Here is a 72089-nt window from a genome sequence, read left to right as displayed (position 1 = left end):
TATCAAATTATTAAGCAAAAATATAGGAGAATATCTTTGTGAGTTTGTTGTAGTGAAAAGCTCTTTTGCATAAGACCAAAACCCTCACATGGTAAAGAAAAACCTAGGTAAACTTGACAAAATCAAAATGTACCATAGATGAGGTAAAATGATAAGCTACAAAATGGGAGAATATATTTACAAAACACTGAATTAAGATTAGAATATATAAATAATAATTTAAATTTTGAAATACTCTCAGTTTTATGAAAAAATTGCAAAACTGTGGCATTCCTATAAACCCTTCACCCAACTTTTCTTAATGTTAAAACTTACATAACCCAAGTACAATGTTCAAAACCAGGGTTTTAACATTGTTAAAATTCTATTAGTTAATCTACAGACTATTTGAATTTTGCCAGTTGTCGCACTAATGCCTTTTTCCTTATCTAGGAACTAAGCCAGGACCGCACATGGCCCATCTCCTCCAGTCTGTGACGGTATCTCAGTTTTCTTTGCTTTTCATGACTTTAATGCTTTTGAAAAGCAAAGGCCAGTGTGTCTTTTCCTCAGTTTTTCTGTTTGATTTTGATCTTTTTGTCTTCAATTTTTTTAAGTTCATTATGGGGATTAGGGATATCAGCCCTTTGTCTGGGATTTGTGCTACAAGTTTTCTCTCAGTTTGCCAGTTTTCTTTTGATTTCAGTTTTGGGATTTTTGTCATGACTTTATCTTTAATGTATCAAATTTACCAATTTTTTTCTTTATTGTCTTTGAATTTTGAGTGCTAGTTAGGAAGCCTTTCCCTACACTTAGGTTAAAGAGAAATCCACCCATGTTTTCTTTTAGTGTTCAGGGTTTCATTTTGTACTTTTAGATCTTTAATCCATATGAATTATATTCTTGAATATGAGGTATAGATCTATTTTTATCTTTTTCCAAATAGCAAACTAACTGTCTGGCACCATTTATTATCTCTATTTTGGTCCCAGTGTTTTGAGATATCTTTTTTATATACTAAATTTTCATACATAGTTGGGTCTATTTCTGAGCTATTTTGTTTTCCCCATATATTTATCTACTCATATACCCATACTATATTGTTTTAATTATACAATATTTAATGTTCTGATATTCATGTATGTTTATTTTTCCAAGTTGAACTTTATTATCAAGTTAGCTAACTCCATAAAAAGCTTGCTGGAATTCTTATGAGGATTGTGTTAATTTTAGAAGTTAATATAGGCAGAACTGACATCTTTATAATGTTGAGTCATACTAATCAAAGAGAAGGATGTCTTTTCATTTGATTGACTCAACTTTTGTGTCTGCTAGAAGTGTTTTAAATTTTTCCTTGTGTTAGTTTTATACGTTTCTTAAGTTTGTTCCTAAGTATTTAATCTTCTTTGTTTCTATTATAAGTGGACTTTCTCTGTAACATTGTGCCCTCTAATCAATTCCTTGTTAATTGTATATTATGATAACTTACTGAATTTTTATTGTTTGAGTTAGCTTTATCGTTGATTCTTTAGGGTATTTGAAGCCTACTACCATGTCTTCTGCAAAAGAAATCCATTTTCCTTTTTCTTTAACAACTCTTATGCCTCGAAATGATTTCTCTTGATTACATTATATAATACTTCCAGTACAATATTGAGAAGGTCATCCTTTTGCCTTATTTCTGATTTTAGTGGAAATTTCCTATTGTTTCCTTATGGAGTGAACCCTTGATTTGTAGTTAATTAGATCTGTAATTTACTTTTGGGGGATATGTCTTTAGTAAATATGTATATATATTTAGATTTAGATAATATAAATATATAAATGCATATATGTACTTGTTAAGGAGATGTCAGTTTTCTATCAATTTTTATCAAGAGTTTTAAAATTTTGCCAAAGACATTTTCAGCATCTATCAAGGTAATCATATGAATTTTGCCACTTAGATTTATTAATATGACAAATGATGTTACTGGGTTTACTATTATTGAACCAACATTGCATACTAGAATAAATTCCACTTTGATATAGTGTATTATTTTCTTATGTTGATTCTGTTAGTATTTTATCTAGTTTTTTTCATATTTATATTTTTGAGTGATACATTTCTATAATTTTCTCTTTTGTTCTGTCTTTATTACATTTAGATATTAATATTAAACATACTTCATATAAGGAATTGGAAAGTTTTCCTTCATTTTCAATGTGCTAGACAATTTATAGAGCATTGGGACTGTCTGGTTTTTGAAGATTTACTTGAATTCCCCTGTGAAATAATCTGGACATCGTGCTTAATAACTTATGCCACTTTTTTCTATGGAAATTGGACTGTTTAAGATTTCTAACTTGAATGGGGTTCATTTTAATAATCAGTGTTTCCATTGAAAATTGTCCATTTCATCTAGGTTTTTAAGTTTATTTGTACAGAGGTCTAAAAAAGTCTCATTTAAAAAAAATTCTTCTCTTTCATTAGTTCTTTCCCCCTGTCAATTCTTAATTATTTATTTGTGATTTCTCCCTTTTTCTTGATTAAGTTTACTAGTTATTTGTCTTTCTTGTTCATTTGTTTCTAACGCAGGAATTTGTTTACAAATTGGGTTTACTATTTTTTCTCTCACCACCCCATTCTTCTGCTTTTATTTTTATTATTCCTTTTGAGCTTTTAATTTCTTTTTATTGATCCTTTTTGTAGTTTTCTGAGCTGAGTATTTAATTAATTATTTTCACTTTTTTCATTTTAACCATTAAAAGTATTTGGTGCTGTGATTTTTTTCTCTGATCACTTTAAATGTATCTCAGTAATTAGAATAAGGTAGTGTTTTCAAATTATTACTTTTTAGACATTCTGTAATTTCAATTTGTATTTCCCCTTTTCATTCAGAAGTGTTTTAATAGAAGGTTTTTAAATTTCCAGGTGGAAGGCCTGCCTCCTTTTTGTTAGTCACTTCTAATTTTATTTCATTGTGATCACAGTGTTGCAATATTTGTTTCTATTTAATAGAACTTATTAATTTTCTTTGTAAATTACCATCTGCTTATTTTTTGGTGAGTATTCTATAGGCATTTGAGAAGAAGGAATATTCTCTGTCATCAGGATGTAGAGTCTGATATATATTCATAAGAACTACCTTTTGTTTTTGTGGTTTTGGACTTTTACCTCCATATTTATTTTTTGCCCTTTCTCTTGTACTAAGAGTAATGTGTTAGTCTCTGGGCCTCCCTGGTGGCGCAGTGGTTGAGAGTCCGCCTGCCGATGCAGGGGATACGGGTTCGTGCCCCGGTCTGGGAGGATCCCATATGCCGCGGAGCGGCTGGGCCCGTGAGCCATGGCCGCTGGGCCTGCGCATCCGGAGCCTGTGCTCCGCAACGGGGGAGGCCACAACAGTGAGAGGCCCGCATACCGCAAAAAAAAAAAAAAAAAAAAAAAAAAAAAAAAAAAAAAGAGTAATGTGTTAGTCTCTGATTACTCATGTGTTTCTGTCTATCAGAAAGGTGGTTCCTGTGTTATATGGTGCAAAAATATTTATATTTTTTAAATTGCCAGTAAAAGTTATGGTTTTTTAGCCTAAAAACTATATATCTTTGTCATGTTTAATATTTTTTGACTTGAATTCTTTGTCTTATGTCAGAATTACTTCTCTTACTTTCTTTTTGTTTTCATATGTCCATTATCCCCTTGTCCATCTCTTTATTATTAACCTAAATAACTTTGTTTTAGGTGTGATCCTCATAGACAACATTGGGTCTTACTTTATAAGCCTAATGGGAACTTTTCTTTTAAGTGATGATTAATGCCTATTCACATTTTTGATATGACTTACATATTTGGTCTCAACTCTATCAGAATATTGTATAATTAAGTGTATTTTGTAATATGTCCTATTTTTTGCTCTGTACAAAATCTGTATTCTTTAATCTACAATTTTTCTTTAATTTTGGTACTTAGGAGGGTTTGTACTTTTGTCCTTATGTTTACTTTTATCCTATATGGTTCTTTTTTAAAAAAAAATAAATATATTTATTTATTTATTTATTTTTGGCTATGTTGGGTCTTTGCTGCCGTGTGCAGGCCTTCTCTAGTTGTGGCGAGCGGGGGCTGCTCTTCGTTGTGGTGCATGGGCTCTAGGCATGCAGGCTTCAGTAGTTGTGGCAAGTGGGCTAAATAGTTGTGGTGCCGGGCTTAGTTGCTGTGCAGCATGTGGGATCTTCCCAGACCAGGGCTCGAACCCATGTCCCCTGTGTTGGCAGACGGATTCTTTACCACTGCGCCACCAGGGAATCCCCTTATGTGGTTCTTAGAGCCTTTCATCTCCTGTTTCTTATTTTTTTTCTGAAAATAAAAAAAAATCACTTTATTGAAGTATGATTGTTATTAAAAAGGACTGTACATAGTTAATGTATACAACTTGATAAGTTTGGAGATAACTATACCCCTATGTAATCATTGCCACAATCTATGCCATAAATATGTCCATTACCTCCAAAAATTTCTTCTCATCCTCTTTATCTATTATTATTACCATTATCACTTTTACTATCTTGTCATAAGAGCACTTTATAAGTTCTATCCTCGTAGCTATTTTTTTTTTTTTTTTTTTTTTTTTTTTTGCGGTACGCGGGCCTCTCACTGTTGTGGCCTCTCCCGTTGTGGAGCACAGGCTCTGGATGCGCAGGCTCAGCAGCCATGGCTCACTGACCTAGCTGCTCTGTGGCATGTGGGATCATCCCGGACCAGGACATGAACCCATGTCCCCTGCATTGGTGGGTGGACTCTCAACTACTGTGCTACCAGGGAAGCCCTTAGCTAATTTTTAAGTATACAGTATAGTATTGTTAAACATATATAGGCACTGTGACCTATAGTAGCTCTGTAGGACTTATTCATCTTATAAATAAAACTTTGTATCCTTTGACTAATACCCCTCAATTTACCTCTCACCACACCACCATCTCCTAACCACCACCATTCTACTTTGCTTCTAGGAGTGTGATTACCTTATTACTTTATTTATTTATTTAACATCTTTATTGGAGTATAATTGCTTTACAATGGTGTGTTAGTTACTGCTGTATAACAAAGTGAATCACCTATATGTATACATATATCCCCATATCCCCTCCCTCCTGTGTCTCTCTCACACCTTCCCTATCCCACCCCTCTAGGTCGTCACAAAGCACAGAGCTGATCTCCCTGTGCTATGCAGTGGCTTCCCACTAGCTATCTATTTTACATTTAGTAGTATATATAAGTCCATGCCACTCTCTCACTTCATCCCAGCTTACCCTTCCCCCTCCCTGTGTCCTCAAGTCCATTCTCCACGTCTGCATCTTTATTCCTGTACTGCCTCTAGGTTCTTCAGAACCATTTTTTTTTACTCCATATATATGTGTTAGCATAGGGTATTTGTTTTTCTCTTTCTGACTTAACTCACTCTGTATGACAGACTCTAGGTCCATTCACCTCACTACAAATACTCAATTTCATTTCTTTTTATGTCAGAGTAATATTCCATTGTATATATGTGCCATATCTTCCTTATCCATTTATCTGTTGATGACACTTAGGTTGCTTCCATGTCCTAGCTATTGTAAATAGATCTGCAATGAACATTGTAGTACATGACATTTTTGAATTATGGTTTTCACAGGGTATAAGCCCAGTAGTGGGATTGCTGGGTCGTATGGTAGTTCTATTTTTAGGTTTTTAAGGAGCCTCCATACTTCTCCATAGTGGTTGTATCAATTTACATTCCCACTAACAGTGCAAGAGTGTTCCCTTTCCTCCACACCCTCTCCAGCATTTATTGTTTGTAGATTTTTTGATGATGGCCATTCTGACCTGTGTGAGGTGATACCTCATTGTGGTTTTGATTTTCATTTCTCTTATAATTAGTGACATTGAGCATCCTTTCATGTGTTTGTTGGACATCTGTATATCTTCTTTGGAGAAATGTTTATTTAGGTTTTCTGCCCATTTCTGGATTGGATTGTTTGTTTTTTTGATATTGAGCTGCATGAGCTGCTTGTATATTTTGGACATTAATCCTTCATCAGTTGCTTCATTTGCAAATATTTTCTCCCATTCTAAGTGTTGTCTTTTTGTCTTGTTTAGGGTTTCCGTTGATGTGCAAAATCTTTTAAGTTTCATTAGGTCTTATTTGTTTATTTTTGTTTTTATATCCATTAATCTAGGAGGTGAGTCAAAAAAGATCTTGCTGTGATTTAAGTCATAGAGTGTTCTGCCTATGTTTTCCTCTAAGTGTTTCATAGTGTCTGACCTTACATTTATGTCTTTAATCCATTTTGAGTTTATTTTTGTATATGGTGTTAGAAAGTGTCCTAATTTCACTCTTTTACATGTAGCTGTCCAGTTTTCCCAGTGCCACTTATTGAAGAGGCTCTCTTTTCTAAATTGTACACTCTTGCCTCCTTTATCAAAGATAAAGTGACCATATGTGCATGGGTTAATCTCTGGGCTTTCTATCCTGTTCCCTTGATCAATATTTCTGTTTTTGTGCCAGTACCATACTGTCTTCATTACTATAGCTTTGTAGTATAGTCTGAAGTCAGGGAGCCTGATTTCTCCAGCTCCGTTTCTCTTTCTCAAGATTGCTTTGATTATTCTGGGTCTTTTGTATTACCATATGAATTGTGCAATTTTTTGTTCTAGTTCTGTGAAAAATGCTATTGGTAGTTTGATAGACATTGCATTGATTCTGTAGATTGCTTTGTGTAATATAGTCATTTTCACAATGTTCATTCTTCCAATCCAAGAATATGGAATATCTCTCCATCTCTTTGTATCATCTTTAATTTCTTTCATCAGTGTCTTTTGTCTCCTTAGGTAAGTTTATTCCTAGGTATTTTATTCTTTTTGTTCCAATGGTAAATGGCAGTGTTTCCTTAATTTCTCTTTCAGATTTTTCATCATTAGTGTATAGGAATGAAAGAGATTTTTGTGCATTAATTTTGTCTCCTGCTACTTTACTAAAATCATTGATTAGCTCTAGTACTTTTCTGGTAGCATCGTTAGGATTCTCTATACGTAGTATCATGACACCTGCAAACAGTGACAGCTTTACTTCTTCTTTTCCGATTTGGATTCCTTTTATTTCGTTTTCTTCTCTGATTGCTATGGCTAAATTTCCAATACTATGTTGAATAGTAATGGTGAGAGTGGACAACCTTTTCTTGTCCCTGGTCTTAGTGCAAATGGTTTCAATTTTTCACCATTGAGAATAATGTTGGCTGTGGGCTTGTCATATATGGCCTTTATTATGTTGAGGTAAGTTCCCTCTATGCCTACTTTCTGCAGGGTTTTTATCATAAAAGGTGTAGAATTTTCTGAATTTTGTTGAAAACTTTTTCTGCATCTATTGAGATGATCATATGGTTTTTCTCCTTCAATTTGTTAATATGGTTTATCACATTGATTGCTTTGCATATATTGAAGAATCCTTGCATTCCTGGGATAAACCCCACTTGATCATAGTGTATGATCCTTTTAATGGGCCGTTGGATTCTGTTTGCTAGTATTTTGTTGAGGATTTTTGTATCTATGTTTATCAGTGATATTGGTCTGTAGTTTTCTTTTTTTGTAACGTCTTTCTCAGGTTTAGGTATCAGGATGATGGTGGCCTTGTAGAATGAGTTTGGGAGTGTTCCTCCTTCTGGTATATTTTAGAAGAGTTTGAGAAGGATAGGTGTTAGCTCTTCTCTAAATGTTTGATAGACTTCGCCTGTGAAACCATCTGGTCCTGGGTTTTTGTTTGTTGGAAGATGTTAAATCACAGTTTCAAGTTCACTGCTTGTGGTTGGTCTGTTTATATATTCTATTTGTTCCTGGTTCAGTTTTGGAAGGTTGTGCTTTTCTAAGAATTTGTCAATTTCTTCCAGGTTGTCTCTTTACTGGCATATAGTTGCTTGTAGTAATCTGTCAAAATCATTTGTATTTCTGCAGTGTCAGTTGTTACTTCTCCTTTTTCATTTCCAAATCTGTTGATCTGAGTCTTCTCCCTTTTTTTCTTGATGAGTCTGGCTAATGATTTGTCAATTTTGTTTATCTTCTCAAAGAACCAGCTTCTAGTTTTATTGATCCTTGCTATTGTTTTCTTCATTTCTTTTTCATTTATTTCTGATCTGATTTTTACGATTTCTTTCCTTGTGCTAACTTTGGGGGTTTTTTTGTCCTTCTTTCTCTACTTCTTTTAGGTGTAAGGTTAGGTTGTTTATTTGAGATGTTTCTTGTTTCTTAAGGTAGGATTTTATTGCTATAAACTTCCCTATTAGAACTGCTTTTGCTGCATCCCATAGGTTTTGGGTTGTCGTGTTTTCATTGTCATTTGTTTCTAGGTTTTTTTTTCATTTCCTCTTTGATTTCTTCAAAGTGATCCCTTGATTATTTAGTAGTGTATTGTTGAGCCTCCATGGGTTTGTAATTTTTTACAGTTTTTTTTCCTGTAATTGATATCTAGTCTCATAGCATTGTGGTCACAAATGATACTTGATATGATTTCAATTTTCTTAAATTTACCAAGGCTTGATTTGTGACCCAAGATATGATCTATCCTGGAGAATGTTCCATGAGCACTTGAGAAGAAAGTGTATTTGTTATTTTTGGATGGAATGTCCTATAAATATCAATTAAATCCATCTTGTTTAATGTGTTATTTAAAGCTTGTGTTTCCTTATTTATTTTCATTTTGAATGATCTGTCCATTGGTGAAAGTGGGGTGTTAACCTCCCCTACGATTATTGTGGTACTGTCAATTTCCCCTTTTATGGTTGTTAGCATTTTCCTTATGTATTGAGGTGCTCCTTTGTTGGGTGCATAAATATTTACAATTCTTATATCTTCTTCTTGGATTGATCCCTTGATCATTATGTAGTGTCCTTCTTTGTCTCTTATAATTGTCTTTATTTTAAAGTCTATTCTGTCTGATTTGAGAATTGCTACTCCAGCTTTCTTTTTATTTATATTTGCATGGAATAACTTTTTCTATCCCCTCACTTTCAGTCAGTATGTGTCCCTAGGTCTGAAGTTGGTCTCTTGTAGACAGCATATATATGGGTCTTGTTTTTGTACCCATTCAGCCTGTCTGTGTTTTTTGGTTGGAGCATTTAATCCATTTACATTTAAGGAAATTATCAATATGTATGTTCCTATTAACATTTTCTTAATTGTTTTGGGCTTGTTATTGTGGGTCTTTTCCTTCTCTTGTGTTTCCTGTCTAGAGAAGTTCCTTAAGCATTTGTTGTAATACTGGTTTGGTGGTGCTGAATTCTCTTAGCTTTTGCTTGTCTGTAAAGATTTTAATTTCTCCATCAAATCCGAATGAGATCCTTGCTGTGTACAGTAATCTTGGTTATAAGTTTTCCCCTTTCATCACTTTAAATATGTCCTGCCACTCCCTTGTGGTTTGCAGAGTTTCTGCTGAAAAATCAGCTTTAAACTTATGAGGATTTCCTTGTATGTTATTTGTTGCTTTTCCCTTGCTGCTCTTAATATTTTTTCATTGTATTTAATTTTTGAAAGTTTGATTAATATGTGTCTTGGTGAGTTTCACCTTGGATTTATCCTCTATGGGACTCTCTGCTTCCTGGACTTGATTGACTATTTCTTTTCCCATGTTAAGGAAGTTTTCAACCCTAATCTCTTCAAATATTTTCTCAGTCCCTTTCTTTTTCTCTTCTTCTTCTGGGACCCCTCTAAGTTGAATGTTCATGCATTCAATGTTATCCCAGAGGTCTCTGAGACTGTCCTCAATTCTTTTCATTATTTTTTCTTTATTCTGCTCAGCAGTAGTTACTTCCACTATTTTATCTTCCAGGTCACTTATCCCTTCTTCTGCCTCAGTTGTTCTGCTATTGATTCCTTCTAGAGAATTTTTAATTTCAATTATTTTGTTGTTCATCTTTGTTTGTTTGTTCTTTAGTTCTTCTAGTTCCTTGTTAAATGTTTCTTGTGTTTTCTCCATTCTATTTCCAAGATTATGGATAATCTTTACTATCATTACTCTGAATTCTTTTTCAGGTAGACTGCCTATTTCCTCTTCATTTGTTTGGTCTGGGAGGTTTTTCCTTTGCTCCTCCATCTGCTGTGTATTTTTCTGTCTTCTCATTTTGCTTAACTAACTCCATTTGGGGTCTCCTTTTTGCACACTGCAGGTTCATAGTTCCTGTTGTTTTTGATGTCTCCTCCAGTGGGTAAGGTTGGTTCAGTGGGTTGTGCAGGCTTCCTTGTGGAGGGGACTGATGCCTGTGTTCTGGTGAGTGGGGCTGGATCTTGTCTTCCTGGTGGGCAGGTCCACCTCCGGTGGTGTGTTTTGGGATGTCTGTTACCATATTATGATTTTAGGCAGCCTCTCTGCTAATGGGTGGGGCTGTGTTCCTGTCTTGCTAGTTGTTTGGCATGGGGTGTCCAGCACTGGAGCTTGCTGGTCATTGAGTGGAGCTGGGTCTTAGTGTTGAGATGGAGATCTCTGGGAGATCTTTTGCCATTTGATATTACATGGAGCCAGGAAGTCTCTGGTGGACCAATGTCCTGAACTCAGCTCTCCCACCTCAAGCGTTCAGGCCTGACACCCGGCCGGAGTACAAATTCCGTCAGCCACACAACTCAGAAGAAAAGGGAGGAAAAAAAGAAATAAAGAAAGAAAAGTAAAATAAAATAAAATAATTAAAATGAATTTTTTAAAAATATTGTTTAAAAAATTAAAAAGTAATTTTAAAAAAGAAAGAAAGAAGAGAGCAATGAAACCAAAAAGAAATCTACCAATGATAGCAAGTGCTAAAAACTATATTTAAAAAAAAATTTGACAGGGCTTCCCTGGTGGCGCAGTGGTTGGGCGTCCACCTGCCGATGCAAGGGATGCGGGTTCATGCCCCGGTCTGGGAAGATCCCACATGCCGCAGAGCAGCTGGGCCCGTGAGCCATGGCCGCTGAGCCTGTGCATCCGGAGCCTGTGCTCCGCAGTGGGAGAGGCCACAACAGTGAGAGGCCCGCGTACCATAAAAAAAAAAAAAAATTTGACAGACAGAACCCTAGGACAAATGGTGAAAGCAAAGCTATACACACAAAATCACAAAAAGAAGCATACACATACACAGTCACAAAAAGAGAAAAAGGAAATATATATATATATATAAAAGGAAGAGAGCAACCAAATCAGTAAACAAATCTACCAGTGATAATAAGCTCTAAATACTAAACTAATATAAACCTAAAACCAGAAAAAATTAAATATAGAAAGCAAACCCGAAGTCTACAGTTGCTCTCAAAGTCCACTGCCTCAATTTTGGGATGATTCATTGTCTATTCAGGTATTCTAGTGATGCAGGGTACGTCAAGTTGACTGTGGAGATTTAATCCACTACTCCTGAGGCTGCTGGGAGAAATTTCCCTTTCTCTTCTTTGTTTGCACAGCTCCTGGGGTTCAACTTTGAATTTAGCCCCGCCTCCGTGGGTCAGTTACTCTCTGCCTTCTGCTCCCCGCCCAGACAAGAGGGGGTTAAAGGAGTCGCTGGTTAGGGGGCTTTGGATCACTCAGGTCGGGGGGAGGGAGGGGTACAGAATGCAGGTGAACCTGCAGCGGCAGAGGCCAGTGTAATGTTGCATTAGCCTGAGGCATGCTGTGTGTTCTCCCTGGGAAGTTGTCCCTGGATCACGGGACCCTGTCAGTGGCAGGCTGCACAGGCTCCCCAGAGGGGAGGTGTGGAAAGTGACCTGTGCTTGCACACAGGATTCTTGGTGGCTGCATCAGCAGCCTCCACGTTTCATGCCCGTCTCTGGCGTCCGTGCTGATAGCCACGGCTCGCGCCAGTCTCTGGAGCTCATTTGGGTGGTGTTCTAAATCCCCTCTCCTCGTGCACCTCAAACAATAATTTCTTGCCTCTTAGGCTGTTCCAGACATTTTTCCCAGACTCCCTCCCAGCTAGCTGTGGTGCACTAGCCCCCTTCAGGCTGTGTTCTCACAGCCACCCCCAGTCCTTTCCCTGGGGTCTGACCTCCGAAGCCTAAGCCTCAGTTCCCAGCCTCCACCCATCCTGGCGGGTGAGCAGACAAGCCTCTCAGTCTGGTGAGTGCTGGTTGGCACTGATCCTCTGTGCAGGAATCTCTCTGCTTTGCCCTCTGCACCCCTGTTACTGTGCTCTCCTCTGTGGCTCTGAAGCCATCTTGAAGGTCCTCCCCTCCTGTTTCTTATTTAACCTGTTGTTGTCGGCTTATCAGATTTTATTGGTCTCCTTTAACTCTAACCTATTGCCTATACAACAATCAATAATCTAATTCTACCTTTTTTTCTTCCCCCTTTCCCATTTTTAGCTTTATTTTTTTATATAAAGAATTATTGCACATCAATACTGAAAAGCCAAACAGTAAAATAGTAAGATTGTTTAATAAATGAGAATATACAACAAATGGAAGAAAAGAACAGCTATGGCCAATACAAATATGAACAGAAGCTCGAATTCATCAGTGATCAGAAAGTCAAAAATCAAAATGATATTTTTTTGCCTGGCAGTGGCAAAAATTAAAGCCTGGCAAATGTTGTGTACTGGTGAAAATGAGAAGAAAATGATGCAGTCATACATTTCTGTTGGGGGGATCTAAATTGGTCTGACCATTTCATAATTTTGTAATATTATATCTCATGATCTAGCAATTGCGCTTTATGAAATACTTTGTAGATAAACTGCTCCAGAAGACATAAACAGTGACATTAATTGAAGTACTTTTGCGAGAAGTAAAAAATTGGGAATTACCTAAATGTTCAACAGCTGGTCTGTAGACAAATGCAATTATATGTGCATATGATAAATTCTCTCCACCAATTAAAAAAGATACACCAGAGGTAGAGTGTAGGCTCCATATTTGCAGTGTTAATATCAATGCTTTTTAACTCTCAACAAGTTCATCTTTATGTAAAAGATCAAAGTGCTCCCTCATTTTTAAGATGATGATAACTACACCACTTATCTCATGGTTTTATTGTGAACATTAAATATACAAATGTATGAAAAGTGTTTTTTAAAGTTCCTGGTTCATAGAAAATGTTCCATAAGTGTTAGCTAACACTGCATCCTAAAAACAAAAACCAAGAATGCATAATTTTAAGTAAAAAATTAAGATGGAGATTATATTACCATATATAAAAATCAAAACATAAATTATTACTATATAATTTTTATGAATCCAATGTATGTGAAGGCATTAAAAAAATGATCTGAAAGAAAACCACATACCAAAGTATTAATAGGGATTGTGTGTGTGAAAATGGGGAAAAAATGGAAAAAGTAATGGTCTTTTAAAAGTTTAGTTCTATCTATTGCTGCTTAATTTAAAGAAAAAAAAAAAAAAAAAGCCTGGAAGCAAATATCACAACTTGTTGACAGTGTTGACTTCTGGGTGGTGGAACTGAAAATTGATCTTGTATATAATTTTTAAAAATTATCAGAAAGAAAGAAAGAAATCAAGCAACATGTAAGGTGTACTTCCAGCTGGCCTGAGGGTGGAACTCGGCAGCAATAAGGGAGATGAATCAGTGGGTGGGTGATGCCTCTTCATCGTCCACCATACATCCCGGAGGTCACCAGATTGGACGTTCTCTTTGTGGTGCCATCACTAGCTATAAAATGTGTCTCAATAAACGTGTTGCTAATAATAGCTAAATAAATCAATACATGATTTAGCTAAGAAAATGAATTAGAAATGAATCAGAGCAGGTGTGTGTGGAGAGAGAGGTGTATGGGCAGGAGACCCTTTCATCTGATGAAAACTTTCAATTACTCCCACCATTTCCATCTCCTCAGCTAATTCCTGTCCCCTGTAGTATCTAGCGTTTGTGTCTGAACCCCTGTGAGGTTATTCCTGCAAGGCAAATGGAAACCCTTTTTGGGGGTGTTCTCTGAATTATTTCCCTTGTTTTTTTAGTTACCACTCCTAACCATCTTTCCTCCTCTGATAAAGAGATTGACACCACTCAGAATGTGATGGCCTGTTTCCCTTTCTCTATGTTATTATAGCTTTATACCTTTTTCATACACTTACTATCATTTTGAGAGGTGTTCAGGAGGGAGAGGAGAAAAAAATGTTTGTTTTAAAAAGAACTACAAAGTTATTTTAGAGTGTGATGATTAATTTTTTTTAACATCTTTATTGGAGTATAATTGCTTTACATTGTTGTGTTAGTTTCTGCTGTATAACAAAGTGAACAGCTATAAGTATACATATATCCCCATATCCCCACCTTCTTGCGTCTCCCTCCCACCCTCTCTATCCCACCCCTCTAGGTGGTCACAAAGCACTGAGCTGATCTCCCTGTGCTATGCAGCTGCTTCCCACTAGCTATCTATTTTACATTTGGTAGTGTATATATGTCAGTGCCACTCTCTCACTTCTTCCCAGCTTACCCTTCCCACTCCCTTTGTCCTCAAGTCCATTTTCTACATCTGTGTCTTTATTCCTGTCCTGCTCCTAGGTTCTTCAGAACGATTTTTTTTTTAGATTCCATAGATATGTGTTAGGATACGGTATTTGTTTTTCTCTTTCTGACTTATTTCACTCTGTATGACAGACTCTAGGTCCATCCACCTCACTACAGATAACTCAATTTCATTTCTTTATATGGCGAATATTCCATTGTATGTATGTGCCACTTTAACTTTTATTGGAGTATAGTTGATTTACAATATTGTTTTAGTTCCTACTGTACAGAAAAGTGAATCAGTTATACATATACATATATCTACTCTTTTTTAGATTCTTTTCCCATATAGGTCCTTAAAGGGTATTGAGTAGAGTTCCCTGTGCTATACAGTAGGTCCTTGTTAGTTATCTATTTTATATGTAGTAGTGTATATATGTCAATCCCAGTCTTCCAATTTATCCCTCCCCTCCCCTTTCTCCCCCGGTAGCCATAACTTTGTTTTCTACATCTGTGACTCTATTTCTGTTTTGTAAGTAAGTTCATTTGTATGTGATGGTTAATTTTTTGTGTCAAGTTGATTGGACCACCAGGCACCCAGATATTTGGTCAAGCATTATTCTGAGTGTGTCTTTGAGGGTGTTTCTGGATGAGATTAACATTTGAATCAGAAGACTAAGTAAACCTGATTGCCCGCCCTAACATGGGTGAGCCTAATCCAATCCGTTGAAGGTCTGAGTACAATATAAAGGCAGTGGAAGGGACAATTCATTCTTTCTTCCTGATTGCCTTTGCTGGGACATGGATCTTCTCCTGTCTTCAGATTGGAACTTATACCATCGGTTCTGCTTCTCAGGCCTTTGGACTAGGACCAGAGACCATTGGCTCTCCTGAGTCTTCAACTTGCTGACTGCATATCTTGGGACTTCTCAGCCTCCATAATCATGTGAGCCAGTTCCTTATAATAAATCTCTGCCAATTTCTCTGTAGAACCCTAAGACAATGAGCAAGCTCTTTTATATGCCCTCTGGTTATCTCATCCTTATGATGTTTTTAAAACAAATATATGCTGGGTTAATATATATTTCTATTGAAGTTTGCTTTTTTTTTCTTTTCATTTTGGGTTCTAGTCCATCCTAGTCCATCATTTACTATGACTGATATAATTTTGATTTTTGAATAGTCCACCCATCACATGAACTCTTCCAGGATAGTCAGAAACCTGCTTTGATCCCCAGCCCTGGGAAAGGCATCACTCTCCAATGTTTTACATTAATTTGGTTTTTTTTCCATATTATTCTCTCCTCAAGGCCCCTTGGGTATCAAACAGTAATTTAGGCTCTGGCTCCAAGGAGTCTCCTCTGCTTGTTTTACACATATTCCCACTATGAGACTCAATAGTCAACAACAGCGTTTATATCTCTATGAACACTGAGTGTTCCATCACTCAGCTTAATTGATTTTCTGGTTTTAAGTAGCCAGTAACAGCAGAACTTGGATAGTTGCATTTAGTTCAAGCAATCTTTATAAATGTCTATGTGCCTGATGTTGTATGAAGTGCTTGGGGTACAGAGGTGAATATAACAGGGTTCCTTACTTTAAAAGATGTATGGTATAGAGCTATACCTTTCAAGCCTTTTTGATTATGATTTATAGTTAGAAATACAGTTTATCTAATGACCCTGTTCACAAATATATATGGAAAATTAAAGCAAAAATTTCATAAAACAAAGTCTAACTTTCTTCATGCAATGTAATTGGATATTTCCCTATTATCTTCTATTTATTTAATTTAAAGCACGAGGTCATAATACACTATATTGACTTTACAGCTCCTGATCAACAGTTAAAACAGTTTAAAACAAATACTTTCAAATAACAGGGAACATTATGAACATCATATTTAATTCCAAATTTAGAGCTTTTCTTACAGATTATGTGATGCTCTTTATTTTTAGCTGGGATTCATGCCTACCCCTTAGGCATTTGCATTTACATATTAATTTATCAGCCCCTTGGGTCCTGACAGGATGAAACACAAATAAAATAAATTTTAGTGAAAATAATCCTTGAATGGTGGGAAGCAGGAAAATGTTGAAGGGGAAGGCATGACAAACCTAGCCAAGGATGAGTGAGTTGATGGGGGTGGTGCTCCAAAGAATTACCTAACCTAGTCATCAAATAAAGATCAATCAGAATACCACTCATAGAATTAGGGGAACTTGGGGGGTAAAATCTAGTAGATAGAATCATGTAAGGTCCTTTGTCTCTTTCATCACTCAGCTCAGGGGTTATTGCCTCCAAAAAAAATCTTCCCTTGTGGTGCTTGAAAACACAGTATCCTGGACCTGCCTCTATTGCTCACTTATATCGTACTGACATGATGATTGGGGATCTTGAGAGCAGAGAGTACCTTCTTCTTTGAATTCCTAACATTGTCCTGAGTGCCTGGCACATCATAGGGACTCATGTCCATGTCCCCTGAACTTCTCTAACACTGTTTCCTCCACTGTGAAACAAAGTTGGGCTATATGATCTGCAAAAGCCCTTACAGTGCTAACAGTCTATGACTTTGACATATCTGAAGTAGCCCAAGGCACTCTGCTTCATAACAAAGCCCACATCTTTGCTGTGGTTGTTTCAAAATTATGAGTTAAAACATGAATGATTTGTGCACAGTTTAGGGACTACCCTTGCCCTGGCAGAGTAAGTGTTCTGATAAGAGCAGTTGAAAGCTTAATGCAGCAGTGCCTGCAGCAGAGAAAAAATTCCAGCCTCCACCTCCCACACAATTGCTGCTGTTCTCCAGCCTGCAATTTCCTTTAAGGCTCTGGATTGGTCTACAGAGTGACAGAGGGCTGGGAAAGAGCCTCTATATATTCCTCAGAGAAAAAGGCAGTCCCAGACGGTTTTGAAGTTTTCAAAGACTTGCTCTGCTGATAAGGACTTGTACTCAAAGCTGAGGACCTAAGCCACTTGCCAAAATGTGTAAAGGACTTGCAGCCTTGCCCCACTCATGCCTGGAAAGGTGAGTTATTTTGACTTAAGAGGTGGAGATAAGGAGAATCTTAGGAGATAAGGGGAGGATAACCAGAGGCAATAGAGGGTCACTGTAGTTTGTGGCAAAACAGGTGGTTGATTGTAGACTGGGAATTGCCTCCTCTCTGTTAATGGCAAGGTTTTGAAAGATCTGAGTTAGCAGACTGATGCAATATGAGATATATCATACACCATTTATATCCAGAACATCATTTCCTCTGAGGAGATGCCTATTTTATAAGCACTTGTTCAGACTCAGAAGTGTATGGTTAAGAGCATGGATTCCAACATCAAACTGCCTGGGTTTGAATCCTGGCTCCATTACTTACTATTTGTGTGGTGTTGGTCAATTTATTTAAACTCTGTATCTCAGTTTCCTTAGTGGTAAAAATGGATCTACTAAGTATCTTCTTCACTAGCTGGTTATGAGGATTGAATTACTGTATGTGAAACTCTCAGAACACTGTCTGGCACATATGAGAAATGTGTAAATGTTAACCTTTATTAATGTACATGGAATAGGAAAGGAAGACTGAGATTTGCATTGAGGCAGAGAGGACTTCTCATTGTTCTTTGTATCTGGATACCATCAGATAGAAGGAGCTGGATTGCTGGACAGAAGGCAGCCCTTGGGACATAGAGATTATTTATTAACTAGCATTGTTTTTTAGATACAGAGGAGCACCTTTGAGGCTCTGTGGTTGTCTTTAGACTGGACAATGTTCTGGAGGGAATCTTAAGTATCTAGACTAAGTAAACAGGAGGAGAACAAATATCTGACTTGTTAGAAAATTTAACCCAACAATCCTACCTGATGCAGAGAATTAGGGATATTTCTCCTCTTATTTCTTAAGAATAAATTTGATTAAATTTTGTTTGATCCTACATTGTTTAAAGGAAATAAAGGTGATCCTTGTACAGTCTAACTTCATCCTTAAAGGCACTGTCAATGTTTGCCTAAGAAGGTTGTGTTGTTCAATGGATCTGTACTTCTGTCTCTTACAAGTTCAGGTTTTCTTTTTGATGACTTCGACCCTAGAAATAATCTCAAAATGATTTTTAAAGAGATAACATCTTAGCAAAGGAATTTGTCTCCAACAATACTGTCTAGTGACCAGAAATAAAGACCTCTCTCACTTTGTGCTGTCAAAAGCACAGATTATTTTTAAAAGATATATATATATATATATATATATATATATATTTAAAAAGTAAAGTAGGACTTAAATAATTAGACTAGGACTAGATTGCAACTAGGTGGGCAATATTGGCCATTGGACCATCCTCAGTGGGGAAGACAGGTTTCAGTGCTGGATACTGTTTATCAGCCTGTCTCTCCCCTTAGAGAAAGCCTGAGAAACAGGAGGAATACAGGGGTGAAAGGCAATTCCTTGAACATGACGATGCATAATCTTTTCCATTTCCATTTTTGCAACTCTGAGAATTGCAGATTTGACTTTTACAACAATTTTAACACATGTCTTTAGCCCACTTATTGTTTGAAATCATGTACTTTCATGTAATGGGTAAATCTTACCTTGTTAATTGGTGAACTATTGCCTCAGAATGATTGTAACATCGGTCTGCCAGTCATTTTGTGATCCTATGACCCATTGCTTGGCATTTAGTGAAAAAGCAATAAATGTTTGTTGAAAGTTTGGCATTGTTACTAATATTGCCCAATTTGTTTTTGTAAATATGCATAATGTTTACTGAGGCACATGGATTGCACATTTCTTTCATTGATTCCTATAACTGTTTCATATCTGATTCACTAATTCACTACCAACATTGTTATTGATTCACTTTATAAATCTTTTAATTCACAGTAAATTCTTCTGCTCCAGGATATAACTAATGTTCACATAGTATACTATAGACTGACCAAGGAGCAAGCTTTTTTGCATAGATTGCCTGAAACTTTTAAGGCATATGGTAGAATCCTGTGACTATTGTGTCCTATTACATTTTTTTTTTCATGATCTGTTACCATTGCAAATATAGTCATATTTCCAATGACTGTAATGAGTGATTTGGAGAAGTGGAATTGTAGAGCTAGGGAGCTGTTAGCACGCTCTCATGGAAAGAACGTAAAACTGTCTACTCTAAGGGAAAAATGATACTTGAATAAATCCTTCCAAACCTGCCTTCCTTGGCTCTATTCATAGTGGAAAGAATATTGGTTATGTAGTAAGGAACAGACTTAGTTTTTCATTAACTAATTTGTGTCCATGAGAAAGTGATTTCACTGTCCTGGGATTTTATTTTCTTATTTAGTAAGTGAACGTTGGATTAGCTGTTCTCTAACATCCTTTCTAATCATAACATAGTTTAAATAAAGTGAAATACACCTGGTTTCAATGACTAGCGAGAGATGCAAGTAAAGGAAAATTTTTCCTAATTTATTTATCTCTAAAATTTGGAAGCCAATTAATGAAAATCGTCAAGAATTCAACCCTGTGTTGAAATCATGGCTGTGGCAGAAGCAATCTACTCAGTGAGAATCTGACTTCCAAGAAAGCAACATTTACTTCATGTAAGAGGAGCTTTGGAAAATAGTCCTTTCTCAATGTTTACAGAAGCATTAAGCCAGAGTCAACTTTGATGTATTCGTAGAAACTATTGTTTTACTATTTATTTATATTTTTAAAACTATTGCTCATTAAAACTCAAAGTTGACCTCACATTTTTTATATATTTAAAGAGACCAATAATCCAAATACTTGGGCAATAAATGGTCACCACTCCACAATTTTTACCTTCTAGCCTATTGAAACCTGTGTTGTATGGGTGGGAATCTTAGAGTCAATGGAAAAGGAAAGAGTTGAGTCAATTGAAAGTCTTATTTTTACCAGTGATTTTCTGCTATGAATTTTAGGCTTCTTTTTAAAAATTCATTTTATTTTAAGTGTTTTGAATTTCTCTGAGCAAGTTTAATTTTTAAAGTAAATATTGCTCTTTGGAAAAAGATGGAAGTCTTCTGAAATAAAAAGTGTTGTCATTGTGATTCCCCCAAAATTGTCACCATTATATAAAGCAACCAGCGTGATTACTATTGTCTTTGTCCATCGGGGTTGACCACTCCTGATACCAAATTAACAGTCTCTACTAAACTACAAAAGGGGAGTAAAGGAGTAATGAAGACAGCTACCGACAAAGAATTTTCCCTGGGCTGTTAATAAAGTGTCACAAACTCTTCTATAGATATCTGACCTACATCTGGTTTCTGTTTAAGATTATAAAGGCTGCTAGCTGTGGAATGTGTTTAATCCATAGTTCACACAGGGGCTTCTGGCCACCTCAAGTGTATGGCAATGCTGGGAATTTCAGGAGCTATAGAAAGTAAATGGGGAAAGTGATGTTTTGTTTTGTTGTTTATTATCATTTTACTAAACATTCAATTTTTCCCCATCTTCTTCAATTTATGTGGGTCTAAGTATGGACAATTTAGAGTAGAAAAGTACCTAATCAACTAATCTTGTAAGATTGTCAAGCCACACAGAAGCAACAAACAGAGTGGGTCAAGGCTCCTGAGTCCACAGGATCAAGTAAATACCCTTTTTCCAAAGGCATGAGCACATCCTTGGACCAATTATAGAGAAAAGATAAGCACCTAGTGAATTAAAGACTGTAGCAATGAACTTGAATAAATGATAAATGAATCAGAATGGACACAGGATCATCAAAGAAGCCTAAAGAGATTGTAGGGTTTGGGATCATGCTTTCTGGGAACAAGTATGAATTTGAAGCTTGATATTGCTGATAGAGAGTCTTGTGACATAATTCCAAATATTTCAGTGAAACCCTGCAATCTTAAGGAAGTGAATAAACTATTTAATAAAATAGCAAGGGGATGTTCCTAAGAAAAACTTTGTTTCAATTCTTACTGATGAAACAATTTCTATTGTTTCTCTGGATTGCCTTTCCAACCTCCATACTTGCCTTAGTCATAAGGGTGAAAGACCTCTCAGGGAAATTTCAGTCCAAGTAAGGAGATAAATAAGAAGTAGCCCTCTGTGTTGAGATCCACTATAAAGGAATAAATACACCAAGTGCTAAGAAGCACAAAAGTGGGGGGAATGGGTGGGGAGCTCATAGAGCTTTGGGTAGCTATGGAAAACTGTAAGAAGTCACAGGGGATGATGCTTAAGGTTTATGAACTAAGCCTGAAAGGACTGAGGAGTTGGTCAGGTCTAGAGAGGAAGAGGAAAGAGAAGGAAGTCATCCCAGGCCAAGGGGCACGTCTGCATGTGCAAAGGCTGGGAGGTGAGAGGGGATTGATGTTATGACATATTTGTGCAGTCTGTATTGTCTCTCTCATGCAAGCAAGGAGGGACCTCTGGATTTCCAGCCACAGTTAACCTCCCATGCACCTCATCCTGCATACTGTTTCCTTGGAATTTGTCCAGTGCCCATCCACTCGTCCAGTGCCCATCCACTCCAACTGTGAGGATTGAAAAGATCTGTTCATGAAAAAGATTTTCCCCCTTTTTGCCTAAAGACTTCAATTACTAAAAAGGCAATCTGTACTTGGCACCTAGTAGGCACTTAAATATTTTGTCAAAAGATTGCACAAATAAATTTATAGCAAGTGGAGACAGACCTGCTTCCAGGTTGTCCTGGTGCTTTCTCTGCTTCCAAAGGGATTGAGAAGGACAAGAACAGTGACTTTTATGCTACAATAGGATAAAGAGTGTATGTTGTAAAATAAAGAGGGCTTCCTGTTTGGGGGGCAGAGTGGAGGAGATTGGGAGAGGAAGAAAGCTTTTCTATAATTTCATCAGGAAAACCCTGTTAAATAGGTGAGTCTTTTTTTGCTTCTAATGCCAGATGAACCTCATGAAATTATATCACTTTGGCTATTTCTCATGCAGTACTGTCCCAGCTTCTTTAATGAATTACATTCTGTATTCTGTTGCCTCTTCCTATTTTTTCTTTCATTTACTCTGAGCTATGTTGAAACACCAGATATCAATTCAAAATGCTTTTAGATCCCAGAATCTTAAGTTTGGAAGGCTAACCTGAAAGGTTATCTAATTTGTTTCTCCTTCTTTAACAAGGACTACACACTATTATGGGATAGATGCTACCTAGGAAGAGAGAGTTTATATTTCTGGGGTTGTGTGTTAATGGCTTTTGTCTGTCCTGCTGGCCAGAAAGCAAAGGAACTAAACTTTAATTAGTTCAGTCAGGATCAATCATTAGTAACAGGAACCAGAATATGGCTGGAGGCCAGAAGATAACAGGTTCCTATCTCTTTCTTCCTTTAAAGTTCATTCAAATGGAGTCTCAGATAACATTAAACCTGCACTCTATTTTAAAGGCTGAGTCACCCAGAGGATAAAGACAGTGAAAGCTTGATTGTTTTTCACTGAGAAAGTAACTCCTAAGGTTACACATTTTAGGGATATTAAAGAAAAACCAGAGTAAGGAAGGATGTAAGTTCACAGTCTATCCCCTGCCTTAACATCAGCAATGTGGTGGAGTGAAAAAAACATGGAGGTGGTAACTCCACCTCTATTACTTCCTTAGTTGTATAAACTCCAGAAACTAAACCTCTCTGGCTTTCATTCCTTATCCATAAATGAGGATATTTATCTTGTTGGGGAGAGATGTTATAAAAAATAAATGAAATAATGTATATAAAGTAACTAGTTTTTAGTAAGCAGACCCTTATTAAATAGTTAACTTCCTTCCATCCTTCTTTCCTTCTTTATAGGTAGTCAGAAAATCATCATTTAAATTTCAGTTATGTGCCACAGCTTTTTTCCCCCATAGTATCAAATGATTTAATTACAAAACTTAAGCCACTTATTAATTATTCACCTTCTAAAAAACACAAACATGAGAATAAAATAAACACACCCAAGACTCACTAGCCCTTGTAGGATAGGAAGAAGCCTTGGACAGAGAGCCTGCAAATGTTTTTCCTTACATCTAAGTCTACATTTTCTCATGCATTCTAAGGTCCCATGTTTTGACACCTTACAGGGGAAGGGAAATGGAAGCTACAAAGAGTCATGCACAACAGGGTCACAAAGATCTTAAAGCTATTTGCTGCTAATGACTTGTACAACTCTGAGAAAGAGTATCAAATAAGCATTGTCCAGTACTTACTCCTGGTGAACCTTTACTGTCATTCTTTGAAATTGCATCTCTGGGACTGGTTATGTTCCTTCATTGTAGCTTTTGCTTATCCCCACACACAAACCCTAAAATTCACACACAGTTTCTAAGTTCAAGTACAAAGGTTCATTTCAGGACAACCCCAAGTTAATGTAGTGTTTCTTAATATATCATCCCCTTGGACAGGCTGGCCAGATGGCAGCACAATATGGGGGCCCACATGGTCAACTTTCCTACTGGCTCACTTGCTCCCTATTTTATCTGGACACTGCCTCACAGTCAACGTTGCATCTTGAAGTCAGTGATGACCTTGGCCTGTCTTCATTCTGAAGTTGTACTCTTATGTAACTGAATCCAATTCTTCACCATTAATTCAATGGAGCTTCCAAAACTTGTCAGGTCTATTCTTAGGGAGCATCCTGGGATGGAGCTGGAGGGTCCTGGCTTTCAGGCTCTGCAGGGGGCGCTTGCACAGCTTCTTTTTTCTGGGCCGCCAGGAACTCATGAATTGCTTGTTCTGTTTGTGGCCTGAAGATGTGGTTTAGCTTGGGATCCACCATCTGGTAAATAATTCTGTCCACTTCAGCTTCCAACATCCCTGGCTATACCACACTCTGCCTCAGACCATCTCACAATTGGTTTTTGTTCATGGTAGGATTCCATTCCTGCTTCTCCAGATGTGTTGACACAAAATTATCCACATTCTGCCTCAGGTTTTGGTAAGCTGGCTTGGTGTCCACGTCGTCCAGGCAGTCCCGGCAAAATCTGTCAATCAGGCCCTGGCTCTTGAGCTGCTCCAGGATGAGCGCTAAGAGCTGCGGGTCTCCAGGAAGCAATGAGGCCGGGTGGATGGGGCCGCCGCCCACCATGCCTGTGCCTCCACCTCCCCCGCTGTCTGCTATGGCTGCGCCACGGGCCCACGAGGGAGACTGAATACGGCTTCCTCTCAAGGACATAGGGGCCTGGGTCATGTGGAGGTGGCGGAAGGGCCAGAGAAGGAGGTGGCGGCAGCAGCTATGGTGGCGGCAGGTTCTGAGGCAGCAGAGGTGGTGGGAGAGGCGGTAGAAACCCTGTGCCATGGCTTTTGATAAACCTTATTTCTTTTCCTCCTTCCTCATCATAGCCTCATTTAAAAAAATAATAATGATGAGTTTGTATAATAATACAGTATTTTTACGATTTTGCCCATAATTCTTTCATCAAGTATCCCGTTTGAAAGCTCTTTACAAAACATTAAAAACCACGATTATACTGAAAGATTAACAATTCTTTAATATCCTTAAATATTCAGTAAGCATCCAAATATCCTCAATGATCTTTTTGCAGTTGGATTCTTTGACCCCTCAGGGTCCAAATGAGGGTCACACATTTTTTTTTTTGGACTACTGTTAAATATTATTATTAGACTGATAAGCACTAGTCACTAATCTAGTGTTCTTTCTACAATTAATTGGGCTCTAGTTATGGAAAAGCACTTATTGCAAAGGCACTTTAAGGTCCCAGAGAGACTGAGAGACCAGTGCCTTCTATCTGGTGGGGACACTTTAGCCATCTTAATTTGGAGCTGCTTGGTAGAGTGTGGTGAGGCATCCACAGTTCATAAACAAGATGACCTGAGGGGTTTGTCTCCAGTGCCCTTTCACCCACCTTTCACATCCCTTAAGTGACTGCAGAACCACTGACTCCTCCACATCAAATCATGTTTACTAAGATCCTACTGTGTGCAGCACACACCATGTCTGGAGCTGGAAGCCACAGGAGCACAGATCCTTTTTCTGCTTTTTTACTTCACAGCAGTGAGGAAACTAAGCTGTCTTCCCTGAGGCACTGTTGAACTGATTCACATGTAATCACTCTACTCTTTTAAAACTGAAAGAGTAACCCCAAGTCACCACCCAGGCACCAACACCAGGCACCAGGGTCACACACTGAGATTGGTCCAGAGCCTCTTATATCTTTCCTAATCAATGGGCTTCTGGTCTTTTATTTCTTTTTTCCTTGCAATTTATTTGTAGAACACAGAATTTTTAGATTTAAGTATAAAAGGCTATGTAACATGTGGAAAAGGTGTTGGGTGGGGAATCCAGGGTCCTGAGCTGTAAACTTGGCTTCTACTAAATAGCAGAGGGTGAGTCATTAGTCAGTGCCCTCCCCAGGCCTCATTACTGTATTTGTAAAAGGTGAGAAATCAATTATATTATCCTCTTCACTCCTTCTAGCTCCACTACTTTATTGTTCTTGATTTGGACACCGTGTACTCTGAAGAAAGATTGTATTTTTATTTTAATTTTCCAGCTCTTCCCAAGTCCTGTAGGAAGGCCCAGAAACTAACTTCTGGATGTAGCTTGAAAGCAGTGATTAAAAGTGTGAAATATTCTTCCAGTCACTTAGGACCTCAATGGACTAAATTCAGTACCCTGTATGTCATAAAAATACTTGTATCAAATTCAGAATAAACTCCCAGTTTGTGAAAAACATATATTTATAAGTAGTGGAAGGTGACTCTGTTTTTATTTTGGCAAATTCCATGAAAGGAACAGATGGTTTCATTTTCTTGTAAAATTCGAGTGTGAATTAGGTTCAAAGATCATGGATTATAACAGTCTATGATTCTTGTACAGTTGACCCTTGAACAACTCGGGGCTTTAGGGTACCAACCCTTCTTGGAATGGAAAATCCACTGGCTCCTTCGTATCCATGGTTCTGCATCTGCTGAATGGTGTAGTACTGTAGCATTTACCATTGAAAAAATCCACATAAAAATGGACCTGTGCCGGTCAAACCCCTGTTGTTCAAGGGTCACTGTATTTTGTTTACAGTTAATTTAGTTCTCTCTTATCTCAAGAGTATAACTTCCTTGAGGGCAGGGAGAAAAAGTGAAATAAGGACACAGACACGCCTCACCTTGGGTGTGCAGTGCCCGCCTTGACCGCTTTCACACTAGGTCACGTGTTTCTTCAGTCAGTGGAAACTGTGGTCTACTCATGCCCTTCTGACGCTGCCCAGAAGGAGACTCATCCATCAACTTAACAGTGAAAGAGTTTCCATCCTTGAGGCTGGAATAAGAAGGGTGAATTGGGGTTTCTAGGCTTTTACAAAATTAACCAATTTTCATCTACCAGTTGAGTAGATACTGTAGTATAGACAATTCTTCAAGTGGCATGAAGACTGCCTCTGACTACATGAATCCATGTCAGACACATATATGCACAGTGACTGCAACTTCCGACTAGAATGAGGACATATAGCTAGCCTCTAGACCAGGCATTAGAAATTGGGTCTTTCCTAGAAAATCTGTAGATGTGGCCAGCCTAATCATAGGATATATGCACCACCAACACAACTAATGCACATGCGACTTCGAGCTTACTCACCCTGACCATCGTTCTCCTGGAAAGTCCAGACAAGGTATTTCCTTGCAAACCATTCTATTCAGTTGCCATGCTGAGATAAAACACCTTGCACTGACATTTTTTTCTCCTTCAAAAAGGAAATATTTCAGGGTTGAAAAGATTCAGCTAAGCAGTCTTTGAACACTTTGGACAGTAGATACTTGATAATCAGCTGGCTTCATAAATAGCCAATAAGGCTAAGACCATTATTCTATATTCTACATGCTTTCCTTTCTCTTTTCCAACTGCTTCCCCAGACACTTCTCAAAACAATTCCTAACCCATCTGGACAAAATGTCACTCAGATCCCTAAATTTTATATTCTAGAAAGTTGTGGGAACTATTATATTAGAGTCTGAGGAAGATATGAAACATGAAGTAAAATACTTGAAAAAAATGTGAAGTGCTCTTCTGTGTAAGTGCTCATTATTGGTACTGAAGTGTGTGGAGCTGTTTTTGTCAAGCTACTAATTTTTGACATTTTTTTGTGCAAACCATCTGTTTCTTCATGAGGCACTTGTCTGTGGGGATTCAGGAATTTTAGGAAGAATCAAGATGTCTCATTAACAAAGTAGTTTGTTGTATTATGGTAACATTTTAAGTAATAGTTTACAAGAGATACCTGGGTCAACAGGAACATGGAACTGAATGACCTGTGCACTTTAGGATAAGGTCAACAGTGCAGGTCACACTGAAGACTTTCTCAGGAGACCCCACTATCTAAGGTCTGGTGCTTTCTGGATAACAAGCCTTCAGAGTATTGGACTTTGTTTATGAATCCCCCAAGTCCAAAACATTATGTCACTTGAACACACACACATGCATGCATGTGCACATGTGCACACACACACACCTGATATTTTTTATGACTTGGAAAAAAGATGGACTGTTTGTTGAAATCAGAGATTCACACAGACAGCTTGAAAGTGTCTGAGCTGGCTAGGAGGAAGCAATTTTTTTTTCATATAGATAAATGTAGATCAATGGAGATTTTTTTCCTCCCTTCACAGGTTGAATTTTACACTTTTCCTTTAGCAGGCAACAGTGAAGAAAAAACTTTCTGTAAGTTGAGATTTTCTCAAAATTGTAATTTGATAGTTCAAAAAGCCTTTAAAAATTTTTTAATTGCCCTCTAACATTTATCTTTCAGATCCTCTAAGAATAACTTAACCTTTATCTCCTTTCCTGGTTCAGACAGGGCCTTGATGTTTGCAATTATGCTGAAATGTGAGTGCAGATGGCTGGACTGCAGCTGAGGGAAAGGAATATGTAACTCTCATTAGCTACTTATTTTAATATTTTATTAAAATGAATACCAGTTTAAGAGCATGAAAAAGACAAGATTAGCAAAGCCAACTGACAATTGTGACAGTGTAGAATTGAGTACCTAGCACAATTCTGATCACACGCATACACACAATAAAGGCCTGGTGACTCAAAATCATAGATTCTGCCCTTTGAGATGGGATATGATTTTTTTTCCCCTTCTCTAAGGTGACCAGCTTAGAATCACAGAATGAGAACAGGATCAGTGTCACAGACAAATTCCTTCTCTTATAGATGAGAAAACATGTCCAAACTGTTTGGTGACTTGTCCAAGACCACATAGCTGTTTAGAGCTGGAGATAATTCAAGGTCTCTGGATTTCCATATCACCTTCATTTTATTTTATCTGATGAACCTTAATTTATGAATTTTGTCTGTCTTCACTTTTAAGATATTTATTCTTCCATAGACACCATCTTTCAAAAGGTTTTGATTAGGAAACAAACAGTAGTCTTTAAGAAAAAAAAAATGATTTTGAACAAAATTTCTACTTACCAGATGCTTATAACTGCCAATTACAACATCTGAACACATGAAAGATGTGTTGCATAGTAATTAAGAGCTCAGGAGCTGAAGTGAGATTGGGTGTGACTCCTACCACTGTCAGTTACTGGATGATTTTTGGGCAAATCACCTAATTTCTCTGTGACTCAGTTTTCCCATCTACAAGATGGGAAAAACATTTGTACCTCCCTCAGGGTTGTTATAAACACTAAATAGGGTTATGCATTATATGGGTTGAGTAAACCATTTAGTTAGCTGGGGAACATGTACTTTTTCTAAGTGTGTGATGTTTCTTAGTTATTTTCATGTTGGGATACCCTTGCAGCCATGTCTCAGAATGGGGCCAGAGCAGGGAACTGGAGAACATCCCAAACTACCTTCATCTCCCTACAGAGCTAAACAGGACATATGGAAGTGGGACTCAAATGGAAGGGCCCATTGCATGGAACATTAGAAAGCAAATGAGACAAATGATGACAGGAAGCAAGACAGAAGGGGGATCACAGATAACCCCTCTGAGCCTGGGTGTTGATAGAATAAATGGACTATTGACAGAATTTGGTAGCCTAGAGGGGATATTCTTTTTAGGAGTAGGTAATGAGTTTTTTCCTCTGAACTCAGGTCTTCTCCTTTAGGAATTCTTAGGTAATGTCAAGTCAGAACACATTACCCTGACTTTCCTGATAGTTTTATAGTTACTAAATTAATTTGATATCAAAAAAAAAAACCCAACTGTAACTGCCAAATGCAAGACTCTAGGGAATAACTCCTATCTAACTATGCCATGAAACTGAAGCCTATAGAATGCTGTGTCTGGTTTGAGCTCCTGGGGCTAGGAGAGAAAGAGAAAGGTTAGAAAAGAATAGCTGGTCTAGGGAGGAAATTCAGAGGGCTAAATGTTGACATATAGACCATTCAGTAAAGGTGAAAAGATTAGCTGTTAACTGAAAATAGAAAAGTAGAATGGGGATGAGAAAGCAGTCTGACTGCCTTAAGTCTATTTTCTGTAGTGAATCAAGTCTGAAAAACAGAAGCTAAGAGAGAATATATTTGGTTCCTACTGCTGCTGTAACAACTGCCAGAAGCTTAGTAGCTTAAAACAATGCAAATTTATTCTCATATAGTTCTGGAAAGTAGAAGTCAAAAACGGGTCCTAGGGCTACATTCTTTTTGGAAGGTCTAGGGAAGAAGTCATTTTCTTGCTTTGTCTAACATCTGGAAGACAGCTACACTCCTTGGCTCATGGCTCCATCCTTGATCTTCAAAGCCGGCAGTGTAGCATCTTCCAGTATCTCTCACTCTGCCTCCATTGACACATTGTTTTCAGACTCTGACCCTTTTGCCTTCCCCTTACAAGGACCCTTATGATTACATTGGGCCCATCCAGATAATCCAGAATAATCTCTCTACCTAAAGATCCTTAACTTTATCTCATCTACAAAATTCCTTTTGCCACATAAGGCAACATATCCACATGTCCCAGGGATTAGGATGTGGACATCTTGGGGAGCTATTATTTAGCCTACCACCAAGGGAGACATGAGAATGTAACTTCTGTCATGTGACTCACTCCCCCTCTCCTTCTATGCCTGTTTCTATGCTCTGCAGACCATTCTTCTGTCATCTTAATTGAAAATTTCTCAGGTGCAGGCTACATCTCAAAGGGTTAACTAGATACTTTCCCTATACAAGGCATTGTTCTTTCCTTCTTTTTTCTTTGGGGAGTCCCTAGCACGCTCTCTGGGCCTGCTTCCCCAAATTCTCAGGTCTATTTTCTCTTGTTGCATTTTATAGCTAATGGTCTCCTATCAGCTGTGATTTGCATCTGTAATACATAAAATTACATTTGCATTTGTCTAAGATTGCTATGTGTTCAATCTAGAGGAGAGAGCTCAGTTCAAAGACAGCTGCTTTGCATCTTTCTTGCAGCACAGCAGCTAGGTGACCATCTGCTTCGTTCTTGGACCCTGTCCCCAGCCAGAACCCAGACTTCTAACTTAGTAACTCCTATCCCAATAACCACACAATTGGAAGAATCCTTGTTCACCAAGCCTTGATGTGTGAGTGTCACAGGTCAGAATTCATTGCCCATTGGGAGAAAAATGAGGGGATGCTATAAGAATGCTGGAGAGAAGTTTCCAGCATTGCATGGAATGCAATGACATATGCATTGACCTGTGACATATGCATGGACCTTGAAAGCGTCTTTGGAATTTTTAGAAAACATATTAGGAAGATGGGGACTTCCATATTAAACTTTTGGAAGGATCCCTGGGGAGCTGGGAGAAAGACAGGAAGAGAGCAGCTGCTTTGGGATCCAACCAATACCTTCTCCTCCCTGCTCACACAGGATTCCAACCAAATCATACATCCCCAAATCTCAACCCTTCTGAGAAGATTTCTCTTTTCTCCTTCATGGAGAAACTAACAATCCATCCCTTGAACTCTCACAGAACTTTTTCATCGTCCCTGTATTTCTTATCACTTCTTAACCAACTTCCCTCAGATTCAACTTCGGTTAGGTATTTGACATTATCTAATTTAATTCTTAGTCTAACCCTGAAAGGTAGATGTTTTCAACAGTACTATTTTACCAATAAATAAGCACAGATAAGTTAAACATCTGGCCCAAGGTCAGACAATACACTCCACATGCCTGAGTTCTAGGGTGCCAATTTCAAACCTGGGACTCATTCTATCTGTCATAACTGCATCCAAATAAAACTATGTATGTAGTTGGCCCATAGTCCCTGGGGGTTCTGCAGATTCAACCAACCAGGGATCAAAGGCATGCGAAAAAAATCAATAAAGCTCCAAAAAGCAAAACTTGGATCTGTTAAGTGCTGGCAACTATTTTGATAGCATTTACATTGTATTTACAACTATTTACATGGCATGCACATTGTATTAGGTAGTATATGTAATCTAGAGATGATTTAAAGTACATAGGAGGATGTGTGTAGGTTATATGCAGGTACTACACCATTTTATATGAAAATAAAATGTTTGAGCATTTGCAGATTTTTATATCCGTGGGGAGTAGGGGTCTTAGAACCAATTTTCTAAGTATACTGAGTGACAACTGTACATATATCTTCTTTATAAAATGGGAACTACTTGAGGTCTGGAACAATCTCTTATTAATTTTGTAAAGCACTCCCCATACTATCTGGTACAGTGTCTGACAAACAGTGGTTGCTCTATTAGAGTCTGATAAGTGAATTTATGAAGCAATAAATAGATAATTCTTGAAAATAGAAATCTTGAGAATAATAAGGTATTGTTACATTATGTTAGGGGAGGGAGAGAAGAAATGGTTTGAAATATAATTCTGTACTTCAGACAAGTAACAGTCCTCTTATTCCTCATCATGATGTCATTATTTTGCTCAACACATAATAATTTGGCAAAGATAAATGTTGACCAAGTGTTCTGATTATTCAAGACAATAAACTTGTATCTATTATATAAATTCATTGCCAGAGGACACATTAAGTTTTGGGAACTGTAGTTTTATTAAATGATGTAATATATGTTCACGTTGATTAAGGTTTAGGTAAATTTTACTTTACTCCTCTTTCTTTCCCTCTTTTCCGATACCCTTTATTACCACTTTTATTTCCTGCTTTTATAAGATATAAAACAACTAGAGTCCATGTACAACTAGAAACTTCATTCTAGAAAGTCCTTCTTTATAATTTAAAACAGAATGAGGGGCTTCCTTGGTGGCGCAGTGGTTGAGAGTCCGCCTGCCGATGCAGGGGACGCGGGGTCGTGCCCCGGTCCAGGAAGATCCCACATGCCATGGAGCGGCTGGGCCCGTGAGCAATGGCCGCTGAGCCTGCGTGTCCGGAGCCTGTGCTCTGCAACGGGAGAGGCCACAGCGGTGAGAGGCCCACGTACTGCAAAATAAATAAATAAATAAATAAATAAAAGAAAAACAGAATGAGATGGAGATGTTCAAAGGCTATGGGTCACACCAGTGTTCAGAGAGGCTCTCATGGGAATGCCTTCTGACCCCTCCACCTTTGGAGCTCAAAATAAACCACAAATTTCTGTCTTCCTCAACTTGAAGACCAGTTTCCCACTGTTCATTATCTGTCTTCCAAACCGAATTACAGAAAGTCCAGAAATCCTGCCAACAATATTTTGAATAAGACAGAGAATTTAAGGTCAAAGGGAAAAAACGACTTCTACCCTGTCTGCCTTGTTCCTCCACTGTCTCTTTCCTTCCCCCTAATAACCTACTCCGAGTGGTGACTATGTCAGAGACAGGCCATAAAAGCATGGGAATTATCTCAATTTCCACGGGGAATCCTTGAGTAGGGAGTAGCCAGTGCTTGGGAAAAACAATACTTTTTTTTTTTTTTTCATTTTAAAATAGCAGCACAAGGCTGGTGATATTATAATGAAACTCTGAGCTGTGCTAGGCAGCAGCAGAGGTCTCCAAATTTGCTTTCTTTGTCTCTCTGTAGGAGTGCTGTCCAGAAATGTATATCCTCTATGCTTTCAGAATTAGTTGCATTATTTCAAGGTGGAGACTTTCTGAAAGGAGCTTATCTCGCATGTCAGTCAAAAAGATCTTTGTTTAGTTCTATTCTATTCTATTTATTCAATAAACATTACCCAATGCCCTTGTGCAAGATGCTGTGATAGGATAGTAGGACAAATACAGTAGAACAGTAATAATAATAGGTAACTTTTAAGGAATATTTACTACGTGCTAATTGCTCTTCTAAACACCTTAATGCCTTAACGTATTTAGCTCCATAATATATATGTGAGGTAGGAACTATATTGTCACTATTTTACATAGGCAATTGAAAGCTTAGAATTTAAGTAACTTGCCCAAAGTCACTCCACTAGTAAGTAAGAGTTGGAATATAAATGAAAGCCGTATAGAACTGTACTTTTATCCTCTATACCATCCTAGGAGTTAAAGCAACTTTAAAGTTATTTTCTAGATTCTCTGGGAGATCAAAGAAGTAAAATATGGTACCCACCCTCAATGGGCTTGTTATCTCACTGAGAGTACATACACATGGAACTCTTAGACATGCATTCACGAGAAAGTAGAGTAATTGGGTGAAAATGTGCTGTCCATAACTTTAGCAGAAGGGAAGCATTCTATCCCTTGCTCTGCAACTTACTAGAAATCTAAGAATAACATCGTATGAGATCTTTGAAAAATATTTTAATTTACACAAACCTCAATTTTTCTACTTTTAAAATAAGGGTAGGGCAAATTAAAAGCTCTGTAAGGTCCATTAAATATGCCTCTGTTTTGTGATCTTATGTTACAGGAGAGAGAAAGCACTCTAGGCTTTTGCAGTTACAGAGATTTCAGGAAAAAAAGTGAGATTGTTCTGGTTCTAGAGCATTAGAAGAGTTTTAACTGTCATATGGGTGGCAGTCAGGAGGCAGGTTAAGGGGGAAGCCAATGGGACTAGGTATACAAGTAGTTATGGGGAGCCAAGGGAAATAAGCTTAGAAGTGGAGGACTTTGGAAGCAAGAAAGTGATGTTTGAAACTGAATCAGTTGATCAGCATTTCTCAGACGTGTGGTCCTGGGACCAGAGATATACATTCTCTGGTCCCGCTTCCGACCTCTTGAATGAGAAACTCTGGGATGGGGCTGAGAAATCTGTGTTTTAACCAGACCTCCTGGTGATTGGGGTATATATTCAAGTTTGAGAAACTTCATGGTAAATAATAGAAAGCCATTACAAGCAAGTAGGAAAGAAAGTGTTTGTACTCTGGTAATGAGTGCAGGATGTATTCAAGTAGGAAGAAGGAAATGGTAAGGTGGGATGTCCCAGTAACTCAGGCCTGGAGAAAGGTGCTAAATTTAGATATGGAGAGGAAAAGGCACATTTAAAAGAATTTTCTAGGAAGAAAGAACAACATTTGTGATAGATTAGCTACTGGGAATGAAGAAGACAAACAGTTTAATGTGAATCAGAGAGTTTATAAATTATGGGAAGGAGAATATTGTAATTACAGATAAACATGGGATGTTGGGAAGGGGGACAGAGTAGAAAAGGAATCTATGGTACCATTCACAAGTCATTTCACAGCTCAGGTCCTCGCTTTCTCATTTATATTCTCAAGATGTTGAGTGTGATGATCTTGAAGTCTTAGTTTATAATAGCTAGAGAAGATAGAGCTTTTCTCACTAAAGTTGTTTCCTTCCTCCTTTCTTTCCTTCCTTTCTCCCTCCTTCCCGCCTTCCTTCCATCTTTCCTTCCTCTCTCTCTTTTCTTATTTTTCACTGAAGACAAGAGAACTCAAATAACTTTCTTAAGATCACCGAGCAAATTAGTGACTGAGCTGAAAATAGGGTTTAGTTAAGGGCAAATGTTACCATGTTTACTGTTTCTTTCCTAAATTTCCTTCCTACTGTTACATAATATCTTATGTGTATTTTTTGTGTGTAAATGTTCCTTCATTGGCACAGGATTTTCTGTAAGATAATAATAATAATAATAATAGTAAATAATACACCCTGTCATTTATGGAGTGCATTGTCAATGTGCTAGGCATTATTGTAAGTGCTTCACATCTAATAACTAATTTCATCATCATAAGAAGCTTTTGAGGTAGATACCATTATCATCTCCAATTTACAGATGAGAAAACTGAGGCTTAGAAATTTGCCAAAAGTCACACATGTAGTAAGATAAATCTGGTTAGTTTGGCTTCAACATTCATGCCCTTAACCACTGTGCTATACTGTCTATTGCCTTTTAGGAAAAATTGCTTAGTTTTGGCATTAGCTACATTCTCTGGGGAATACCTCAATGTTTCACTTCACTTTCTCTCTGGGAACAGCCTCTTTGACCCATATCCTACTTGCTTTGCAAACTCTTCCAGTTATATAACCTGAGGCAGGAGTTTTGCCACAATTAGGAGTGGAGATTTTCTCTGCCAAGGTCGGGGAGAGATTGAACACAATCCAACATGCTGCTTGTGACTATAATAATGGACTCAAGATCTGGAAAGTATCTTATGAAATCATCTGGGCATATCCAGAGGTCATATGACTTAGCTGTTATTCAAAACAGCTGGTTTTGTCTTTTCTTGACGAATTTTCTTCAACAATGGAAAGTTGGCCACATTTAGTTCACTATTTCCATGGTTTTATCACCATACAGTTAGTAAGTTCTCCTGAACCCTCCTGGGTTTTTTTTGTGGGGCTTTTTCACCCTTAGACGTGGCTGGCTTTTGAACAGTTTTTAAATGGATATATCATTATTTATATCTTTCTTGTTTGAAGCATCACAGTGCCTTAAAGTCATTCCAGGAACTCTTGCTTGGGTCTGGGTATCAGCTTGGGTGAAGCTGGGAGCTCTGGGGCTAAGGGCAAAGTCTCATTATGGGCAGCATATAACTATCCCCCTCTGTGATCCTCCCACCTCCCTGGAGTCCCACAAAGGTGTTTGTGACAGGGGAGAGTGGGATGTCGATTAGTTAGAGAACCCTAAACCACAGTCTTCTGACCTTGTTGCAGGGATTCCCTATTTTCCCTCTCTGTTTTTTCTGCCTCTTCCTTTGCCATTCATCAAAAGCAATCCTTCTCTTTCGGACGAAGCCAGCATATCTCCGCAGTGAGTTTAGGGTCTTGGAAAACAAAGGCCAGAAAAGGGATACCATCTTCAGTCAATATCTGCTTTCGGCCTCACAACACAACTCCCTCAGAGGTAAGAAAGCACAAATGCCTAGCTACCTTCTTGAAAGTCAGAAGAAAAACTATAAGTACAGGAAAACATGAATTAACACCTCAATACCTTAATATTTTATATGTTATTATTATTACTTTTAAGAGTTGCTACAGGCCACCTGTTTTCTGCCTGTGTGCCATGAGGAGTGAACTCTTACCCACAGCTGGTGTGCTTGCACCTAGACTCAGGGATCCTGTGATTAAAATGAAGGTCCAGTGACCTCACATGGTCTTCAACACTTGGAAATATCAGGGATGTGAGGAGACAGAGTGTGTTTCGATGGAGGAAGAGGATACATCATCAGATAGGGCCAGGCTCTATTAACCTGCCTACAACCAGCCTGCATTTGACTGACAGGGAGCAAACAAAGATGCCGCAAAGACAGACTTTTCCCCACTGCTTCTAAGTGAGTCCGGCCCTTGCTTTCTTTGTCATTGCTTTGCAGCCCAGTACCTTCCTGGCTTTTAACATGTAGATTTCCTCCTATCCTCCCCCTTACAGAGTCACCAGAAATTGCTTCTGCCTTTTCGCCAGGAAAGTACTGTTTAAGGCATATAATTCACTCATCCAATGGAGAGAAAATGAGCTTAATGCAATCAAATATTAATACACCAGAAGTTAAGGGAAACTGTTACAAACTGTAACACTAAGTGGTATAAGATAGGTATTAAATAAGTAGAAATGATGATGATGGTGACCATGTATGACATGCTATTTATGTGCCAGGCACTGGGCTAACTTTTACATGCATCATCTCATGCACTCCACCCGGAAACTTTTTACAGCAGGTACTAAAGTTATCTTCATTTTACAAATGACGGAACTGAGGCCAAGAGACATTATATAGCTTGCATAAGGTCCCATAGATTGTAAATGGCTATTGAAAACTAGCCTAAATCAATTTATTCATATCCAACTCTTAGGTTCTTTTTGGTAGATAACTGTAGCTATTAATGGTTAGTGGTGGGTGATGGTTACTTATTTCTCCACAACTTCACTACCAGCTAATGAAAGCAAGACCACCATATCCATAATGAAACCCAATTGTGCCGTACTTACTTAGGCATATAGTTACTAACAAGTTGGTGCAAAATATTTATACAACTGGTTCTGTAATCTCAATAAAGGCATAATTCTTGTGCTCCAACTATAACGTGTAGGAAAATGTCACTCTGACAATAATGTTCTGAGATTGGATTCTAATACCTTTGTAGTTGGTATCAGGCAACAAGAAATCTCTGTATCAAGGCCTAGATATACTACTACTTAGGGATCAAGCCACAGGTGCCATCTCTAAGAGTGAAGAACTATTTATATTCTTACAACCATTCTATGGAGTGGGTGTGAGTTTGCACAATAGTGTCTCTAGCACAAATGACTTGAATATCATTATTATGACTGGAGAGAGATCATTCCTTATTGAACAAACCTACATGTAAAAACTCACTTCTAACATGCTCTGCTAATTGACAAAGCAACAGGTATTGTTCTCTATAAAGACAGCTGAGGCACTTAACAGCAGCCACCTCTGGAGTGGGACCTTTTTCACAAGCCTGCTGACTGCCACTGTGATTAGAGCAAGTAGCTGAAGCTAACGCTTACCCAGTGTCACACTGTAGCAATTACAAGCAGCTGAAATTTTTCATTTCATTGTTTGGATTCCTCATTTTGTGTTTGTCTTGCCCAACTGAAATATAAACTCCATGAAAGGATCTTGTCTTTTTGTTTCACTGGGGATTTAAAAACCTGTAAGTCTACGGCACATGGCAAGCATTTAATAAGGATACTTTTAATTTGTTGAAAAAATAAGTGAGCAAAAGGAGAAGCTATTGAGGCCAGTCTTTTCAATCTCAACTGTGATCCTATGAAACCAAGTCAGTAAGCTTGTAGACGGAATCCCTAGTCTTTTACAGCAGGTTGCCTGTGAGGGTCCCTGGTGACGAATTAACCTGGGGTAGTTGAGGTAAAATCTTGAACATAACGAAAATAGTTATCATTAAGAGAACTTACTGAAAGAAGAGGTTAGAAAATACTGTGTTGGAAGGTTATAATAGACAAAAGTGACTTCTATGCACACATTTGACACAACTGACATTGTCAATTCCATTTTTTTTTAATTAATTAATTTTTATTTTTGGCTGTGTTGGATCTTCATTGCTGCATGTGGCTTTCTCTAGCTGCAGCGAGCGGGGGCTATTCTTCATTGTGGTGTGCGGGCTTCTCATTGCGGTGGCTTCTCTTGTTGTGGAGCATGGTCTCTAGGCACGCGCTCTTCAGTAGTTGTGGCACGTGGGCTCAGTAGTTGTGGCTCATGGGCTCTAGAGCGCAGGCTCAGTAGTTGTGGCACACGGGCTTAGTCACTCCCTGACATGTGTGATCTTCCTGGCCCAGGGATCGAACCTGTGTCCCCTGCATTGGCAAGTGGATTCTTAACCACTGCACCACCAGGGAAGTCCCCATCAATTCCATTTTTTTCAGCCATCTTACAGTTTGACATGGCTTGTTATTTAATTCATGATTAATATAAGTGAAAACCTAAAGCTCTACCAGGGAATGATTCAATTGTGTTTGGAATCAGAGCTGTTATTTCTGGAGTTATATCCTAATGCATGAATAATAATAATACTGTATATTCTTTAGCATTTTCTTCATCTTTCTATCATTTGGACCACTGAGGAGTATTTCATATTAACTAACCTAGAGTCATTTTCCATAATGTATCATATATTAATATGTGTCAGATAAAAAAATACAGACTTAAAAAAAAATACAGACTTTAACATGGTATCACATTGCATTAGTAAACTACTTTTTCATTCTCTGCTAAAACATAAGCAATGGGTGGACTTTCTTTAGTTCAAATAGAAGTAGGTTAATTCAGGAAAATGGTAGATGCCAAACTCATACATTCTCTCTCCACCAAAAATGACCCTGGAGGGGCTTCCCCCTGCACTTGAGAGTCAATCTTGATTTTTTTTTTTTTTTTTTTTTTTTTTGTGGTATGTGGGCCTCTCACTGTTGTGGCCTCTCCCGTTGTGGAGCACAGGCTCTGTACGTGCAGGCTCAGCGGCCATGGCTCACGGGCCCAGCTGCTCCGTGGCATGTGGGATCTTCCCGGACCAGGGCACAAACCCATGTCCCCTGCATCGGCAGGCGGACTCTCAACCACTGGCCACCAAGGAAGCCCAGTCAATCTTGATTTTAAGGAGCCATGTATGGAGGATCCTGGGGAGTTGAGAATTTTAGTTCTAGAAATGACCTGATTTTCCACAGATGTTTCCTTATATTCTACTAAGGGTTTTCAAGATCACCCCTGTGTCTCAGGAGCCATCTATCAGTAACAAACTCCATCGATCTCAAGTTTTCAATGAGCAGTCAACAAGAAGGCTTTTCCACTCTTGAACCAAATGAATCTCTCTAGATGGGTCCAGCACAGTGGACATAAGTCCTCTGGGCTCCCTTCTCTCCACCAGCATCTGCTGGGGTTCTCTCTACGTGACTCAGATCTTTGCTGAAAGAACTTAGAAAGCTCATTTCCTCCTCTGCTTTTCAGATCCTGCTGTAGTACTCTCCAGCTGTGGAATCTTGTTGCTAACAGTGTTTTAGAAACTTTTATTTATCTTTAATGGGTATTTATCACATTTTTGGAGCCAAGAAAAGGCATGTCCTTTTTGCTCCTGTAGAAACAAGGTTTGTGGTATTTCTTCAGAAGGCAGCAGCCTGGAACAAATCTGCTCTTTTTCACTGATGCTCACAATTTCCCATGTCCAGCAGGGGGCAACACAGATTTAAGTTGGATTGGATTTAAATTGGATTGTCCTTGACAGGGGACAGGTTGGAACACCTCTTTCAGAAATGTGTCCTAAATCCCCTGTCCTATACTTCCCAATTTTTCTCCATCCTGTCTTCCTTCCTGGCTGTTCCCGACATATGTCCAATCTCAGAACTAGTCTGTGCCTCAGGAATACTTTTGTTTAAGTAAATCCTGATAAATTTTGGTCTCATGATGGATTCTGATCAGACTGAGTGATTATAATTACCCTCCCTGCCTCTTCTCATCAGAGTGTGTCCTATCTGGTGTGAGGGACTGAAGAGCATACTCTGTTTCAGCCCCCATTTGTCTATTTCCAACTTCTCTAACAGACAGAAATCAAGTTCAGTTAGAGTCCTTGCAGTCATTTAATGACACTACCTCTCTGCAGTTAACCAAATCAGAGACATCTTAGTCCTCGATGGCTTATTTTGTGTTACACCCCAATATTTCACCCACCCACCCCAAAATGCAGTTTTACTATAACATAGCAATTCAATTCATTCATTCGTTTGCTGATTCATCAATTTATATAGTAAATATTTATTGCATGTCTGTTAAGTGCCAGACCCTGGGCTAAGTGCTGAGACTGGAGCTGTGAACAAAACAGATATTGACCCTGCTCTTGGGGACCTGACATTCTAATGGGAGAGACAGAGAGTACTCAAATAAATACACAGAGACATAATGCAAATTGATAAGGACCATGAAGGACAAATACAGAGGCCTCTGAGAATATAGTAGGGGCAGCTGTTAAAGCATGTGTCTCCTATTACACTATCTTCATGTTATCACATTTGAGCTCCTTGAGGCTAGGGTCTATGTTCTTTTATTAATATATCCCCTCCACTTTTATCAATGAGTAGAAAATATCTAGCATATAGTTTACATGTATATGTCCTACATTCCCTTGTTCCACGTGTCTCTGAAGCAAGGAACATCTTTGTAATCCTTGAAATACCTAGCACAAGACTTTATATATAGCTGGTTACTGATAGGTTTTACTTGAATATAATTGTATTTTTAAAAATTCTGCTATGTTTTTGTTTTAGTGATTGCTTGTACAGTTTTCCACACTTATTCACCCTAAGGTAATAACTTTCACTCAATCCACCAATTAGTCAGAAGGACAGAGGTGGTCCAGGGCCTTTTGAAAGCATACCCACACAGGGCACAGATTTAAAATTGCACAACCCTACAATTATTCAAACTCTTTTCAGTTTGAAGTCACTAATGTGAGCCATCTAGCGAAAGGATTATCTTCCTCCGAACCCTTAATTAAAATTTCACCCAGGAATTTCCAATGATTTTATTTCAAAACAAGTTTGTCGTTGTAAAACCAAAGGATAACAAGGTTGGGGGTGAGATGAGAAGAGATACGAATCGTTTCTTGTTAACAAGCATTATTGTAATGTAGCCAGGAAAACTGCCTGGTGGGCGGTCAAACAGAGCCAAGGACTGAGTTGAAATCATAAACACATTAAAAAGTTTTCTTCTCTGGATGGGGTTGTTTTTGACATTAAATGAATGTCAGATACATTCAAGCTTTTTTTTTTTTTTTTTTTTTGCGATATGCGGGCCTCTCACTGTTGTGGCCTCTCCCTTTGCGGAGCACAAGCTCCGGACACGCAGGCTCAGAGGCCGTGGCTCACGGGCCCAGCCTCTCCGTGGCATGTAGGATCTTCCCGGACCGGGGCACGAACCCGTGTCCCCTGCAACGGCAGGCAGACTCTCAACCACTGCGCCACCAGGGAAGCCCTCTCAAGCTTATTTTTAAAGGAGAAAATAAATTGGAAACTTTGAGCTTTTGTTTTGCTTGATTTTCCATTTGTTGTTGTTGTTTTTTTTTTTTTTTTTTCATTCCCATATTTGGATATGTCCCTATGGTGGGGAGGAAGGGGAGAGGGGGGAATGAAATATTATTCCAGGAACTCTTAAGGAGAAAAACAAACGTAGTAACACAGTTTATTCCTACAGAAAGAGTAAAACGTTTCAAGTAGTTTCAATCTCAGCACTGGTCAAGTCTTCAGCTTTTAAACATTCACTGTTTTATAAGAGAGACAATAATGTTATTCACTCCCTGTATGCTGTCAAACTCCTAATTCAACCAAATGGTCTTCCCGACTTATGTGCGTTAACATTTTAATGTCCTATGTTTGAACCTATACTAAACCATAGAGAGAAGTATTTTCTGAAGCACTGCATTTCCTTTCTCCCTTACATCCCCAGGGCAAGTACGAGGAAAAAAGTAATCTGATGTTCTGGCATGTTTCTCTACTTTGAGGAAGTGAAATCTGATTTTCTATGGGCAGTGTTATAAATGGCAGTTGATTTCTAGATTATCCCACAAAAAGACAATTTAAATAGTGATACAGATAAAATTATACGAGGATTCTGGTTCATTCTGGTTTTAAAAGTCTTTTGTGGGATGTCTTGGAGAATTTAACCACCATTTATAGACAGTGTTTTCATGGGAAAATGCATCCTGAAAGAATTAGCAAAAGAAATTTGAAACAGATTTGTAAGACAGGATGCCACTTCTTCATGGAGAGACAGTCTTTGAAGGCATCTTTCAATAGTTTTACCTTTTTTGGTTTTCATACCAAATTTGCTGAAGGCTGAATACTATACAGAGGTCCTCCATCATCCACCCTTCCATCAGGAAGGGGAGGCAGAGTGAGCAGGTTTCATGTAACCTAGCATTCTGCTCTCTCCAGTCACAGTTTACACTCAGGCAATGCAGAACCACTTTTCCATCCCTTCAAATGACATGCACATTAACCTCTTCCTACCCGGAAGTCCCAGCCTTTTCTTGTCTACCTAGCTAACTGCTATTCTACCCCTGCCTCTTCTGAGAAGCCCCACTGACTCACCCTTGTGGACATTGGGGTCCTCCCCCAGTGCTCTGTTCTTCACCTTTGTGGACACTGGATGCCCAGAGAGATGCTGCTTTCTGGGCATCTTCTTTAATACCTGCTTGTGATTGCTCTGCTATTGAGACTTCAATAGGCTATAAGTACCCTGCAGGCAGAGACAAAACCCTGTGAGTGTTTGTCTGTTTACTGTGTACTGATGACACAGTAACATGATCAAGGAGTAAAGTAATATGAACAAATGAAATTTTAAAATGCTCAACCCCTTCATTCTAATAACCTCTTCATGTCCAACTTACTCTTTCACTAGGCAATCAAACACAAATATCTCTCCGCCTTTTACAAAAGCAAATGGCTCAAATGGAGCAAAAGAGAAAAAGAAAAACGAAACAGAAGTTGAGATGGGGAAAAAAATGCAAAACAAAAATCTAAAGAACCAACCAAAATACCAAGCACAGGAGAAACATTCATTAGACATTCATTAGATAATCTTGAGCTAAATATTGGTGAGTGAGCTATTGGGTCAAGTGAAACTCAAACAGTTGCTTCACGACTTCGCCTTATGGGCAGGAACTGAGGGGCATGTGGAGCAAGCAGAAGAGGTATTATGGGTGGAGTTCTTCAAGTTCTGGGTGGCATAGCGTGTCTCAATGGAAAAGATGAACCTGCTGCTTCTGGCTGTAGTACTATACACTGGCCAGAAGAGGGTAGCCACATGTATTTCATGCATTTCCACCCCCCCAAATACTGTTTTCTTCATCCTTCAGATTATAAAGTTGGCAGTTCTTCTTTCCAGAGGTAGAATATGGGAGGCAGTGGGTGTATTAATTCTTAGTAACATGTGGGAAATTTCTGAATGTTTTAATTTGGTAGTCAAAGCTTGGGAACATGGCTTGAGTTTGGCTGGAAAAAAATGATTATGCAGTTAGAACTAACTTGGAAGAAGCAGTATTATATGCCAACTGCTGCTTTAAGTGATTCACCTGCATTAACATATTTAATCATCATAAAAATTGTATAAGTATGTACTATTTTATCAGTCCCACTTTCTAGGTGAAAAAACTTAACATTAGATAGTTTAAGCAAATTGCAGAGCCTGGAATCAAAATACACTTATTCTTATTCTCATGTTTTATATAAGCTCCCTCAGCAGAACATTCTGTTTCAGCTGTAATGTATTCAGTGGAGCTTGATCTGCTGTAATGTGGTACCTGAGTTATCTTAAGCTGGAGAGCAGGCCCTAGGAAGAGAACAGAGGCAGGAAGAAATGAAAAGGAAAAGACATTGTGGAGGTTACTAATTCTAAATCAGAGTTTCAAAATAACATTTACTATACTAAAGGAACCTATGATATGATTGAATATTTATGTTTTTTTAAGTAATACAGTATATGTCCTTAACTTTTTCTCCCTAATATCCATAACTGCTAATGTCACACATTTTATTTATTTAAATTGTCTCATCACTGTCTCCATGTGAATGGATGAGGAAAGTGTGTTTATAGTAACAAAGCTCTATCTGACAACAGCATGATATTCTAATCCCAACACAGCTCTGTGAGGCTTCGGTTATGTTCAGCATTGACTGGGAAATAAATGTCGGCAGATTTGTGAGGAACAAAAATCAAGATATTTTTAGTTCACTTTGGCAAATATTTTTGAATATTGACTATGCTGCCAAGCTTTGTGCTATGCACAGTGTTGAAAAGGTATTTAAGACTCAATTTCCACCTGCAAAAAGTTCTTATATCCAGCTTGGAAAACAGACACATAAATCAGTAACCATAATGCAATATGATAAGCCCTATCTTAAAAGCATGTATGAAGTGCCAAGGGGACAGTGAAAGAACAGCTTTTTGGGTCTCTCAGTATGCAATGGCTTGTCTTATGGATTAATGCTTAAGATTTGCTTGGTGTTTTTGAATTCAGACTTGTGATAAAATGATGGGTAACTTAGGAGATTAGTTTTGAACTGGGCATGAAAACAGTTGCATTCTAGGGTGGAGAAGTGCCCAGAATTCGGACCATGTCTGTTCACCAAAATGTTGAAGATAGAAAGGAGTAATATGATTCTGTTAGTCTGTTGGTAATTAATACTCATCTATTGAAGGCTTACTACGTGTAAGAGACTACAATAGCCATTGTGGAACAATGGGCAAGGGGTTGGAAAAAAATCAAATCCGTATAAAAGAAGAACAGTTTACAGAGAAGTAATCATCAAGCAGAATAATTTAATTTTATAGGTGCAAATGGCTAAAAAAACATCTAGCTTAACTCTGTCATCTTACAGATGAGGGAACGGAGGTCTGGCAATAAAACATGATTATTTTTTCAAACGTTATACATCTAATTAACGGCAGAGCTGGGACCAGAGCCTTCAGAAGACTGGTAGGCAATACAGTGAGTTCCACCTATGAACTTAAAGTCAGACAGCTTGGGGTCAAGTCCATTTCCATCACATACTGGCTGGGTTACCTTAAGGAAGTTAGTTGAATTCTCTGTCATTAGTTTCTTCACCTGTAAAATAGGACTACTATAGTATCTGCCATATATAACATGAAAGAATACATATAAAACAATAATTAAGATTAAAATGAGATAATGCCTATTAGCCAGGGACATGTTAAGAGTTTGATAAATGTTACTAGAACTCACGTGTCCCAATTTCTACATTAATATTCTTTCTGCCACAACAGTGAAATGGGGTTTTGCTCATTTTTGTTTCTTTGACACAATGAAATCCCTTTTTTAGATCTTTATGCTCATATGCTGTCCATTTCCCCTCATACATCTCTTCTTTCAGGGCCAAGGAGATTAAGATCAAGTTGGGAATTCTCCTCCAGAAGCCGGAGTCTGCAGCTGACCTTGTCATTCCATACACTGAGAAGGCAGAAAAACCAGCCAAGACCCAGAAGTGAGTCATGATTATGGATTCCACTCTTTTCCTCCAGAGGATGATGATTCTTCAAGTGTATAGCACCATCCCTCCTCTGTAGAACTCCCCCCTTCAGTGACTCATTGAAGATCATAAGAGTACTCAGAGACTTGGTTTGTGAATAGGATTATTTTTCATTCTCTCGTGTATGGATCATAATATTGCTTACTGGCAGGATGCTTAAAAAAATGAAGATAAGGCCACATCTTGGGATGTCATTGGAGAAACAGGCCGTATCTTATAAAATGGCACCAGTCACCTCATCACACAGAAGTGTGGTTAAAAATATCTGTTCACTTGCTGTCTTTGGGTCAGGTGAGCATTCCTGATCCAATTAATTATGATCCCTGAATGCTCACCTGCTCAGGAAATATCCTGAGGGCTACTTCCTCAGCAGGGAGATACAAGTGGTGACATTTCCCTCAAGAAGAGGCTAAGTTCAAGGCAGACTATTAAGCCTAAAAGTTTCTTCTCCAAGATATTGTCCCTTCAAGGTCTAAAAGAGGAGCAGAGGACTGTTCCCTGGTGGAGGAATGAATACTTGACCAGATACTCCTATTTAATGTACATCAAGCAATTTTTCCCCAGTCCATAAATTAATAGTCCTGACAGGACTTCTGCAGTCCCTAACCACCCACCAACATATTTCTATCAATTTAGGCATGGAGGGAAGCTATAATTCTGAATATTCACGATGTTATGACAGTGAACATAGCCCACAATTTCATTGGCATTACTCTAACTTAATAACACTACTCACAGCATTCACAGTGTTTACCGTTGTTCCACTAGCTACATAGCCAGACATTGACTAGACAGATACACTCCATCTTCCCTTTAAAACAGAGACACCACTAAAATCAAGAAAGGAAAGTGGGAAGAAGAAAAGCCAAATGTATTCAAACCCCTTCACTCTACTACCTAAAAGCTTTGAAGAGATCACAGAAGTGTGGTAAAAATATAGGAATCCCTTTTAACCTCCATTTCTTTTAAAATTTAATATTTGTATAAATTGGCCAATGTTTTCTCCAGATGACCTTCGAATTAATATAGCTGGATTGGTTGGGGGATAGAGCGACAGGTTATTCCTTTTAAATTTTTTCATCAATCTAAGTGAAAGTTTCCACTCTCCTTTTATTACTTCAAAGTGATCCCAAACCGGAAATGAGGCATAATTGAGTTTTCTGCATTTAGAAAAGGGAAGTTAATTCAATGTGGAGTGGCAGGCACCAGGCACTGAGAGAGGATAAGAACCATATTTCATAATAGCAAAAGATCAAAAAGTCTATTTTGAAATAAGCATTGTGGTGGTTATTGATCTGTTGGAATTAACTTTTAAAAAATAAATACAGTGCTACATTTCCTGCTTTGATTCTCTGCTTTAATATCCCACACAGACACTTGAACTATTTGACTTAACAAGGATTTGGAGAGAAGCAGTTTTGGAAGATAACTTGGGGCTGACACTTATTGGATTATTTTCTTCTCTTGTCTTCCAGTCCCCTTTTTCTTCCAGAAGTTTGAATTGTTTTGGAAAAATCTTTCTTATCCCTAGAGAATATTTGTGCATCTCTACTGCATTTTTAACAGTGACCATCACAAAGCTTTCCTATCCTCTTCCAAACTCCTAAACCCCATTTCACTCATATTTGGCAAATTTCCATGCCTTTTAGCAAGCAGGAGAAGACTGTGTTCTGCAGGAGCTCAGTTGATCTCGCTTCTCCTCACTTTAAAGTTTCTCTGTATTTTTTTACCCACATTATTCTCAAGGAGAAGAAAATAAATCTCAGAGGAGAAAATAGACCTTCTCCGGATGGAAGGTATTTTTAACTCCTCTCATCTTTTTAAAAAAAGCAATCCCTTTTTAAAAAATCACTTTCTCTTTTTCAAATATATTTTTATTCTTCTCATTAGGAAAAAAATGGAACCATTTTAAAAAATAGAAAAAAGTTGCCTATATACCTACCACCCAAGGCCAGCCTCTGTTACCATTTTAGTATTCTTAACTGCTCTTTTTCCCTCTGGACCCTCTTCCACTAGAACAAACAAGTACCATATTCCACTCTGAAAAACACCCTCCCAGCCCCTCACCCCTTCTACTCATATCTCTTCCTCTTGCTTACATTGGAAAACTCTAGAAATGGAAAGTCACTGCTTTCAATTTCTTCTTTAACTCCGTTTGTCGGGTCTAAACCTTCCTACCTAACTGAAACCATCATCACCAAGGGCTAACTCCTGACTCGTGGACAGAATTTGACTCTGCTCACCAGTTGGCCACTTTAAAACTCTCCAGCTTAACTTCTAATTTTGAATTATCCCGCTGCCTTCTCTCTCTCTAAGGGCTCCCAATTTTGCCCACCCTCTATATGTGAGCATCCCCTAAGGCTCTGCTATAGGTCTTCATAATGAAAAATAAAGATGTTACAAGATAATGTAAATTTAGCTTACAGTAACTATTATCATGGCTCATAATATAATCAATTGCAAAATACTCAAGAGCTGGTGTAGATATTTTTATAGTTTATTTTATATTCTAGATGTTCATTTACTCTCTGCTGATGTCACTAATTTTAACTACCTTTGGTTGTTGCTGTTGTTTTGCCACTTTATAACTCTAGAATGACCTCCACACATAAACAGTCCCTACCCTGTGCACGGGGGAGAACCATTACAAACTGTTGTCCTACATACACTCCGGCCTGGTAAACTGCAGAGTGAGCCTTACTGTGTGGATTAAAGATGGATGCACAATGTTTGGCCCATGGATAGACATCAAAAAGTGGCAGGTGTATTTATCTGCATCCCCATCCATGGTGCCCAAGTCACTGTTGGCCCTGTGGGGAGGGCTCAATAAATGTCCATGAACTTGAGACTGGACATGAGCAGACACATTGCAGGAAGGAAAGGAGAACTGAACAGGCACTTAAGTGCCAATAAATAACTTGGATTTCACTTTCCTTGTCAAGGGCAAGAGCACATGAAAACATTACCAGGAGTGTTTAAATATGTGCCAGGGACTATGTAGATATTTTTAAAAAGGAAGAAAACAAAAAAGAAAACCACCGGTGCTTAGAGAGGTTAAAATAGTCTCCCAAGGTTAGAGCTAGTAAATGCCAGAATTGCTTATAGCTGTAGTCATGGTTCATGGGGCTAAAAATTCTGTACTCTAAGGGTTGGGTTATTTGTGGCTTTCATCAACCAGACTAACTCTGAGCAAACTGAACCATTATTAATTTACACATTAATCTGACATGCATATTGCTGGGTAGATTAATGCTGCAGGGAACACACTGTCAGACAGGGTAGAATGGGAAAAGTTCTCCATGGCTGACAAGCTATACCTCCAGGCAGTAAGTGCATCATTGCCTTGTAGGAGATTCAAGATGTAAATGTGGTAAGAGTACAGTAAAGAGGGAGAGGACACTTCCAGCTGAGATCATCTCTTCCTGGACTAAGTGGCATTTACACTGGCCATTATAAAACAGTTAATCATCTCTATAAATGTTTATTTTGCCTTTCATTGGAACTGGGTTCCTCTTTCCCTCCACACCCACACACAGAAACCCCATGCCCACTCCCTGTGGTCAGCTACGACCTTGCAAACCAGGACACTTATTGGTCATTTAGATCTGCATCTATCTCATTTCAAATAATTCAGACTTAATGGCAGATTCTGAGAATCAGGACAGGATGAACCTGTGGTACTTCCTAGGCTGGGAATCAGAATACTGGGCTTCGAGGTGTGGAGGATGTGTTCTGCTTAATTGTGTCCTTGAAACAATTTGGACTAATAGTACCCCCAAGCGGGTTCTGCACATATCCTTTTCAGGAATTTAATCTTGGCTGTGAGGCACTGCTGGTTGTGACTATTAGTCTGGTTCTAACAAGACCATTTGGGACAGCTTGGATCTGGTAACATGCTTAAGTTCGGTGCACCTGCTCTTACCATTTCTTCTTCCTGTGCCCCTCCATACTAGCCAGAGGAAATGGAGAGCAGAAAGGTGATTTCATTTTACAAGGGGTATTTACAAAATCAGAAGGCGATTCAGCCTTCCCCTTGCTCTGTTTCTTTTGTTCAATTATGTAATGTCTTGTTGTTTCTGTCAACAATAAAGACTTGGCAGGTGTCATATGTACAACATTGAACACACTGTAGTGAAGAAATTAAGATTTGTAAGACTGTGCTAAAAATGTTGGTACAAAATAATATATACATAGGAAAAATTCTCAGCGTGAAGTAATATAGAAGAGCCAAAAGGAGTTATTGACCTCTAGAAAATAGCTCCTTTTCTTGTTAGAAATAAAATGAGGCAGCAAAATATATGGGCATGCTTGTCATTCCTTCCTCATGTCATTTCTCCTCCCTGTGTTCCTTTACACTAACCAGAGGAAAACGGGAGGAGAGAAGGTAGTTGACTCATTAAAAATAAATTTCCAGGGAATTAGTGTTGAGTTTTTGATCTATGATACATATGTTTCTATGGAAAATGAAACCACTTAAGATTATTCCACCAGGTTTGTTACTCTCAGTACTGGCATGTTTTAACCTTCAAATAGTAAAAGCGTAAAACTTTGTGGAAAGTCGTATAATTAAGACTCAAAATCTGCACATGCTCCACAGTGAGGAATAGAGAATGGAAGGAATTAGTCACAGCATTTTAGCCAAAAAATCTACTGCCATCCTGCACTCCTTACATAGATAAAGTGAGGCTGACTCTGAGCCTCGAGAGCAAAATGAAAAGGAGAATCAGCAACTGTCTTATCAATCTCACTGATAACCTAAAGAATTAAAGCCCTAAGATATTAATTTTTAAAAGCCAGAAGCAGGAATTTTCCTGGGTTGTCTGAACAGTTGATCAACAAGTTAAGAGCTAAGGAAATTCCAATTTAGAAAAAACACCTTCATTGGCCTTAATGTTCTAACAAATGACTTGTTAGTCTGCTTTGATTTGACAACGAAGAACTCATATTGTAACACAAGAGTGAGAGCGGGGGCTGAGGGGGCAGAGAGCACTGTCAGCCATTTTTCCCAGACAATACCAGCCCACCTTGACACAATTCGGCTGTGAAAGAAAAATTGGTAGTTAAAATGAAAGAGCTGCAGGATTTCTGCATATATAAACGTTAAAATAAAAACAGCCTAAGGGGGAATTATGTGTTGACCATTACCTTCAGCATCCTGAGCATTTGTGTACAACATTCCTTTTCATGGTGTCTAACCACATCTCTTCTCAGAAAGCATAAATCTCAAAAAAAAAAAATTATCCTGTTCTAATTAGGCAGGAAAATGCACCCAGAGTTTTTAAAATGTAGACATCCTGTGATCACATTCCCAACACGAGGCAGCTTCACACCTTGCATCTTCCATCAACCCCAAAAAGGTGGCGAAGGGCTGTGGATGTGGAATCTGATGCCCTTTGCGGATTAAGTTGGTGTTTAAAGTGCAGCACTAGTGAAGCAGGGAACATGAGTTCAAGCCCTATAATTGGACAACTGGATTTTATTCAGTTACTTTTGGAAAAAAAGACCACAATTGGAGGCACTGTTGTGGGATACACAAGAATATCAAGACGTGGCTTCATGACAAATAGACTCTGCTTCTGAAAAGGAAGAGGCCTAACCCAATTGTTCAACAAGAGATGAAAATATGCAAGATAGATGTAGGCAAGCAAACCCAGCTCATCATACCCACTTGTTCAGAATAAAACAGCTCTAACTCCCTTGTTCTGAGAATGGGTCATCAATTGTAACATTTCAAAGAAAAGCAAATCCAAGTCATTGTTGGTGTATGTGATTAACTCCCTTCTTATGACTATCTCCTTTTTCTTTCTTAATCCTTGATTTAGACCCTCATTGGACAAGGCCCTGCAGTGGCGTGATTCCCTGGACAAGCTCTTGCAGAGCAACTGTAAGTCTGAAGTATCTGTATAAAGGTCAGGGGAAGGACAGAGGCAAAAAAAAAGCTTTAGGCTGCCCATGTCCTTCTTCCCCAATTTTGACGTTTCTTCAATTTTGGAAGAATGCCAGGGGAGTGTAGTTATCTAGCTCATGGCAGAAGAATGTGAAAATAAGCTGTCCTGAGGACTCCTGAGTGCAGGTTGCATTCCCATCTGTCCTGCTTACTTGTGTGAGCAGAGCTAGTGGCTTGATCTGTGTAGTTCTTAAAATTTTCATCAGTAAAATAGAGATACTGCCTCTTCCAGCTTGGCCTCATAATGGCTTGCTGTGGATTTGGTGTAGCAGGGTATATATCACTGTACTATGAGGAATGGATTGGGTGTATGTCCCAGTTGAAATTGTTATTAATTGTTTTTGTAACCTGCCATGGGTTGTTAACCTCCCCTAACCACAGTTTCCTCTTCTGGCAGCAGGCCTTTTATATCTCCATTCAAGACATGAAAAAAGTGCCAGCAAGAACTCCTCTCCAAGCTAATACCAATATACCTGAGCACCATTTGCCTCTCCCCAATACAAAATCCTTACTGATTCCCAAGCCTAAAGTATCAAGTTCAAATTTCCAATGTTTAGGATTCTCCATAATAATGATGATATGGCTGGTCTGCAGTCAAATTGAACTGTTCTCCCTTCCATATAGGATTTCTACATGTATTCCCTTTGGCTGGAATACTCTGTATTCATATCTCTATCTGTTGAAATTCTCCTCTCCTATAAAAGTGAATCTAAATACTAAATGCCTAGTCTTCCTTGACCGTCCGGAATGATTTATCCTCCCTCTGAGGTTCTAGTGCAATTTGTCTGCACATTTTTATGCCACTGTTACTTGCTACATTGTACTCTGATCATAGCCGTCTCCCTCCTATGACAGATTATAAACTCATTGACAGCCAGGATTTAGTCTTTTTCTTCTGGATAATTTCACAACAGGAAGTGCACAGTAATAGGAAAACAAATATTTGTTGAATCGCTCGCTCTAAAAATAGGATTCAATGTAAGATATCTAACCTATATTTTTCCATTTTCACCACAAGAGGGAATATGAAACTTTGTTAAATGCTTTGCAAAAATAAGGATTTAAAAAATATTTCCCACAGGACCATCAAGATTAATAGACACAGGGTAAATAGCAAAGAATATATGTTGAATTGTATACAAACTTTTTTTATTTCTTGTTTTTAGTGAGGTAATCTTCTGCTTACCTGTGACAGAATCAATATCTTATATTTGGAGGCAGAACACCAAAGCCTCTGATTTGGAACTTTCTCAATATTATCCACTTTTTATTTTCTTTTTATTTCTTGTGTTAAACAGAGTACCCAGTCCTGATACATATAAAGTGTTCCACGAATGCTTATTGAATAACTGGGTTAATGAATGACTTCATTATCCTTCTAGGACACAGAAATTCCATGAAGACAACTAGGAGAAAAATATTTATGTTTATCAATTGACTTATTTATTGTGTTACACAGTGGTTTTAGGGCCAGTAGCAACCTGACACATGACATATTATATATTATGAATTCTACGTACCCTGGGTACAGGTATTTATTGCTACTGTCAACAAACCTGAGAATTAGCAGAACCATTTCCATGTTTTTAAAACCATTAAAGAGAAGGATATATATTTATGTGGCCATATAAAATCCTTTTCAGTCATACTAATCCTTAGGGCCACATGTTCATATATTTCAGGCTTTCAGGAGACAGAGAACTATTGGAATAAGTTAAGCCAGATGCAGTTAGTGTTAACACCTTAGCATTTGTTGAGGGACTGAAGTTTTTCAGCTTGCAAATAGATGATTTTCATGATGTGAGCTTGAGGCCTGAGAGTCTCACAATAATATTTTCTGCTTCTTAGAGGGGAAATATGTATATGCATGTGTGTGTAAATATATATAAAATTCACAATGTTTTATTTAATTAGATATATTTTAAAATTATATATACTATATATGTTATATATATAGTATATGTCTGTGTATATATGTGTGTTCTTAAGTTCCACATCATTATCCTCTTAAGTAATTAACACTTTTAAGACTTGGGCTATTTCCCCAAGCAATAAATGGAAAAGCATTTGATAACTGTTCTAGTCAAAATTCATTCCTTGAGAAGATATCTATCCATTCAAACTAGCATGAATGAAAAAGGGTTTCTGGTATGGATACAGAGATCTCACAGAAACAAAAGAGTGCCATGTTCTATGGGAGGTGATGCCATGAGCGAATAAGACAGTTTCTCCCTCCCTCTGCCTCTGTTTCTCTGTTCTGTGTCTCTGTCTCTTCCGCTCTTTCCATTTTTCCCTCTATCTCTGCTTCTATGACTCTCCCTCTTGCTGTGTCTGTCTCTTGCCACTTTGTCTCTGCTGCTCTCTGTCCAGCTATTTCTAGAAGAGGACTAGTGGAATGACAGGCATGCCCAAGTAATTCTACCCCAACACCATCAACCTAAAGAAACAATTTTTGACCTATTTCCCCAAACACCAGCTTTCGTGCATTGTGAATAAATTTTAAGCCAACGTTGGCAACTCAGTTCTTATGAGATATCCTTATTTGAATCTGCAAAAACTAACGGTCTATAGCCAGAACTATGATAGTTCTGACATTAGCTGTGATTGATGCAGAATAGGTAATGAAGAAAGATACATTTGAAAAATGTGTATTTAAAACTTCACAATCCCTTCTTGCATGTTTGATTTGATAAATTAAATCATTTAACCTCAAGAATAGCATATTTGCTGATTTATGAGGAACATTTGGCATTCTCTTGTGCTAATGTAAAATATTGATTCAGTTCCCCAAGCATTTCTTAAACCCACATTTTTCTTAAATTTTCTTGAGTGGAAATGAAATCAATTGGTACCAAACCTCTAAAAAAAGATGGTTAAGCTGCTACTCAATCTTTTCTCTTCCACAAGATTCCTCTTTCTTTCCTCAGTTTTTAAAAATCTTTTTTTAATTGAAATATAGTTGATTTACAATACTGCACTGTGTACAGAATGATTCATTTTTTACAGATTATATTCTGTTATAGGTTATTACAAGATAATAACCTATTAAACCTATTAAAACCTAATAGGCATTACCTAATAACCTATTAAAAATAATTTTTAATAGCCCAGTGTATTTGACTCTGTTCTGAAAGAACATCAATTTCTTACGTTTTTGTCTTCAGTTTTATATATGGCACCATCTGTTTTCTTTCTGAAGGTCCATGGGGCACATAACTGATGTATCGCTTTTTAAACACAAAAACAGATTGCACGTGGGAGTTTAAATAAGACAGTGACATTAAACTCTTCCACATGACTGTCTTTAGAAGCAGACGAAGAATGAAACACAACCAAGTAGTGGCAACGTTTTTATGTGAATCTTTTTGCCCCAGGAGTTCCAAAATGTCAGAACATTTCCTTGAGACACTCTTGAGATTTGGACTCTTGCATGGGGAATGGAATAACCTGGCTCCTGGCTCCTCTTTTTATTTTCGTCTTTGCATTCTCTTTCTGCTTCTCTTCCTTGTTTCCAATTTTATCCCTTCTCTTTTCTGGCTTATATTTATCATCATCTTACTCACTGGTAGCCACAATTCCCTTTAAAGCAACAATTACAATAATAAAAGCAATAGCTTATATTTATTATTCACCATGTGCCAGGCACTGTCCTATGCGTTTTGCATTTATTAGCTTATCTAACGATTTCAATAATTTTAGGACTTACGTACAAAAACAATCCGTATTTTTTCAGAAAAGGGAACTGAGACATAGAGAGCTTAGGTAACTTGCCCATGAAATAAAATACTACAGCAATAGCAAAATCAGTCATTTTATTTTTCCTTAATGTTTGTATTCTTCAGTTTTGAGACTTGGGAGGAAACTTTTGTCTCAATGGGTCTTATTTTATTCAGTTTGAACCTCTATTAAATGTTAGACCCACAGATTTAGACTAGGAGGTGGGATGCTTTCAAAAAAAGGGCAAAGATAAATGAAATTCAAACCTTGAACTCAAATCATCAATAGCCTCCTGGGAAAGATAGCCATAGAAACAAATAATCCGAACAAAAAATGAGAAAGTGATCTCTCCTCTTATGATGATAAAATCCTCAACAGCAAGTTGGAGGTACTGGGTAAAGGCTACCTTGTATATGAGGCAACATTTGAGTTGAGTTTTGAATGGTGATAAAGATTACTTTTAAATTGGGCATGAGTAATAATGATGAAAGTAAGCATTTATTGAGCTATCATTATGTTCAACATCATGTAAGAGCTTTCCATGAATTATTTAACCCTTATAACAACCCTGTCAGGTAGTTTGCATTAGTACCCCACTTACCAGATGTGACAACTGAGGCTTGGAGAGGTTAGATTACTTGCCCAAGTTACTGTAGTAGTGTGGTGTGTAAGGATCAACCTCCAGGCAATCTTAACTCTAGAGTCCATGCTTTGAAAATAAACTATGTAATGATATTTACCAACTATTTGTAACGTTTCACTATTTTTCCTCTAGGAGAAGAGATTTGTGCTAATCTACTTTTCACTATTTTTTTCCTTTATGACAGTTGGACTCGGATTTGTCTTATACTCTTTTTATTTTTAAAAAGGTTTTATAGGTGGTTTCATTTTGTTCTTTGGCAGGGTTGTTATTTTATTTTACAGGGATGTCAAAAGTTACATCACTCATTAGGGCCAGCTCTGGAATTATAATGTGGGTCTCACAACCCAGAGTGTTGCCACCAGACCAGAAGATCAGGTGGGTTTCATCTACTTCTTAGGAAAAGGATGCCCGAAGATGTGTGTGGAATGGTATTTTGAGGCTCTGTGCAGGCTCAGCAAGGAATAATGTAGGGATTTTTTAGGGCTGTGTACTGAGATCTCTACTGGGGTGTGGAGTGGGCAGGGGAATAGTGTCAGGCAAAGAAGACATATGTGTTCCTCACAGAATAGAGACTTTGGCCTAGAATAGATTTGACTCTGACCCAAGAGGACTTCCTCAGGGGTAATGGGAATTCCTCAGGGTCTCTTAGGAATGGACCAGTAGAAAACCAGAGGTTAAGGAGGAGAAATCATCTGGGGAGTGGCATTAGAGGGTCCTAGGAAGGGACCCTCTAGAGAATCCTCAAAATCCAGATGAGAGAAAAAATAGCTTTAAACATCTCCCAGACCAATAAATAAATAATAAATCCACTTTATGAGTCTTGATTGAGAGTGCGTACATTGACAAAAAGCCTTGAGATAACATCATGGGATTCAAGAGAATGATGAAACCAGTACCCAGGAAATGGACTCAATACACTGGAAAGTTATTTTCCAAGTGCATTTTCTGTATAGGACGACTTGGTAAATGTATGGTAAATGTTAACGTTGCTGTGGAATCCTGGAATGTATCCTCAGGTCATAAATAACAATGTTTCTGAGGACTAGAATTTTATCTCTACCTTTTTCAAAGATGTGGAGAGGGCGATTCAGAGTGCCTGAATCACCATGTTGTGGGGACATGGGGCTAATGAGAATAAATTGGCCCAGACTTATTCTGTGAAGTTATTGCTTTGTCTACAATCTTAGACCTGATTGTGTGGGTGCTCATAAGACTTCATTCCTATTGTCATTTCCCAGTAGCTAGAAAGTGCCTGGGAATTTTCTCATTTCAACAAAGACTACCTGACACCTTTTGTTTAAGAAACAATGAAAACTTTAAGAATGACAGAGAGAGAATTTGGGGGGTATTTCTTCTTTCAGCATGTACCATTGACTCCCGCGCCACTAAATGTTAACAAATAGTGCCGGAAATATGGTGGGAAATACGGGCAGAGAGAGAGGAAAAATACATGTGATGTTATCCAGGTAAACATTATGAAGTGGTCTCAAAGTAATTCTTCTAGCTGGGTTTCTAGAGAAAATTGTTTATCATACCTACCATCACTTCCCAATGTATTTTTAGGTGTTGTTCAATAAAAAATGTTTTTAGGTTAAGTACAGGGAGAGGGGATTAAAATGCAAAGTGTCTTGTTTGGATTCAGAATCACTGGTGACCCTAATCCAATTAATTATAGCTTAGCCATTCTGTTTCTTTAGAACTGAATACAGTTTCAGGGAACTGTGAGGGGTATGAAGACAATAAAAATGCACAGAAGGAAAATTGAAAAAAGACAACCATATATTTCAGGCTTAATCATTGCATTTTGTGCATATTGTATGAAATCAATGTATTAAACAATGACTAATGAATGAAAATTTAGAGTCCATAAAAAGGAGTAGGGAGAAATACTCAAGGGGAAGGGAAATAGATAGAAATTAGGTCAAAGGAAATGAATTCAGTACATGAATATGTCTGCAAGTAAAACTAATGAATTGCAGAAGTGTGTCCTGATGCGGAACAAGTTAGAAAGGTGGACCCTGATATACTGGTTATAGTCAGTCCAACCTTCTGCCCTGAGAGGCAAATGACATGCCAGGCATGCCTGTAATTGTGAAACAGTCTGTGGAAAACTAGAATTTTCTCTCCTTCCTTTAGAAATCTACTTTCCCTGAATAGTAAATGGACATGGAGTCTCTGTCAGTACATATGCATTTGTTAGAATTTGGGTTTAAAAAAAAGCATATATATATATATATATATATATATATATATATACAGAGAGAGAGAGAGAGAGAGAGACGACTTTAAAAGGAAGAAAATATTGAAGATATAGAGTGATTTTTCCTTTGTTCCTCACCAGTGCCTTCCTAAATCCTGACCTTGCCTTCTACTTATCTACCACTTTGGAGGTTAGAGCTGGAGGGGTAGGAAAGAAAAAGAAAACAAAAGGATTAGGCCCAAGAATCTCTAATATGTATATATATAGATGATAGATAGATGATAGATAGATAGATATTCATATATAGATGTATATATATATTTAAATTATAAGCTGAAATATATTCTACATGAGCAACAGTGCACTGAAAACAGAATCACAGTAGTTATAATTATACTGAATTTAATAGGTTTATAGACTGATGTATAATTGATAGGCATGGTAACTACTCTGTAAGTGGTGACTTCATTGGGCCCCTTCCCACTCCTCCTTCAGGTCTCAAATGGAATGTCACTTTCTCATGGAGGCTTTCCCTAAACCTAAAATGAGGTTAGGACCCCTTTTGTTACTCTTACTATCTTTCGTATGGTTTTCTTTTGTTGTGTACATTTATTTGTGTGTGTTTCTTCATTTTCTTTTCTACCTCCCCCAGGATCTATAAACTTCATTAGGGCTGAAACTATGTCTATTTTACTTACCATAATTCCCAGAACATGATATTTGCTCAAAAATCATCTGTAGAAAAAAAAAGACTGTAAGTAGTTCATACACGAGAATCAACATTAATGTTACTTATACTATCAAATCTAGTTTTAAATGTATTTTTTTATTTTTGGTAATTGATAAGTATCCAGAATGGCATTAGTGTTCACAGTGTCCCTGGATGTTGTATACAGGTAAACCTTTATCACCTAAATATAGACTGTCTGGATTTGAATCCCAGCTCTGCCACTTACCAGCTGGTTAACTAAGGGCAAGTTACTTGATCTCTCTGACTTCATTTGTAAAATAGATTTGTAATGAGGAGCAAATGAGTTAACTTTTGTAAGGTTATGGCATAAATGAAGGAATATATAGTAAATAAACCTAGGCTACAACATGGGATATAGTGTTAGATAGATAGATAGATAGATGATAGATAGATAGGGTGAATACATTTCCTCGAATAACCATTTTCCTTGCTAGACGGACTTGCCAGTTTCAAAAGTTTCCTGAAGTCTGAATTTAGTGAGGAAAACCTCGAGTTCTGGATCGCCTGTGAGGATTACAAGAAGATCAAGTCCCCTGTCAAGATGGCTGAGAAAGCAAAGAAAATTTATGAAGAATTCATCCAAGCGGAGGCTCCTAAAGAGGTTGGTCCTGATGGGAAGGTGGGTGAGTGTGGTCAGTGGGGGTCAGCTCAACAACTTCCCAGGAAGGATTTCCAACTGCAGTACACTTTGCAGCTACAGGCTATTCCTATTTGAGAGTGGGCCACCTTTCGTAAGTGCCTACTGAGTGGAAAGGCAGAGCAATACAGTCGAGCAGGTATGAACTTGAACTCTGTTTAGACCACTTTCTAAGCAATCATGGGTCTCTTTTCAGTAGTATGTAATCGCAAGTCAGAATGATACTAGTTGTATGATCTTAGATAAATTATTGAGTCTGTCTGAACTTAGTTTCTTTCTTTGGGAAAATGAGGGTAATGAAGACTATTTTTGCAGGATTGTTGTGAGGATGAAATTAAAGAGTGGACGTGAAAATATATATCTCAGCATTTGAACTAATGAATGCTTACTGAATGTTTCTACCACTTAATTTCTTCTCTCTTCCTCTTCCCCATCTCCTCCCTTCCCTTTCTTTTTTTATGAAAACTCTCTCTTTTCCCTTCTATTCTCCCCCATCCCATTGTTTCCCCCAGGCCTTTTCCATTTACACTCTAGTCGGGGGAAATAGGGTTTCTACTTACAAAAATCAAATGATTACAAGATAATAGTGCTAGAGATGTCAGAAGACAATGTACCATTAACTGACTGCTAAAGACAAGATGTGTGTTGATTTCAAAGAGGATTTGGGTTAGTTTATCTGCCCTTTGCTGTTTATGAAACTGAATTGAAAAAGCTTTCTGTGGAATTCAGGATGGCCTCAGCAAGACCTGTTCATCATGTTTTGGTCAGGTCACTAACTTCACATTGTACCCCATAAACTAATCTGGACATCAAACATTTCATCAAGATTTGGGGCCAATCACAGGGGTGATCTGAGCAAACCCTCTAGGTAGGCAGTAATTAACTTAAGATTATTTGAGAGAGGAAATCCCCAGTATCCTTTTTCTCTCACAGGTGCTCTAGACTCTTGAGGTCCCACCATTTGATATTTATTCCTTTGGTAATGCATTATTCATCACTGATCCTTTCTGAAAGATAAATATGTTTGAATGGATGGACAAATTATATACCTAATACCAATAGATGAGCTCCCGCCATGACACAGGAGGTGGAGGTCAGGAGCATGAGAGTATAGAGCACCATGGGTCAAGGTGGAGAAAGTGAGAGTCCTAAGATGGAACTGGGCTTAGTCTTGCTGTGGAATCTTATCCAGATCTCCTCTTCTACTCCTCAGGCTCCCACCCTATACATATATGTTACCTTCCCCTACTTCTGATGCCTTTTGTGCTGGGACATTATTCTTCTATCCACGTGGAATCTCTATTTGTGATGTTACCAAGTAGATTAGTATTAAATTTGACACCCATTTCCTGACTTCAACTGATCTCCCATTTCCAGCCTGTCTTCTTACCAACATCATTCCTCTTTACAGAAGTCTAGGATTTGTTGCAATATCTGCACATTGTGGAGACCCATCTGGACTATTGCTGTGAGCTCCAGGAAAACATTGTTCTCGAGGTTCCTTACTAGAACATTGGTGGTTATCATGAAAATATGAGACATTAAAAATGAAGTTTCAAAATAAACAAAATCCTGGCTGAGTTACTAGAACACACAAATGGTGGCCCTCATTATGAGGACCAGTGAGCTCAAATTAAAATAGCCTTGGCCTCCAGCCTCTGAGCTGGGCATCAGAGAGAATGAGAATCTCACTCCTGACACATAATAAACATTCAGTGAATATTTGTGAAATGAATGGGTGCAGATGTCCCAACCCAGATCTTTCTCAATGTGTAACTTTGGGCAAGTTTCTCACTAAAGCTCTCTAATTCTCAGTTCCCTTAACTGTAATCATCTGACATATATGTATGTGTACCTAGAGGATGTTTAATAAATTGTAGCTGTTATTTTTAAAATTCTCCAACTCTTGTATTTTGACCCCCAAATTTACTATTTCATTTTGATGACCAGCAGATTGACCTATAAAACAAATTTACCCAGGGAAATAGTAATCTAAATTTTCTTTCTCTGAATATTCACCTCAGTTCTTTTTTTTTTTTTTTTTTTTTTTTGCGGTACGCGGGCCTCTCACTGTCGTGGCCTCTCCCGTTGTGGAGCACAGGCTCTGGACGCGCAGGCTCAGCGGCCATGACTCACAGGCCCAGCCACTCCGCGGCATGTGGGATCCTCCCGGACCGGGGCACGAAACCACATCCCCTGAATCGGCAGGCGGACTCTCAATCACTGTGCCACCAGGGAAGCCCTCACCTCAGTTCTTTAAGATAAGGAACTGAAGGAGAGATACAGTTGTAAAAAAAATTGGAACTAAGATTAAAAAAAGAGAAGTGACCCTGCGCAGTTCAATAAGTAGAAAACTCATATATTGCAAATTTTCAACTGTCCATATTTTAAATTAATGAAAAATATTTTCTTGGCTTTCTAGTAAACAGATGAGTATATATCAAAATGATTCATTAGAGGAGCCCATGCACATAAAAATAATAAGATAAATAGCTGTTTTTGCTGGTGCATACAATGTGTTAGAAAGTTTTAAATACATCACTTCTTTAAAAAATAGGATTAGGAGATAATTTTATAATTTTTAGAAATGCAACTATTTGAGTAAGACTGCCCACCTAGCTCAGTATATATTTAAAAGAAGGAAGAAACATCGCTTTCGTGTGGCAGGAAGAATAACAGACTGAGAATAGAGAAATATACATGATAACCTCACCTCTGTCCCTCTCTAGCTGTTTGTGGGCCTGTAACGACCTCTCTGGGTCTCCGAGTCTTCACCTGTGAAGGCAGGAGTCAGACTACCTCACCTCTGAGGCTGTTTCCAGTGCTGCCTGTATAGTCTTCCGCCATTCCTGCATAAAGCACACAGGCCCCTCTCACCTGTGGGAAACATGTCATAGCCTCAACTCACTTCATCCTGGACCTTCAGTCACAGTCACTCCCGTGTGTTCTGGCCTGGTACTCCCCAATCATGTTTTGTCCCTGACTCTGACCTAAAGCTGCTTCATAATTCTCTGAGCCCAAATAGCTTTTCTCAGTAACAAGAACTTCTAGCAGCCCAGGAGAGACCTAAAACATTTTCTCATGTTCCAATTCAGAATTATTAGTTGACTTGTTTCTTTCTCTTTTACATGCAGACACCTTAAGAGTCATTAAACATACGTGATGTACAGTGATTTCTCTCAAATCATACTCAGACAAGCCCAGGCAGGCTGTACACTGTACAACTCCAGGGGACCATTTACACGGACCCTAACATGAATGGTATCCCTGGGAGTAGCTCGATGTAGTAGCCCTGCATTCAGGACAAATACGCCATAATGCCTTCCAACACTGCAGTCTACTGGGTAAAAGCAACATTGCTGGGCTTTTGAGTCTTCTCTCTACCACTTATGATCTTGGGCAAGTCACTTAACATTTCTGTTCCTCAGGTGTAAAATGTAGGTGTCAGTATTGCCACCTAGAGTTGTAAGATTCAATGAGTTCATAGCACAGTGCCTGTAAAAGTTAAGTTCTCCGCACTCAGTAAGTATTAGCTGCTATTGTTATCATTGTTGTACTAGAACCATTGTTTCCCACTTAGTTTCAGGAAAAGACCAAATTTCTTTATTCTTCAAGAACCATGCAAAAGGTCTTGGATCCCTGGTCAGAAGTTCTTTCTCTCTCTTCATTCTCCCCACTAGGTGTGAAACCAAACACTGTGGTAGGAGGATTGTGGGATTAGGCATCAGGATACTTGGATTCAAATTCAGAGTCTCTGCATTCAAATACATTTATTAGTTCTGTGATCTTGAAGAAGTCTCTATCTGTCAATCTATCTATCTATCTATGTATCTATCTTTCTCCTACAAAAGGAAAGACTCATTTTTAGGGTTATTGTGAGGATTATGTGAGGTCTGCATGTGTTGGCTGCTTATTTCTAACAGTGGGTGTCTAACACTGGTTGATCTTAATCTGAGTCATGCATTTGTTGAAGCATTTGTTGAAGTTGCCTTACCCCACTGCATATAAAATAGAAATGATATTTCTCACTTTCTATGACTCTCTTCCCCTCATGTGTTATACTGGTGAGAAATTCCACTTCTCTCCCAACCCCTCCTCAAATCCCACAACCTGGTTGACTCAGTGACCCTGTTTCCTGTCTCACAGGTGAATATTGATCATTTCACAAAGGACATCACAGTGAAGAACCTGGCAGAACCTTCCCCAAGCAGCTTTGATGTGGCCCAGAAAAGAATCCATGCCCTGATGGAAAAGGATTCACTGCCTCGCTTTGTGCGCTCTGGGTTTTATCAAGAGTTCATCAAGTAGGAATGTAGTTGGTCTGTGAGAATCATCCCGACAGTTATTTCCTCCACAATAACCCTGCACTTTCCAGCAACCCACATATTTTCCTATAGCAGCTTGCTCAGAGACTCTCAAATGGAAAACCCCAGGGAGTGTTGCTTCCTCCTTTGCCCACATTGTTTTGGATGTTTATCTATTGCCCAAATGCCTTCCTTTTCCAATTTCCTCTTCCTTCCCCCATTCTTAATTAAGCTCTACTCTTGTATGTTGTTGTGAAACTCAATCAGAATGACAGAAAAAATATCAAAGGAAATATAAGATAAGACTATGATATCATTGAATGTAGGTCCATTTGGTTTAGATAATGGATCTCCACCTAAATTGGTATGAAAAAGAATGTGGATGTGGAAAGACCAGTTTTAACTGGGACTAATTGATCTCATTTTTAAAAAAATTCTGATCCATGAGGGGGTCACCCCTCTCATTATTTCTGAATTTGGTTAGTAAAAGTTGCTAAGAATTTTATGAGGCAGAGCCACTATTGGATTTTTTAAGCAAATACATTGTTAAAAAATATTGATCTTCTTCTGAGAGCATCTTTGTGTTAGCTAGAGATTATAAACAAGAGATATAGATACATAAATATGCTGTGTTTATATAAAATCGATCTGAACACCATCCATATATCTTCTTTCCCTATATTTCCCTCATACTTTCCCGTGCATAAAGTTACCAAATTCTGTATTAAATCAATGACCTGAGATTGACAAGGGACTACTTTATACATGTATCTATGCCTCTAGTATATAGGCACAAAGTTTCAATTTTCAAATTATTTAAAATTCGTGTGAGTATAAAATTCCAAAATTTCTGATTCCAATCATATAAAACAGGTGTTACTCATTGCAGTGGTCTCCCACCTCAATATCACGAGGGCTGTACACTAAGATGGGAAAATCTTGCCAAGCCTAAAATGGTTAGTTGTCCTATGATGCCATCAGTTTGTTTAGTAAATGATGATTATCTTTAAAACACCAAATTATCTTTGGAAAACTTAATTTGACTAAGTACAGAGACGTTCTAAGTGAGACAAAATTTTAAAGTATCCTGCATTTTGCAAAATAATCTGATCTTTTAACAACCCCTCACTTCCCTCCTTATTTTGCTCCCTGCATTAATGAATTGTATTTATAGTCAAAATGCACATTTATACCCCTAACATGCCTTACACACAGCCAATTGATAAGCCATGGTATTTTTAGTAGGTTTAAACTTTTAATTCTGTATTTCATTATTATAAGTCTTGCTAGAATTTTTTTTCTTATCTTTAGTAGATTTGATTAAACAATGATTTACATAATCTAGTAATAAAGAGAGTCAAACCATGTATGAGTATAACCAAGGTGAGGACACTGGGTTAACTAAACAAGTAATTTTTAAAGGATTAATAAAAATCTGAAATGTTTAAGTAGAAGACTACATTGTTTAGTCTTGTATTTACTCCCTTTGTTTCTTTTTTTCTTTCACACACTCCTAGTTTCACATGTTTGTAGCCCATTTATTCACTTAATTCCTAAGAATATTGAAAGTGAAGCAACTATATGACTGTATTCTTTGAGTAAACACTGACTGTATTTGTTGGGTTTTCCTTTTTTTTTTTTTTTTGTATTTCAAAGGCTAATGTGTCCTTCCTGAATACTTGCCATTTCAAACTCTGAAAATGGGTCGGAGTGACTGGGTCTACTGCCAACTCTTGCTAGTCTGGTATGATTTCATTCATATTTGTCAGTATTGCTCACTTCAAAGAAACTCCGTCATCAAGCAGACGACAGCTAGGCCAGACCAACATTGTGAGCATGAAAAAGAAGTTCTCACCATGTCTATTCGTGTAGGAGTGACAAGCAACTCACAACAAGAATTCCTAGCACAACCATCCTCAGCAACTGTCTATGCTGCTCCAAATCAGTATAAAATCACCAATCCTTTACTTGCTAATGCAGCTAGAAAATTTAAGAACTGAAGAATCTAGGTGAGTTTTTTTTTCTTGAATGCCAAAACATTTTTAAGAAAAATTTTGATGTCATTAATATTTCAAATATTTTATTCATATTATTTGAAACAACAAAATGCTTGAAAATACCCAGAGAATTAACTAGAGATTACAGAGTTCACCAAGATGGTTGATGTGACAAAGACACGGACTGACTGTATTCACAAATTGACTGCACATCCTATGTAAGTGGGTAGACTTGTCAGTGGAGGATAAGAAGGACCTTCACCTTTTCATAAGCTGAACCCAGGAGGCAGAGGGGAGGAAAAGCACCAGGAGGGCAATGCTGTAAAGGCTACAAGAAGCATGAATGCCTTGCAGTCAACCGGTGACATGTAATATATATGTAAATATGATTTTAAATTTAAAGCAGTACACACACACACACACACTTCTAAATAATAAAATTAAAAGGAATACAAATATCACAGCCCAAAATGAAAAAGCAAATGTATAAAAATTGCCCTAGAAAATTCTTTGAAATCTTCGGTGTTTTAAAACTTAGAAAAAAAGACTGAGCTACTAGAAGTTGCCATAGTAACACAAACAAAATAAACATTCTTTTAAATTTTGGGAAATTAGTAAAACTGGGATGATCTTTCCAGGAAAAAAAATGTGTAACATCTGCTTATCACTGCCTTTGCCTCCTCCACTTCCTCCCCACTCTCCCTTGAGTAAATTGCCTGGGAAAGTATGAAACTCAATGCAGGAGTGAGCCCTGTGGTGCTGGCATTTTCCTCCCTTGTGAAAATGTAACAGTCATAAGTGAATCTGGGATGTAGAGAGGTGGTCAATGGGAATAGGAGTATATGCTTCTCATCTTTGAGAGAAACCTAAGATTAGGTAGGTAGGTCAGGTAACCACCATAACCTGTTTTTCTGCCTGGGTTTGATATAGTTTGTGGTTGGTGTCTGATTAGGATCTAAACTTGACCAGAAGAAAGAGACAGACTATCAACTCTCAGAGTAAATTAGGAGGCTGTGTTCCATGTTCATCTGCTAAAGCAATGCTTGTTCATGTGAACAACTCCTTACACACACACACGCACACATGCACACACATACACATTTTCTTTCTCTCAGATAGACACCTTCTGAAATGCAGAACTGAGGTGTTTCAGTAACTTTGCTTTCAAATCAATAGAATCAAATTTATGAAAACATTTTGTGCCCCACTCCCCATACCACCTATGTACTCTAATTCTCTATGGTATAAATTATGCTTTAAGCAGATTTCAGGTTTTAGTGCATAAAGAGAAGAAATTGTTAAAGAAATTGTTTTTACTTTTATCCTCTACAAAGCCATGGATTATGCTTGGTTGATGTGCTCTCTGTATACACTCCCTTTCAAGAGGGTGGACTTGTTATTATTTCCCAAAGAATAATAGATATCCAGAAGTTTCAATAAAAACTTGACCATTAGTAAATCAATTGGTAAACTAATAAACATTCCCTGCCAGGGCTTTGTCAAGCTATCCATCACATCACAAATTTGATAATTTGAGAATCATTTCAAAGGCTATCATATTTCAGAGGAATCATTTTTGTCCCTGAAATCATTCCCTCTAGCAGGCCATTTTCCTTGTTTCCTGGTAATTTAGTAAGTTTGAGAGAAATAGGGTCATGAGAAAAGAAAAGGGAGAAAGGAAAGATGGGAAGTGGTAAAGAAGTAAGTGCCCAGACCTACAAAGTGAGTCCATTCACTAGGAGACATTTAAGAGCAGCTCCACTTGATTGAAAATCAAATAGTTTCTGCTGTCACCACCAAGATTTGCAGGAAGGCTTTTCTTGACTAACAATGCAGATTGATGTGAAAATCTATTTTAATATCCTAGGGATTCTTGATTAGATAAAAGAAGAAACATGGAGGATTTTCTTTCACCAGTGGGCTTGCATGTGCCAGAGAGCAGAGCATGGAGAACCCAGTTTCTAACATCCAAATGTCCAAACCCAAGGGCCAGGCAACTCTGTAGGTTCTGGACATGATGTCTTGATACATCTCAGTGTATGGGTTTTCCAGGCTCTCTGTTCTATAAGAGTGTGTTCAGTTCTTGCCTTGGATAAGGCTCTTTAGCAATTTAGCAACTACTTATTGTGCTAAACATATTTTCATTCAAATAGGTTATATGGCTGACCAGAGCAATAGATATCCAAAGAAAGGCTCTCCCCAGCATACTGGAACTGAAAAGATCAAGACTTCCCACAGAGACATTTGTAGCTTTGAATGGAAACTCATAGCAGAGAGTAAAGGGAAAAAGACAGACAACCCGAACTTTGGAATATTATCCTCACCTCACAGTTGAATAATAATCATTTCTAGTAGAGAAGTTACAAAACCAACATTTATATCCAGTTTGATAAGCCTCTTGTTTTTTCACCTGAGACAATTTTCCTTTCTGTCTCACACCTATATCTCCATTTCTTCTCTCCCCTGTGTGAGGATACATTTTAAATAGTTGAGTCTAACCACTGTTATCTAATAATGAATACAATTAAAAGCATTTAATTCACTATCTAGGAAAATGTATAAACTAAGGCATAGACAAAACAATGGGAAATGCTGAAAAATTTTCCAATGGAGAGAAGTAATCTGGATAATTTTTGTCAAAAGTTCTTTTCATGTCATATGTTATTAGAATTTGGGGGGACTAAATTTTTTAAGAATGCTGCAACTCGCAACTCATCTTCAGGAGACCAGCCCAGAGAAAAGTGTAGAAATGAAAGGTTTGGAAATCCATTTGTCAGCATTTATCCCATAAGTTTTTCATTTAGAAACAATGTGTTTATCTTCTAATTTTGTAACCAATACGTTGTATACTATGTAACTCATACTTCTTGATAAAGCACCAAATATGTATCTGTAATCACAATCACATATATTATATTAAATATATATCTATATAATAACCTCATATGAGTCCTTCTTGACTCCTGAACATTCTTGATATGAAACTCTATCTTAAGGTAGGCTTGTTGTTCACTTTGCTCCTTATACCAGGTGAGCCCTTGATCAATTGGGAGGATCCCTCTCCTAATAAACATCAACTGTAATACAGCCTGACAAGCTAAACTCAGAAAGGGAGATACAAAGTGCCCAATATTCATACACTCTGTTCACTACTTTCCCTTGGATTCAGATGGCAACAACTTATCGATGAAGGTATTCACTATTAGCATTGACTGAGCACATTATATCATTTAGATCCTGCAATATTCAGTGAGTGTAGTTATTCCTTTCTCTTCCTGCACTGGTGAAAGATCTGAAATCCATGTGCCACTGCAAGCAACTCAATTCTGTGACCTTAGATTTGGTGTTCAGATAGTTTAGGTAATGGACTCAGATTATACAACTAGTGGGGTTGGGATTGGATGAAAGGGGAGGTTTGTATACAGAAAGAGGCATAAATAGAATCAGTTTACAGAGAGAAACAATGATGAGAACCCATGTGAAGGGAGAATGGGAGAGAGGAATTGAGAGATTAGAGAATGTCGGCTTGGCCTGTGACAGTTTCTAAGTTCTCATTCACAGTTCCCATGAAGCCTAGGTATATTTAATGTAGATGCAATCACCATGGATCATTTCAGTACCATCTATTCTATTCTCCTCTTTATTTGAATTATCTTAGATGATTTTCTGACAGTTTCCTCCAAGAAGCATTATTAGATCAAAGATCACTAACACTTTTGTCTCCCCCACAGAGAAGTGATGCCTCAAGGTCATTATGTGAATCAGTGGCAGAATAAAGCTTACAGGTCAGACTGCCTCTCAGACTACTGTTGATCCACTCCACCAAAGGAACCACACGTGATCCCTCAAACATTAAGATTACTGGTTCTAATTTGAGTAAAACAGGCTAAATCCACCCCTGCCCTAGTGGGAGTCCATTCTATCATCTGTTAGTGATGTAAGCCATGTTCTCCAAGCTCTCCAATCTACAAAGTGTCTTTTGCTAATTTTACATTTTCTAAATCAGCTGTATCTTGAAAATTATTTTGTTCACAAACCACTTTCCAAATACCTTAACTCTTCAGATGGCTTCCCAGTGCCTCAGTGCATTCTACATTTAAATTAGTTTCATCTAGCAAATTCCTGGTCCAAATTCCATGCTTTTCCACTTTTTAGTCTATTTCTACCTTCTCAATGTTTAAACTCATTAAAAACAGTTTGAAATGTGGATGGAAATTGTACCAGAAAGCCAAGCTTATGAGGAGGCAGTCTTCACTCAATCCTTGGGAGCCAGGCCTCATGGCCAGGCCGCTGGGTCTCTTAGTTAATGTTACATTTCCAAAGTACTCCCATGTTGGGGGGATGCAGAGTGTGTGACAGACAGGCAGGGGTGGGTATGCTCTCCCACAGGTGACTTTGAAAGTCTTAGTTATGTTTTGAATAAGTGGTGCCTTGTCTGCCGCTAGAAGGACCTGTCTGTGACCTGTGAGAAATAGATGCTTTGCCTCAGATCGTGCCAGTAAAAGCCCAAAGCCTCTTGGCTTCTGAGTAGAATCCTTATGGAACATCACAGATATTTAAATAGGGCCTGGAGCCCAGGGTCATTAATGAATAAGGATGAATGGAGATGGATATTCCTGTATTTCTTTTAACTGAATATTTATTTTGACTACTTTTTAATTTATCAGTGAAAGTCATAATATGTCTACTTGAGTTTCACTAACATTTCTACTGACAACGAGAACGGAGGTTGTTACAGAATCAGGTCTGTTCGCCTAGCACTTAGCAAGCCAAATGCTGACATACCAAGGTTTGTGGCAGAGAAACAGTTTATTCTCAAAGCAGTCAAGCGATGAAATGAGAGAACATGTCTCAGATCTACCTCCCTGAAAGTGAGGGGGTTGGGATATTTATGGGATAAGCAGGGTGGTCTTAGACATGGGGAAAGTCGGCTGGATGTAGAGAAAAGGTGAGGTAATCGGTGTTCTGCACAGGTGCATCTTGTTTACATGTGTCTGCATGTTCAAGATGGAGGCACTTAGCATGATCTGAGGCTGGAGTTTTCTAGACCGCTGATGTCAAAATGCTACTCCTTAGAAAACTGTGCAGGCCCAGTTTTAGGATCGGTGGCCCCAACCAGCCTTAACTGGCTCACACTGGACAAGAGCTGACTCCTAGTTCCTGAAGTTATGGGAAGCTGGGAAGGTATACAATTAAAGGTGTGGGTGGAGAAAGAAGGAAAAATTAACCTAAAGTGAGCTTAATCAGGAAAGGTAGTTTACAAGCAGAAGGGTGTTAACAAGCTGTTCCCCTATCTGTTGTTCTGCAAGACGAGCTCAAGAATTCCTGTTATCCGCCGGCTTCTGTTATGTCTATGGGGCACGGTTTCCAGGTGATAAGAAAAATCCAGATTCAGAAAATGTCAGAGCTGGAATAGACATCACAAATTCTCTCATATGCCTAGGATGAAAGTCCAGTCCTCCTCTCTCTGCAAAGGTTCTCTTCAGCTGAGATACCAGCATCTAGGGGGTATGGGGGTTGAAAACACCTGAGGCCGTGGGAGCAAAGGAGGCACCCACTTTCCTGGTCAGTCAGAGCAGCCGAACTGCCCTGATCAGTCCAGCAACACAGTCACACACAAAAACCCACTCTGCCATCCTTAGAAATTATTCTTCCCTGTCTTCATTTTTAAAGATAAGGAAATTGGGACCCATTGAGCTGACATGATTTGTCCAAAGTTATATGTCTGGATAACAGCATGC

General features: G+C 38.2%; 1 protein-coding gene across 1 annotated transcript; it reads left to right on the top strand.

Annotated features, from left to right (window-relative positions):
* The first annotated feature begins 17253 nt into the window (after nucleotides 1-17253).
* On the top strand, nucleotides 17254-65805 carry RGS5 (regulator of G protein signaling 5). The gene is made up of 5 exons (XM_082613466.1): nucleotides 17254-17430; nucleotides 45997-46107; nucleotides 51975-52036; nucleotides 59845-60011; nucleotides 64194-65805. Exons 1-5 carry the CDS (start codon nucleotides 17387-17389, stop codon nucleotides 64353-64355), a joined length of 546 nt encoding a protein of 181 aa, XP_082469592.1. The 5' UTR covers nucleotides 17254-17386; the 3' UTR covers nucleotides 64356-65805.
* The last annotated feature ends 6284 nt before the right edge of the window (nucleotides 65806-72089 follow it).

Source organism: Mesoplodon mirus, assembly GCF_964341445.2.
Source record: "Mesoplodon mirus genome assembly, chromosome: 3".
NCBI classification, from domain to species: Eukaryota; Metazoa; Chordata; class Mammalia; order Artiodactyla; family Ziphiidae; genus Mesoplodon; species Mesoplodon mirus.
This window is presented reverse-complemented; position numbering and strand designations above follow the sequence as displayed.

Bases quoted from the DNA above. Each gene is read 5' to 3' on its own strand.
- RGS5 (XM_082613466.1), top strand. From the start codon at position 17,387: ATGTGTAAAGGACTTGCAGCCTTGCCCCACTCATGCCTGGAAAG. The intron at 46,108-51,974 runs GTGAGTCATGAT...TCCTTGATTTAG, and splicing joins AAACCAGCCAAGACCCAGAA to ACCCTCATTGGACAAGGCCC. The intron at 60,012-64,193 runs GTTGGTCCTGAT...CCTGTCTCACAG, and splicing joins AAGCGGAGGCTCCTAAAGAG to GTGAATATTGATCATTTCAC.